Source organism: Phragmites australis, chromosome 9, assembly GCF_958298935.1.
Source record: "Phragmites australis chromosome 9, lpPhrAust1.1, whole genome shotgun sequence".
NCBI lineage: Eukaryota > Viridiplantae > Streptophyta > Magnoliopsida > Poales > Poaceae > Phragmites > Phragmites australis.
Window position 1 is genome coordinate 22,966,345 of NC_084929.1, and position 72,089 is coordinate 23,038,433.

General features: G+C 40.2%; 2 protein-coding genes and 1 pseudogene across 2 annotated transcripts; 2 read left to right on the forward strand and 1 right to left on the reverse strand.

Moving 5' to 3' along the window:
* Positions 1-1,789: 1,789 nt before the first annotated feature.
* Positions 1,790-9,694, forward strand: LOC133928823 (NAD-capped RNA hydrolase DXO1-like). The gene is made up of 14 exons (XM_062375318.1): positions 1,790-2,281; positions 3,507-3,736; positions 3,827-3,892; positions 4,041-4,119; positions 4,639-4,721; positions 4,806-4,829; positions 5,081-5,202; positions 6,139-6,340; positions 6,428-6,481; positions 6,885-6,931; positions 7,239-7,323; positions 8,896-8,959; positions 9,093-9,200; positions 9,282-9,694. Exons 1-14 carry the CDS (start codon positions 1,885-1,887, stop codon positions 9,374-9,376), a joined length of 1,656 nt encoding a protein of 551 aa, XP_062231302.1. The 5' UTR covers positions 1,790-1,884; the 3' UTR covers positions 9,377-9,694.
* Positions 9,695-10,841: 1,147 nt separating this feature from the next.
* On the reverse strand, positions 10,842-24,480 carry LOC133928071 (probable histone-arginine methyltransferase CARM1; annotated as a pseudogene).
* Positions 24,481-42,665: 18,185 nt separating this feature from the next.
* On the forward strand, positions 42,666-50,071 carry LOC133928824 (cyclin-dependent kinase D-1-like). Its single transcript, XM_062375319.1, has 7 exons — positions 42,666-43,001; positions 43,761-44,059; positions 44,124-44,232; positions 45,126-45,251; positions 48,617-48,852; positions 48,936-49,256; positions 49,399-50,071. The coding sequence occupies exons 1-7, from the start codon at positions 42,882-42,884 to the stop codon at positions 49,460-49,462; spliced, it is 1,275 nt and encodes a 424-aa protein (XP_062231303.1). The 5' UTR covers positions 42,666-42,881; the 3' UTR covers positions 49,463-50,071.
* The last annotated feature ends 22,018 nt before the right edge of the window (positions 50,072-72,089 follow it).

The window sequence follows — 72,089 nt, forward strand, 5'->3', positions numbered from 1 at the left end:
TCAGACCGGCTGTGAAACCCTCTTTGAAAAAATTTCTCCGCTAAAGTCACCATGTGTACGCCAGACCATCTAGCGTGTACAACCACATTTTCTGCACAAAACTTTGGTTCCGTATAAAAAGCTCCAGCGTATTTCAACCTCAATGCTGGACCATCCGGTGTATTGACTTGAAGCACCTCTTCTAACAGAACACTCAGGAGAGTTCAATTTGCTGAGCATCGGACCATCCCGCGTATGTAATTTTCTCTAGACTCGTCCAATTTAACCTTTCTTGAGTTCTAATTTCTTGACAACTTATCAATAGGCTTCTCTGAGCTATCTAGTACTAGAATTTCACAAGTGTGCGTCCAACCAAGTATAGACTCATCTAGGTCAAGCTACTACTTTTCCACTAATAGTACAATCAAAAGACTAAGAAATAGAGCCTATACTACTCTAAGTTTTCTTTATCTCTTTGTGACACTTAGAACTAGAAGATTCTTAATTTTGATGTTCATATCCTTTGATCGTCCATAAAGTCATCTTAGGGACCAAGAATGCCCAATTTTTTTTAGATAATGGAGAGTTCCGGCCTTCACCTCAAAGAGGCTATGACCAAAATATTACATCATTGTGCAGCACCTCCGTCTGCAATAAACATAAATAACCAAACTCCAAACACGTTAATTATAATTGTGAGTTAAATTTTTTGATACCCTTCAAAACAAACTTGTTAATTATAACGATACGTTATCATTAATCACCGAAATATTTACCACTTATCTAGGAGTTAGATGCTACAATAACCCCACGTCCTGTTTGACTTGTATTGATCTGAGTCTGTTATAAGGGGGTATATGGCTATCCTAGATGAATCTAAACATAGTCGATGACTTCCTTACTCGGCTTCTTTTGGCTTGTATTTGACTTGTTTGGGCCCGTCCTCACTTGTCTCTTCTTTTTGAGTATCACTGCTGATTTATAACTGGAACCAGCAGTGATAAGTATATTAATTGGTAAAATTAGTTCAAGAATCAATACTGATATTCATTATTAGTACCGATTCTATATCAACAATGGTAATCTATAATTATCACTACCGGTTTAATAACTAGTAATTATGTATTTTTTGAATCTACAGTGGTGACCAAATTCTGTACTAGTGAAGGTTGGTTGCAAAAAATTCATTGGCTAAGTTCCCATCCCCCGGTATTTTGGCAGTTTTGCAAGCATGGTCTCATTATTTTTAGGGGCAATTACAAATACCTCCTTGATTTCACAACAGGTAAAGTCAGTGACATCACTCTTTTGTAAGCTGTTAGATCGAAATTAGATGGGTCAGATCGATTGCTACACCACCATTTTGCTAAGTACAAAAGAACAAACACTTGGTGCAAATGCTGCTGTTGCTACAGTAGAATTGCTATATTACCTGTCATCATGTACTGTTTACCTATCACAAAATAAGTGGATTCTGATCTCTTTCTTAATCAAAGCCGATGGATATCATTCTCGTAGGGTTTGAAATATCGTCGATAACCGCTCGACTATCATGATTACCGGACGATTCGGTCTGAACCGCATTTATAAATTGAGCGGTTACCGAACAAATATAAATTTAAAATTAAAAAAATTAAAAATGGATGAAATTCAATCTATTTTTACCAAATTTCACCAAGTTACTATATAGTTAACATGGTTACCGCCATCTAGCAATTTTCAAAGGTAAAACACGGTTACCGCCGTCTGACGGGGACGTAAACCTTGCATCCCCGTCGATCCAGGGGTTTCTTTCGCCCTCCTCTGCCGTGTCAAAATCCCACTACAGCCCTTCTCCGTTCCGCCCCAACCAGACTAGAAAGGAAGAGCCTTTCTGCCCCCGCCCCGGCCCCCGCAGCGCGCGGCATGGACTTCTCGGAGCAGGACGTCGACGTCTTCGACGGGGACTACGACGTCCACGACGGCGGCGCCGAGGCCGAGGCCGACGGTGGCGGCGGTGACTCGTCAGGCTCCTCCTCCCCGTCCTCATCCTCGTCGTCCTCCGCCGCCGCGTCCTCCTCTTCCTCCAGCGACGCCTCCAGCCGCAGCAGCGGCGGCAGCGAGGGCGAAGAGGGAGCCGACGATGGGGACGGCGGCGAGTACGATCCGCTCGACGTCGCGGCGACGAGGGGAGTCGGCGCCAGCGGGTACCGGGATGAGGAGAGGGGGGAGGACGAGGAGGTAGAGGAAGAGAGGGATTTGTTCGGCTCCGATAACGAGGAGTACGTCAGGACCCCCGCGCGCAGCAACTACCTAGTCCCAGGTGCGCCTCTTGTCAGTACTCGTTAAATTGGTTGCTAATGCCCTAAGACCTGTTTCTAGGTTAAATGGTAGTAGCTTCTGTGTTTGGTGAGCAGAATTAGCTACTACAGAGCCCTACCAAGTTTCATGATTGGTTTTATTGTGAGTAGGTTGTTCGTAGGGTTTTGGGAGATGCGGTGAGCTTTTAGATTGTAGACTTTTTCAAATTGAGGATCTAGTCATGATGAATTCTTCTTGTCCATGATTTTTGCTTGCTTTTCCCCTTCTTTTTTGTTTTCAACTTTCTTTCAGGCCTAATGTGGCAAGGTTTCAGTTTCAGTTGTAGGTCATGACCAATAGTGTTTTGGTTGTTCATTCCTAGGCTTTCGCCACGAGAGATTTTGAATTACAGCAGCATTAAAGCAAAACTGTTGAGGAGAATACTTGAATGATCACAGTTTAAGTTTGGACTATTTAGTGCAAGGTCCTTCGCCTCAAATTTTGATAGCGGTTACTTCAGAAGGATACATTTGATCATCTTCATTTCCTATTCTGATACAACAGTAAATTATGACTCTAGAAGACCATCTAATCTTTTGAGAAATGAATTGTCATTTTTTTATCCTAAAAATACCTATCACTAGAGACATGAATGCTTGACGATATGTAACTTAAAGGTCACCATCGGGAGTAAACCCGTAATCACAATGTATTGAACAGTTACAACTTTTGGCATATTCTATGATCCTTGTGTTAAGAACCTCCCTAAAATTTACTACATGTTTCATTTGTGGTATATTGCTGACAGAGGTATAGCAATGAACATCACACACAAGCTTTGTATGCAACAACTCAAAGTCTACTGTTTAACACCCATTCAAGTTACCAGTACTCCATTAGAGAAGGAAAATGCCCATGCTTTATAATAAAGAAGGAATAATTTCATCTATACCACCACTTTAGACACATTTTTCATCTATACCACCAGCTTGTGTCATTGACATGTAGGACCAGACCCCACATGTCATTGACACAGCTGATGGTATAGATGAAAAGTGCATCTAAAGTGGTGGTATGAATGCAAATTCCCCAATAAAGAATGTGATGAATGACCTGATTATTTTCATGGCCAAAATACTTGACATATAGGGGGCTTGGTGCAGCTAATGCTTTTAAGAATTTGGATGGATCTAGGTTGGACGATGGGGTTATTAACAATTTATTTCATTATGCATCTTTTCTTGTAGTGCTTCCTGCAATTCGTAACACTAACAATCATTCTCGGGGAGGCTTCGGAGGACGAGGTGGCAGAGGTCCACCACTTCTTCCGAGGCCAGGAGGCCATCCAGGGCGACACAACTTTGGCTATGGGAGGTTCTCACATGGAAATGGGCGTAACATTGAAGGTTTTGTTTCAGAAATGAAGCTTAATAAGAGTGAAGAAACATTATCTAGAAAGGCTGTTGCTTTTCAGGAGGTGCATAATATTGCCTTGGTCATTTCATCTTTTGATTTCTGTTTAATGTCTTTGGTCTCTGTGGAATCATGTTCTTTGTTACTCATGCAGCCTTGTGAGATTGCATGCTTAAGCCGTGTTGAGGGCGGGGATGTGCATTTTAATGATCGCAGCTTGGTAAGATCCCAAAGTTACTAACTAGCATCAATTTCACTTCCCTTCCAGTAAATCTGTATGCTAAAAATCTATCTATTTTTTTTTACTTTTCCTTTTAAGTCGTGGCTTAAAATTTGGATGTAATACTAACATCCATACGCCATTTTAGAGGTATTTCAAACATGAAATTTGTGACTATGTCGGTGCGGATCTCAATAAAGGATTTGAATCATTTATAGAGAAGAGAGGTACCTTTCTTTTGTAATTTGTGTTTTTCTTTTTGACATCCTAGTTGATATTTGCAGCTCTTAGACTCTTAGTGCATGAATTTGTTGTTGTCTCTGTTATGTCTCACAAATTTCTCTTGCATATGTCATCACATATATTAACTTACACTGGATGGACCACTTCTTAGGGCATATACATAGTAACACAGAGAAATAATTTAGAGCGAGATTTTTTTTTATCCTGTTCTATGTGTCTATGTTGCAGTAAGGATATTACTGTTGGATATTGGGCAACAATGGATAATTTATGTTTTATTTAGAAAAAAAACATAAATGAAAATACATCTTTAAGAATCTAAGTAGCAGTTGTTTCTGATAGAGAGAAAAGGGAGAGGAAAACTTAATTCAGAAGTTCCATTTCTTGTATTCTACATGTGGATCCTGAGAAACAGTAATTCTGGTATTTGGAAGTTTGTCTTTCCTTTTGAAATTGATTGCATCTGAGGGTGTTGCTTCATGATGAATGTGGTTCAATGTCAGATTTGGGTTCTGAAGGATTTGGCTATCTTCTCGCATGCATAAGAAATTCAAACAAACCTCTTCAGAATAATATACATTTTGTGGTAACATTGCATTGATGCCAATCTTCTTTTTTTTTCCTTACTACAATTTCTTGGACCTGCTGATAATGTATGCTCTTCTTGCAGACATACCGCAACAATCTCAACAAGGTATCATGCATCCAGTGCAAACTGTCTAAAATTTATTTCCCCCCTTTTGTTACTTACATTTCTAGTGACTTTACAATAGAATATTGCTGTTGTTACTTACATTTCTAATGACTTTACAATAAAATGTTGCTGGTATGGTCCTTTCGGTGCAAACTGTCTGAAGAACCACACCCCCTCCCCCACCTTTTCTTTCTTATGTTTCTAGTGTCACTCTCCAACAGAACTTTTATAATAACTTATTTTATCATCAGATATTGGCCACTGCTTACCTAAGAGAACCATGGAAGATGGGTGTGCACAAAAGAGGCGGTGTCGTATACCTTGATGTTCATAAGCTCCCTGAAAGACCAAAAAGTGAGGTGGAGCGCAGGAGGTGATTTGTCTCCCCCTTCTCTTCTCTCCCCGTGCGTGCAGCCATGCACACATACTCATGCATACAACAAAAGTTGGATGTACAAGTAGATGGTGATGGTACGGTAAGTAGTGTGCTCGCTGACAATAGGAAGGTTCAGGGACAAAGAAACTAATTGCAGTTTAGTATGTAAATACACTGATGGATTGAGTTGTCTTGTGGTGATTTTACCTGCAAAAGAAAAGCAAATACATGCTATTTTGACCTACAAGTTAGAGCATTTTTCTATAACACAATCGTTATCCTGTCCAATTTCAATTTCACGATGCCGATTTAGTTTGTTGGCATATTTGCTCATGTGATGCAACAAGATATATTTGTCTAAAGTGTTAATATTTGGTGGGAAGTAGGAAATTTGGAAAGATGTAATTTTGAATCTCTGACCATTCTTTTTATAACTTTATGTGGGCTATACTACTAGAAATAATATTATGCAATACTTTAGCGATAAATCTAGTAATATAGTTCTCATATGGTCAATCTAGATAGTTCCGACCATTTTGGTCAGATTTTACTATTATATAAAGTTTGATCGCATGGATTCCACAGGACCATTTAAAAAAGAATGGAGGGAGTGATTAGTGATCTGGGCATTTGACATTGTGGGAAATATCAAAATCAATAAGGCTTAACATGGGCTGCAAAAGCAACTCATGTGCATTCTAGTTTGATATGCCGGCAGTGTTTAATGAACCAAGTGTTGACTTCTGTTGACTATTTATACACATCCATTGGCTCCTGGCTGTTTTAGTGTTTTGTCTGCTGATGTTCTGACAAATAGCTTAATAATTATACCATGATGTTTTTCATAATTCTTGCCTTCGTAACATGGAAAAGAATCCAAACCATAATAGTACTGATGATCCTTTACTTTCTTTTCCTATTTGTGATTCTCAGATGTTATTGGGGTTATTCTTTTGAAAACCTTGCCACTGAAAACGGCGAGGATGGAAGAGGTATTGATGCAAATGTAGAGTTCTGTTCTGTAATAAAGACAAAACTTGGTGCACATCGCATTATCATGGGAGCTGAGATGGACTGCTGTGATATAACCGTTGATGGCAAGCGGTTCTACGTGGAGTTGAAAACAAGCAGAGAGGTTATTATTATTATTTTCATGAATTGTTAAGTTCTGCTACCATATTTATGTAATTAAGATACTATCTTTGAACTTGATGTGTAACAGCTGGAGTACCATACGGTGGAAGCATATGAGAAAGAAAAGCTACTTAGGTTTTGGGTAATTTACAGTCCTCTTGTTTTCCCTCCTTTGAACTACTTAGGTTCCTTGTCTTACTCCTGCTATTTTTTCTTTGCTGTTGTATTATGATATTTGAAGTCTTCTCGTAACTATCTGTGCATTTTCTTGTTCTCTTCTGCAGTATGAAATTTGATTTGGATACTGATTTGTCTCTTAAACAAATGTTTCTTTATTATATTTTCATACACAATTATTTCCTTTACTTTGTTATGCGTTGACCTTAAATTTGCTCCTTGCACTGTAAAGTGAGGTAGATGATACCATAGCAATCTCGTTACGAGTCTGTACACCATGACTTTTCAGCAGCTTAGCATTTTATTTTCAGCAGTTATAACTTCTATATCTTGAAATATATATTTTTTTACTTGTCTATAAATTGCAGATTCAATCATTCCTTGCTGGTGTTCCTTACGTTGTTGTGGGATTCAGGTAGCATTGACTCTTCATTGTGCTTTTCCCTACATTATCACAGGATTCTGGCCTATAGAACTTTGTCACCTGGCATTGTGCAATTAAATCTGACTGCTGAAATAAAATCGTGTTGATATGATTATAAATTCAAAAGCTGTTGCTAACAGTAGCATTGGATCTTGATAGTTGATTCCATTAGGACTTCCAAATTCTAATGCTATCACATGGGCCAAATGCTTCCAGTGAGATATTTACATTGCCTCTAGTGATCTGTACTGGTTTAAACTGGGTTAAGTTTCGCCCTGCACATTTTTTTGGCCTGTAGGAATGATGCTGGCATACTTGTACGAACTGAAAGACTTAGAACCAAAGATATTACACAAAAGGTGAAGGCAAAGAACTACTGGCAGGTATGTTAAATAATTGTTCTATTATTTATCAGCAGTGGAGGAATTTAGCAATGTTGAATGGAGAACCGGAAGCATAACATCAAAACTGATTGTGAATCTTCTAATCTATTAAAGGGAAAGAGTGTACACCTTTGTTCGATACACTACCCTAGTTCACATTACATCGCTTGCATATAACATACTATAACACTCCCTCCAATCACCAATAAATGATATTTTTGACATCAACAAGGTCTCCTAAATGCAACTTTGATCAGTTACTTGTACTGTGACGTATATACAAAACCTAGTAACTTTCAAATTCAGACCAGTCCATCCTCATTGCAATGTCCTCTGCACAATTCTCAAGTCTCTTGGAAAGTTGGGAAGCTAAACTATATTACATGTACAAGTGGCTTTGCTTTTATCTATTATTATGAATGTACTTTTCAAGACAAATCTACACATCAGTTTCGTACGTCCAATTTAGATATTGGTAATGATCTTTATAGCCAAAGTTTAAAATGTTTGAATCGCATGCATCCCATTTTTTACTAGAGGAAGTATGCAGGAAATTCCACTTTTGGTCCCTCACCTTATGCGGAGTCTAATTTTTACCCTCAACTCCAAAATCATTTAAATTTCATCTCCAACTATCGGTATCGGATCAATGCCTGCACATGATTCCCTGTTTTTTTGTCTTACATGGAAGTATAATCATCCATCCAATTGACATGGCTTCAATGATTTAGCAAATAAATAGGAAACGACCCTTTCTTCCTTTTCCCACTCCCTCTTGCTCTCTATATCTGAGACTCAGCCTTGTGCCTAGCTGCACACCATGGATGCAGTGGCAGGCAGGTGTCTGGCTAGCCAAGGAAATGGCGAGCTCCAAGCGGCCTGCCAAGCGAACGGGTTGTGGAACTGTGACATGGTGCTGCAGTGGCGGGGGTAGTTTGATCTGACCGACCGGGAGGCTGCTCTCACACAGAGCGAGCTGTGGAAGCTAGTGCAAGCTCGGACGTGGTGCATGGCGAGCGGGTGAAGATGGCCGCCATCCTAACCTGATCTCGCAGCACCATTGTCCCAATCCGACCTCGCTGTGCATGCTTCATCTATACGGATTGCTGATTCTATCATTCATCTACTACTTGATTTGCGCATGTGTGTGTGGTGATAGTGTCACCTTTTTGCAACGGATGGGTAAACATGCAAGTGGTTGGAAGTTGTGTCAGCCGGTGGCAGAGCTCGGAGGCTGCCTCTGGGCAAGCTTGATCATGGAGGGAGAGTGTGAGTATGGTATGGTTGGGAAGAAGGGGAGAAAGGAGATAAAGGAAAGATCAGGATTCCAGGTCACCTCCATTTTACTGACAACTAGGATGACACCTCATCATAATACCACAGCGGTTTAGGGTTAGGGGGGCTATTTGATCCAGTATTGGTAGTTGGAGAATGAAATCTCGTGAAAACTTGAGAATCGAAATGGCTTTCTCCAGAATTTTGTTTGAATTAAATATGTGATTTTGCAGTTACTTTCTTGCATTTGAAATGTAACATGTCTTGATTAGTATTAATAATCTCTCTGCACTTCAGGGTGGCGTCTGCCTGGCCTTTGCTGATGAGGTCTTATGCTGGCTGTATGGGACTGTCAGAGAGAGTAAGAATTTCTTTACCTTTAAGTAGTTGCGCTTTCATTTGACAATTTTTGTATATATACACACATTCATAATGTTGATTTCTCGACTACGTGCCTTTGCATGCATGTTATTGTTTGTCCCCATGTCTTACAGATGAAGACTACGTTCTACAATTTGTACATCCATTTAATCGCTTGGAACTTCTACGCGTTCAGTCTCCCTGCCCTGAAGCCATAACATTGCATGTGCAGCAGCTCTCAGGTGCAGCAGACTAGATTCATTTATAGACATAATTCTGGCGATGACAACTGCTTGAGAAAGATCCACATGCTCCAATTTTAGCGGTGCTGTGTCTTAGAATGGTTGAACTCGCAACTTGCTTTACTCCAATTACGAAGTGGGATGAGCTGATGCATCAAGAACTGACGACATCCTGACATCCTGTGATATGTAGTCGATCACTGGGAGCGGCTACATCCATGGTTTACTCTGAGTGACCAAAGAAATTTTGAACCAATCAAACATCGTACTTCGATGGTAATATTATTTTATAAATTAAACAAATGAAGAGCTATAGTGCTACGCTACTAGTTCCTGCCACCAACTATGTGACATCTGTATCAATGACGGTGCGAATGTTGAATATCCAAATTGTTATAGTCCTGTGAAGTTATGTAAACAGAAATTTTCATATGTTAGAGATTTCAAATAATAAATCACAAATGAGTGAATGATGATTGGAATGGTGCGTGGCTGTGGATGGTTTTATGCTTCCCTACCATTTTGAGTTGCAGTCGCAAACCTACATTAATACAAGTTCTAAAAGTCAGTTTGTGTCATTGTTTATAGTGCTATGAAATCGAGTAAGTTTCTTGAAGTACTCATTGCGACTTTTCTTTTTTTTCTTTTCAAAATGCTAGTTCATATTTGATTTTGAGAGGTGCAGTCCCTAATACTTTTATATTAAAAAGGCGCAGAGGTTTCGAGACCAAAATTCTCATTTTGAGTTTTTGAACGTGAATGGCTAAAGCATGTCTGCCTCTCTGGCAAGCAAAATTTTGTGAAATTAGTATTGTGACCCTACGTTCAACGGTACCATGTTTCAAACATATGTCATACTATTACTATAGCATGAAATAACTAAAATGTCCTGCTATCACGAGGTTCGTGGAGGTATGACAGGCTTGAGCCGCTAAGCTTCCTAATAAATACCTCAAGGCTTGAACCGCTAAGCTTCCTAATAAATTTGCCATCGAAATTGATATGGCTCAACACTCAGTCACTCAGATGGGCCGAGACCTAGCAACTTCCTCGTCTACGACCACGACCACGTGTGTGCTCTCGACATGCATTCTTCCTTGACGCTTTCTTATACCTCTTGGAACTCTCCCACCTCAACTTCAGCCTCTGCTCCCCTGCTACCTCCTCTACTTCCTCTTCCATGACCCCTCCGGCCACCACTGGGAAGCCACCTTCCATCTACAGATCAAAACCAGTTGGTTCAAGTGGAGCTACTTCTTGTGTGCTCTTATCAATGGAATACAAATAAATCACTAAAGAATTATCTAATACAGAAAAAAGTGAATCTTGATATAGTTTATTCCTAAAAAATCTGAGTACACTGTCAATGTTGAAACTCGGAAAACAAAAATTCACTAATAAAGTGATCAAAATCAATGAAACAAATGAAGATTTCTTCTGTCAAAAATTAAAAAGTAAGTGCATAATACAGACTCAATGAATGGTCTGCATACAGATACACTTACTATTCAAAATAGGTTAAACAGATGATAGCAACCTACCGATATAATTTCATTACCTAGCTGAAAAAACTGTATATACCATAATACATAAAAGTCTTGTAATAGAAAGAATAATAGAACATCAATGTACGATACAGGCGGAAGAAAGAGGAGTGTAGAATCTAAGCATACAGATTAATGAAAAACGATTGAAGCATTGAATAAAATATAACATAGTGTCATACCCATAGGCTCGGAAATCAATTTGTCAGCTTTCTCTGGAAGTTCAACTTCTTCGACCTTTCCTTCGATGACCTGATTAGGAGGAAGTACAGTATCAATTGGGGGTCAAAGGTAACCATAAAGGGTACAAATCCAAGAGATACAAAACAAATCGTGATCCGTTGTCCAAGAGATGGGTTCCTAGAGATTAACCATAGAGCATGTTCAGCCATTTCAGATGCCTCAGCTGCATAGACATGTCTTGCACCGGCCTAACATTAACATACCAAACACCATGTGTCATGTTATATCGGACACAGAAATAAGAGAAACTATGGAATGCTCATATGAGGATCCGTTCAAATTAGATTCAACTTAATTATTAGGACAGATATTTAATAAGATAATGGCTAGCACGCGTTCATCTCTCGATGCACCATGTGCTAACCCACATCTCACCACGACAATCGTAGTTACTAAAGATTAAAACAAATATAATTCCGTTAGTCCTGATATGTGTGGTTTGATAATTCCCAGTAGAGCTATTATCCACATATATCTCTACCAATATGTATATCATAACATCGCGATTTAAGATTATAAGTGATTACAAGTTGATGAACTAAACAAAGACAAGTGTTATCTAGCATAAATATACATAAATCACAACAAAAAATATCTAAAGAAAATAAAGACTAGTGGTGTCAATTGCCTACAAGGCAACTGACTGGGGTTAGCAGTAGTATAGTGACTGCTCGCCACCATACTGCTCTCGGTGGGATCCAAGTAGCCGACACCTAACTTCACCTAAAAAGCAAACAAGCATCGTGAGTATGAAGGTACTCGCAAGACTTAATCCATACGAGGAACATATAATAATATAACTTTGAGGATTATGCATCTGGATGAATTGGCAAGGAATCGACCATAAGATTAAGTGAGTTCATATGCAAAAGCAGAATTTGACCCAATATGTGAGAATCTACACCTAACCATCTGTACTCTCCTATCCCGAGATCAACAACGTAATATAACTGTAGCTTGTACTATCTCAACTCATGAACAACTATCACAACCGTAACCCAACAGACCATAACATCCCAACATCAGAAATACTAAGATTGATGCGGATAGACATAAGCATACTCATAACCTAGAGCGTAACAATTCGAATTGATCTTACACCCTGGCAATTCGAATTGATCTTACACCCTGCATGAGGTACATCTTTACCCACATGACTCGGGTTTATCCTCTTGGCCCTAGAGACAACATTTCTCATACATAGAACCACCCACTTGCACATGCTCCTATGGCACCGGGGTTACCGCGAGCGTGTCCCAGACACATTTGGCTCTCCACCACTTAGCTTCTCCTCATTATTTTTCTCTTACACGTTATAGGGACATAAGGCAAGCGTCAGCACGATGTGTGATAAAATGGTTCAATCGTCCATTATCTGAATATGTGGTAGTACGGAAAGTGCTAAAGCCAATAACAAATAATGGTCGGTGCTTAAAAGATGCAAGCAGTCTATGGCATTCGGGTTCCTCTCCCGACCTACCCTTAGCACCGCCCACATCTCACCTCATCCTCATATCTTATACATCCCAACATCATCCGCTTTTGCAAATCAAAGACAAAATTTAAACAGACATCAATCATCTAATCTAAATTCTTTGACAATTAAGAGATACCTATCATAGAAAAACCTTTCTCCAAGGAATCTTGCTTCTTGTTCCAGATTTGATCCTAAAATAGGTTACTTTGCTTTCCGCTCTATCGGAAAACGTTCTAACGTACTGACTCCATAATTCTATTTCAAAAAAAAAGAGTGAGACTCAATCTCCTTTATCATTGTGAATAATATTAAGCCCTAAATTCGCGAACGATGGTCGAACCACCGCTCGACTTCTATTGAGGGCCTATGCATTGCTAAGCATCTCAGATAACCTTTTAAATTAGACAACAACATTATTATACCAAGGTTACAAGGATAGAAAACATCAACATCTTAAGATAGGGATAATGCAGCAACATAGGTTCTACCCACAAAACCCGACTTTGACTCGCTAACACGCATAACATATATAAACCGATAATTTATCAATTAGACTCCACATGATCCAAATTATAAGGTGAAATATGATTAGATTCTTGCCTTGGTACTCAGTTGCTTCACAAGATCACAATAAAGTTATACCTCAAGAATACCCCTGTCGCTCTCCAGTTCATTGATCACTAAAAGAAAGAACAGTGCATCACAATCAACATGATGAAATGCTACGAGAAATGCACCCAATTGCCATGAAAATTTCATAGGGGATGTGGTACTAATTAAAGATCATAATGCAGCAAGATTCACTTGAATTAAAGCACATATGCTCAGGTATAAATGAATTAACAAGGTGCTGCCCAAAAGTTCATTTAATTTAAAAGAGAGCGTAACAAAACTAACTTCAAGTTAAGGGAGCACTTGACATGTCCACCATTATTTTTTCTAAGTAGAGATTAACTAAAAATGTTTTTTAGAAGTGGATTCACCCCTAAATTGTTTATATTTAATTTTGTATAATTATCACAAGCTAAACAAGCTTAAACAAACTTAGGCTAGGACAGTAGGTTAAACAACTATTTCATGTGAGCTATTACTTTTCCTACAAAGTACTCATTATTACAAGATTAATATTAGTTTCATCAATTTTAGGCATTGAGTGAGTTAAAGGTGAAATTAACAAGTTAAAATACATGAACTAACCACAACATTTATATTAAATATTTCATGAGGGTTAGAATTTTTATACTGTAAATCATGACAAAACAAAGCTAACAAAAATGGTTCCATAATTTTAGGACAATGAATTAATTACCTATGATTTAATTAAGTTGAAATGCATTTAATTAATTAAATAATTATTAGAAAGCATTTCTTGAGTTCCAACATTTTTAACAGTTATTTATAATCATACAAAGCTAACACAACTAGTTTAATGATTTTTGAAGTTCATATGAGTTAACTATGAAACATACAAGTTATTCACAAAGTAAACAATTAAAATCGCCTGATGAATAGTAACATCGGAAGTTTTGGGTCCACGTAAGAAATTCTGACCCGTCGGAAGTTCCAGGTTGAGATCTGAATGAGCCTCTCAGGTTGCTGATTTTTATTAAACGGGAAGTTTCGGATTAAGGTCAAAACTTCCAGGTGTGGTTCCAAACAAGGGTTCTCGAGAGGCTTAACTCGGATTAATCCAGAACTTCCGGGTTGAAGGCATGACCTTTTGGATCTAATCAGAAGTTTTGATCTTCACCAGGGATCTCTTCAACAATGATTCCAACAACTTTTAGAGTGGGAATTTTGGACCTAGAGCATCACCTTGACCTCCTCTATCACGTAGGATAGAATGCATAGGCCAAAAATCACCGAAGCTCGGCCATTGCCTCCGATGGTGGCGGCGGCCATTGTTGATCTTGGCAAGCTCAACTCCTGGATAGATACGACCATAGAAAGGGAACGATAGGGTGTTGGTGGTGCTCACCACGTCCTATCAAACTTGTGGCTTGATTGTAGGAGTTGGGGAAGGGCTAGAGCTTGAGATGATGTCGGGAAGATGGTGGCTAACTTGAGGATGAAGAAGGCATGGGGAACTCGAGCGTAATGTGGAAGATGGCCTCCATCAATGAGCTACGGTGGAGGAGCATGCTGGGGACCTCCTCCTTGGCCTCCCCTTGCTCCTCCTCTCTCTTCTCTCTTTGACTCGATTCGGGAGAGGGGATTGATCCATGTAACAGAAGGGCGTATGGAGAGAGAGGTGAGTGGATGATAGGTGGGTCCTACCAACCTTTTCTTTTTCTGCTAATTAAATTCTCTCCACTTGTTAAAAACAAACAAAAAACTAAACTAGCTCTAAAAATTTCACCAATTTTTGTGATTATTCTATGAGTCGCAAAGAACCCATTTTAATTATCTCCACTTACATGCATAAGGTATAAATAATTATATAATTCTTCAAAAGGAACTACTTTTTAAAATTTGAATGAATTATTAGAGCTTCAAGATGACTTCCAAAAATTATGAAAAAATCATCTAAATTCATCTTATCTGGTGTTCTTGACGAAGGAATTTGTTTCAACCATAGGTTGCATGGCAAAAATTAAAGCTTCTTAGCAAAACATCACTTCCACTTAACTTTAATACTTCAAAAATAATACCTAAGCATGTTGCCATTTCTCATGATTTTATCAACTTCCAAATAAATTCAATTCGATTCAAATGCATGTAAACAATCGCTCACAATTAAACAAAGATGATGTTCATGATGCATATGCATGTTTATTGTCACAAGTTACATGGGGAAATCAGGCCTCTCTAGAACATTCCTTTTGAGGTTAACTTGACTTAAGTTGAATCCAATTCAAGCACATCCAACCTATCGCAAAATTTTTAATTACCCTTTAATTTCAACTAGTGGACTTATTCACTTACTAAATATATTTAACTAACTTGGGATGTGACAAACCTCCCACCCACCCTAAAAGAATATCGTCCTGAGATTCGAGTGAGCATAGGAGAGAGCGCAATGAGTTCATGAGTTAGGAGTTGAGAGTTGCGGTAACGAGACGATGGCACAATGACGCTGCAAGAATAATTCATCACAGTGTTGAAGACTTTGGAACTCGGTGAATGAAATGGGATAGACTCCTAGGCTTCTCAGTGCTATATCACCTAAACAAGTTAATAACTCCACAAGGAATCTATAGGATAGGATAAAAGGGTGGGTGTTGATCGAGTATTAAAAGTGTCATCATCCTTCCTTATTCCAGCTCACTAACATGACAAGATAATATTTCTACTCACATTAATGAGAAGAAAAGGATGAGTAATCTTCTCGATTATTTGATGGTGATTACGTGCATATCTAAGAAGCTTAGGAACATGGAATTCCTATTAGAGGAAAGGGTGCTATGATAAAAGTCCATATCGGATGTTTCGACACCTCAGATCGTAACTTCCAGTCCAGAAATAAATTGGATCCGAGAACTTCATGTTTGGAACAGTCGGAGGCTATTGATTTTGGAAACCTCATGACGATACACAAAGTGCATGAGATCAACTAAAGAAGGATCTCCAAAGGAAGGAGAGGTCAAACATATTGTCCCTAAGTTGATTCATGTAGGATAAGCATTGTTAGGTTGGACGGTGACCATAATTTGCAAAAGGAGAGGTGACTACATCTTATAGGGGTTACCCTAGCTAGACAATTAGGATCTAACTTGCTAGGTCGAAGTAGGATTTTCCTCTCGTCCATAGTGTAGTCATGGTTTTCCATTACAATCGGGTTAATACTAAAAATTTCCCAGCACATTGGCTCTAAGATTGTATTCAATTCCCACATCTTTGCTCAAGGTTGTTAATTATTTGTGCAATTGAGTGCTTGCATGACATGGTGAAGAACAATGCAAGCGTGACCATGGTGTGACATGGTCACCATGAGGCCATGGATGGATGGTATGATGCGATTTATGGTGCATTACATGCTTGCGATGATGCAATACAAATGTGGGATGGTGCAATGCGAAGGTGCAATTGCATAATTCATGGTGCACATGACATGGTGCACATATGTGATGTATATGGCATAGTGTACATGCCATTGTGCTTATGACATGATGAGTCATGTACGGTGCACCTATAGTTATGCACATGAGATGGTGTGCACTTCATGATGCACATGACGTGACACATTACAAGGTGATAGTGAATACATAAGGGGAATGATTTCATACACGATTGGTTTCAATAATGCACCTTGATGAGCGTAGACTACCCTAGACATGATTCTTTTTATTAAACTTTATTGAGTGAGCAAGAACAGGGAAGTGCAATTGCAAGAGTTATGGAATACATTTGTGTACCTAGGTGGTTCACTATGGCTTTTCCCTAAATACTAACCTCACACCAATGTGTTAACGGGCCTAAACTCCTAAAGGACATCATCATTCCCCTCAACTTAGACATGCATGAAATAGCCTTATCGGTGTATCAAGTAAAGGGGTACCCCAGCTAACAGGCCCCACGAAGGGTGCAAACAGCCAGGGGAACATACCCTAAAAACGCTACTCGATCGATGAGCTACCCCGACCAGTGCAAGGCCTCCAACGACCAATCTCGCTACACCTTCACACAAACCCACGACCAGCCCCCTTGGTCGCGGGACTGGATTGGACACTCGCCCAAACGCTTCTCTTCACCAGGCACCAGCCCCGACAGATAAGATCGTGGGCGGTGCAGGAGGGCGTTGTCCCATCCCGTAGTATTAAAGGCTATGGAGTGAGACTCTACAGGCCGGCGCAGCGCTGCATGACAGATGAGATGTTGTTAGCCATCCGGCAGGGCAAGTGGATGGAGATGGCGCAGAGAGGCAAGTGGACGGGGACAACGCAGAAGGCAAGTGGATGGGAACGACACAGAGGCAAGTGGACGGGGACGGCGCGGAGAGGCAAGCGGATGGGGACGGTGCAGAAGGGCATCGTTCCGTCCCATCGCATTAAATTCAGCAAGATAAGGCTCTACGGGCTAAGCAAAGACGGCGCGCGGCAACACGATATACAATACTGTCAGAGCAAGTTAGCATGCCTGGTACTCCATAATGATGAGTTGAGTTAGAAATTAGAATGAGCAGAGGTCATTTGTGTAGGACCCGCTTATAAGTTCTCCTTCTCCCTACTATATAAATGGATGAGGACCCCGTCTGTAACCAAGAGAGAACAATTCTGCCAAACTGCTAGAATACCGTCTATGACCAAGTAAGATCTACTATAACACAAACACAGGACGTAGAGTTGTTATCCTCCGGGAGACCCGAACCTGTATAATCCCTGGTGTCCTCGAATCTATCATCTACACATAGACACACCCAGTCCCTAAAACACCGTTCACGCACCCACTGTCCAATACACCCCGGAATCACTGTCAGGGATTTACCCTCGACAAATTTGGTTCTAGACCATGCGTTGCACTCGGGCTATGGGAGGAGGTCTAACAAGAGCCATTTAATAAGTTTTAGAGTTTAGTAGGGCATTGGTGGAAGGAATCTCAATATCAAATATCTCGTATCCGAATGTTCAAGCCCTATTGCAAGTCATCTAACATTCTTAGGGCGAGGCTTGTGAGTATATCAAAGAAGATTTAGCTTGTATTATTCCCCCAGTAGTCATAGCCTTTTGGGTTGGTTCCAAGGTTTTATTCTAACCTCAAAAAATTTAGGCAAAGAGTAGAAAGTTCCAAGCTTGCAATTTACAACAAGGGTTTGAATCGAGATGTTCGACCATGATTAGGGATATTAACGAAGGAGATCATTGGAATCAATTCACAAAAAAGATTGCAAAATGAGAGATTCAGATGGTTCAACCCTTTACTTATCAGCTGGACCAAGCCTAAGGAACCATAGGAAGAACGGTGTTGCAACCGGGTGAACAATGAAGTGTTGGATATCTTTGAGCAGATTCTTTCCAGATTTTTCTATGGCTTCCCACAGTATCCAAAATTTCTAGAAATATTCACAAAGCTACTAAACATTATCATTAACCTACTATAGAAATTTCATGAATTTAGGAGTTATCTACTAGCACACAAAATTCTTGCAAGTTTCAGCTTTTACCGGGGATTTCAGATTTCAGTTTTCAGGACAGCTAGCAGTTTATTGAATTTTTAACCCTATCAAAAACAGCTAAAAAATTCTATGAACATTCACAAAATTACTAGCAGGTGTGATATATAAGTTTTGTTTTTTTTTCTTCAGATTTTTAGGTATCACATATTACACGCAAAAGTTCGTTCAAGGCAAAACATATGCATGCAAAGACATGTCTAAAGTAGCAACATTTATAACTACGCATTTCTTCTCGCGTTCATCACTCCCCAACCAACATCAAGATCATAGACATCACATGCATTCAATATATAATGACCCACCAATCATCACCCTCCGCGTGAAGAAATAAAAGCGTTTGCACAAACGGTACCATTGCCTTACAGGACACCCTATGTAATTGCCATAAGGATAGACGACCATAACTACCATTGTATGGTAGACGACCATGACCACCATCATATGATCATCGTATGGTAGACGACCATGACCACCATCATATGGTAGATGTTCATACGTTATTGCTAACGTATTCACTTCCTGTATAATCACCGTCCAGGGCATACCAGGCTCCTACCTTGCATTGGTTGAGCTCTCGATGTCGGGATGTGTCCCTTACCTTCTTACCCTTTTCATTGATTGCGTCGATGAAACATGAGTGATAAGACAGAATAGTAAGGAACAACATCATGCATGACCAAAGTAAACAAGTATATCCCTAACACATTATATATGCATGAACAAAGAACTCACAAGAAGCAATTCACAAGTCATTACATATAAGGCATAATATATTGACCTAATAATTCTATGAGTTCATGAAGAATTAGCTATCTCTTATTCATGTTACTTAAGTTTGCCTAGCTTCGCTTAATTAATCATGGTTAATACTTCGCTTATTTAGCCTAATTATTAAGCATGGAAGACATGCTCCTTGTTACACCATCATCGCGCCTTCTCTTTGTCTGCTGCTGTCACCGTTGCATCATCCAAGAGAAAAGCATGAATTGAGATAGAGAGGACCAATGCCAAGTTGAGGTACAATGGAACATAGATCAAGAATTAGACAAGACACAAGTCCTTAATAAAACATTGGAAATAAAAATGTTTTCAACTCGCCCTTAACCCATGAAAGACAAGGTGAGTTAGAGAATATTTTCAATCATATTAAAAAGCACAAGACAATAGATAGCTCTTAGAAAAGTTAAGGAGTAAAGAGATCACATCATTAGAGCATGAAATTAAGGCTGTGTTTGTTTGCTGCTTCTAAAACTGCTTCTGCTACTGGCAGAAGCCAGAAGCCAGAAGCCAGAACAAACGAGGTTCTGGAGAAGTGGCTTCTGGAGAAGCCAGAAGCCTATTTCTGAGGAAAATGAACTAAAACTGAGAAGCTCGCTGAGATGTGCTTATCTGAGAAGCTATGTGCTGAGAAGCTAAAAATTTATTGTAGAAGCCAACAACCTATTTCCAAAAGCAGCTTTTCAGAAAAGCCAAAAGCACTGCTTTTCAGAAAAGCTCAAAAGCAGAAGCTCAAACAAACACGGCCTAAGTAATAATGAGTTTTCTTAGTGAGGTTGACATATTTCGTTTAAAACCATCATACTACTCTAACCTACAGTCAACCATGCTCTGATACCACGCTATGAGGACCCGTCCAAATTAGATTTAAATTAATCATTAGGACGATCATTTAATAAGATGAGAGCTAGCACGCATCCGTCTCTTGACGCACCATGTGCTAACCTATATCTCACCACGACGATCGTAGTTATTAATGATTAAAATGAATTCAATCGTATCAGTCCTCGTGTTTTGATAATTTTCAGGAGAGCTATTATCCACATATATCTCTACCAACATGTATATCACAACATCGCGATTAAATAAGATTACAAGTTGATGAACTAAACAAATACAAGTGTTATCTAGTATAAATATACATAAATCACAGCGAAAAACATCTAAATAAAATAGACTGGTGGTGCTATTTGTCCACAAGGCAATCGACTGGGATTAGAAGTAGTATAGCGACAGCTCACCATCACACCGCTCTCGATGGGATTCAAATAGCCGACACCTAACTCCACCTGAAAAGCAAACAAGCAGCGTGAGCATGAAAGTACTCGCAAGACTTAATTCATATTTGGTACATATAATAACCCTACTCTAAGGATTATGCATCCGATGAATTAACAAGGAATCAACCATAAGGTTAAGTGAGTTTATATGCAAAAGCAGAATTTAACCTAATATGTAAGAGTCTATACCTAACCATATGTACCCTCCTATTCCAAGATCAACAACATAACATAACTATAACTTGTACCATCTCAACTCATCATCAACCATCACAACCATAACCCAACATGCCATAACATCCTAACATTGGAAACTATACGATTGACATGGATGGACAGAAACATACTCATAACCGAGAGTGCAGCGATTCGAATTGATCTTACACCCTATAGAGGCATACATCTTTACCCATATGACTCGGGTATATTCCTCTTGGCTCCCAATACAATCTTTTTCATATCCTGAACTACCCACTTGCATATACCTCTATAGCACCGAGGTTACCATGAGCGTGTTTGGAACACCTCCGGCTCCCCGCTACATTACTTCTCCTAATTCTTTTTTCTCTTACATGTCATAGGGACGTAAGGCAAGTGTCAGCATGGCATGCGATAATCGGCTCATTCGTCTATTATCCGAATATGTGGTAGTACAAAAATTGCTAAAACCAATAGCAAACAACAATTGGTGTTTAAATGATGAAAGAAGTCTATGGCATTCGGGTTCCTCTCCCGACCTACCCCTAACACCGCCCACATCTCACCTCATCCTCACATCTCATACATCCCAACATCAATATTATCAATGTGAACAATATTAAGCCCTAAGCTTGTGAACGATGGTCGAACCACCGCTTGACTTCTACCGATGGCCTGTGCATTGCTAAGCATCTCAGATAAAATTTTAAGTTGGACAACAACATTGTTATACCAAGTTTACAAAGATAGGAAACATCAACATCTCAAGATAGGGACAATGCAATAACATAGGTTCTACCTACAAAACCCGACTTTGACTTGCTAACATGCATAAGATACATAAACCAATAACTTATCAATTAGACTCTACATGATCCAAATTATAAGGTGAAACATACTTAGATACTTGTCTTGGTGCTCAGTTGTATCACACACAAGATCACAATCAGGTTCCACCTCAAGGATACCCCTGTTGCTCTACGGTTCATCGATTGCGAAAAGAAAGAACGGTCCATCACAATCAACACGACAAAATGCTACGAGAAATGCATGCAGTTGCCATGAAAATAATAGGAGATGTGGTACAAAGTAATGATCATACTGCAACAAGATTCACTTGAATTGAAGCACATATGCTCATGGCATAAATGAATTAACAAGGTGCTACCCAAAAGTTCATTTAATTTAAAAGAGAGCGCAACAGAACTAACTTCACATTAAGAGAGTACTTGACATGTCCACCATTAATTTTTTTTCTAAGTAGAGATTAACTTAAAAAGATTTTTAGAAGTGGATTCACCTCTAAATTATTTTTATTTAATTCTATGCAATTATCACAAGCTAAACAAGCTTAAACAAACTTAGGCTAGGACATTAGGTTATACAACTATTTCATGTGTGTTATTACTTTTCCTACATAATACTAATTATTAGAAGATTAACAAATTTTAGACATTGCATGAATTAAAGGTGAAATTAACATGTTTAAACACATTAACTCCATAATATTTATATTACATATTTCATGAGGGTTAGCATTTTTATACTGTAAAACATGACAAAAAAGCTAACAAAAGTAGTTTCGTAATTTTAGTACATTGCATTAATTAACTATGATTTAATTGATCTGAAACATATTTAATAATTAATTATCAGAAAGCATTTCTTGAGTTACAATATTTTTAACAGGTAGTTCATACTCATATGAAGCTAAGGCACTTTGTTTCATGATTTTTCAAAGTTCGTATAAATTAACTATGAAATATACAAGCTATCATCAAAGTAAACAATTAAAATCGGCTGATGAACAGTAACTCCGAAAGATCCAGGTCTGGATCAGAAATTCTGACCTGTTGGAAGTTCCGGGTTGAGATCCAAATGAGCCACTCGGGTTGCTGATTTTTATTAAACCAAAAGTTTCGGATTAAGGTCGGAACTTTCAGGTGTGGTTCCGAACAACGGTTCTTGGGAGGCTTAACTCAGATCGGAACTTTTGGGTTGAAGACTGGAACTTTCGGATGTGATCAAAAGTTCTGATCTTTGCTGGGAATCTCTCCAGCAATGATTCTGACAGCTTTTATGGTGGGGATTTTGGACCTAGAGTATCATCTTGAACTCTTCTACCGCGTAGGATAACATGATAAACCAAAAATTACCGAAGCTCTGCCATTGCCTCCAATGGTGGCGGTGGTCATTGTTGAGCTTGGTGAGCTCAAGTCCCAGATAGATATGACCATAGGAAGAGAATGGTAGGGGGTTAGGGTGCTCACAACATCCTAGCAAACTTGTGGTTTGATTATAGGATTTGGGGAAGGACTGGAGCTTGAGATGATGTCGGGAAGGTGGTGGCCGGCCTGAGGATGAAAAAGGCATGGGAAACTCAAGCTTGACGTGGAAGATGTCCCCCGTCAATGAGCTACGGTGGAGGAGCTCGCCGGGGGTCTCCTCCTTGGCCTCCTCTTGCTCCTCCTCCTATCTTCTCCTCCTCTCTCTTCTCTCTTTGGCTCGGTTGGGGGAAGAATGAGGGAGAGGGGATTTATCGAAGTAACAGAAGGGCATATGGAGAGAAAGAGGTGAGTGGATGGCAGGTGGGTCCTACTGATCTTTTCTTCTACTACTATTAAATTCTTCTCACTTGTTAAAAACAAATGAAAAATTAAACATGCTCTAAAAATTTCGCTAATTTTTGCAGTGATTCTATGAGTCACAAAGAACCCATTTTAACTATCTCCACTTATATGCAGAAGGTATAAATAATTATAGAACTCTTCAAAAAGAGCTACTTTTAAAATTTTGAATGAATTATTAGAGCTTCAAGATGACTTCCAAAACTTATGTAAAAATCACCTAAATTCATCTTATATGGTGTACTTGACGAAGGAATTTATTTCAACCTTAGGTTGCACGGTAAAAATTAATTTTTTTTAAATAAAACATCACTTTCACTTAACTTCAATACTTCAAAAATAATACCTGAGGATGTTGTCATTTCTCATGATTTTATCAACTTCCAAATAAATTCAATTCGATTCAAATGCATGCAAACAATTGCTCACAATTAAATAGAGATGATGTTCATGATGCATATGTATGTTTACTATCACAAGTTACATGGGAAAATCAAGTATCTCCAGAACACTCCTTTTGAAGTTAACTTGACTTAAGTTAAATCCTATTGAAGCACATCCAACCTATCGGCAAAAGTTTTAATTACCCTTTAATTTCAACTAGTGTACTTATTAACTTACTAAATCTACTTTACAAACTTGGAATGCAACAACCTGGGCAATGAATAATGAAAGAATACCACTACCAGCTCCAATATCAACCACAACTCGACCCTCAAAGTCGGATTGGTTTTTCATAATAGCAGCACAGTATGTTCCTGAAGGGGAAGAATGTGCACTACCTTATTAATATTTATGCAGAAAGGTGAGTATCATGACATTTTGTGGATAGGGAATAACAAGAACTGAGAACTTCGGGTGAAAAGGTGACCTGTCCTCACAAAATCTTGTAACATATTTTGCTGATGCAATAGCTGGCCATACTAGTGGAAATACATCTTTGCTGACGATGCCTCAATTTTTGTGTCAAATTTGCTCATCGAAGAAATTATTGATCCATTCCCCAACAACTCACCTGTCATTTTTTCAAGATATAGCTAACTTCACGAAAACAAGTTGAAATAACATTAAAAAAAGAACATACAGCTCTTGCAATAAACTAAGCTATCCAAGTGCCGGTACGATGAATCCCTTTAGAAATGAGTTCGACAGCTTCCTACAAGATGCGAAGTCAAATTACCAAATCATAAGCAGCAAATCCATATGAAAAGGATTTTAACCTACTAGGCAAGTACAAAATTTAGCTGGCCTTTCCTTGTGAAGTGTGAACCAAACTTACTGACTAGTGACCACATCTATTGACTAGTGACCACATCTAACTGGTACTATGTGAAAAACAGACAAAGAAGACATTAAATAAGTGACGGTTCATAACAGGATCTGTTATCGATGATAAAAGTGACGGGCATAATTGTACCGATTACTTATAACTTATTATAAGTGACGAGTCTTTCTAGCCAATCATTGATGATGGATCACAATTTGACCAACCACTAATGACTAACTCATCAGTGTCGGGTCATCTTAGCATGTTATTAGTGACGGGTCAAATTGTAACTCGTCACCAATGACTTGATCAATACATAGAGCTATCATTTCATGTGGTGCAAAAGTGCATGTACTCCTGGTATATGCTATATGTGTGTATATATATGTATAGTAGTACAAACACATACTCATATATATGTTTATTATATACTATTTTTCTCCATTCATCAGGGGTATATATATAATATACAACATTGAGAATATATATGTATATGATGTTAAAAAATTATTTTTTTTATTTTCTCTTATTTTTTCTCACCTAAGCAGCATTAGAATCGGTATTATTGTACAATTTTGCTCAAGTTTGATGTAAGGAGTGGTGGCTATAGACACATACGCGCGTTCCAAAAATAGTGTAAAAACTTCATGTGGTGAGAAGTCAATCTTTCAAGCCATTTTTAGCCTAAAAAATTCTCTGAACTCGATAAAGTGGGAGAGAAACGGATGTAGCTTTTTCGATAGATGTCCCTAGAGTAAAAAAAAAAACAGAGTATGTATGCAAAAGTTATACCTTTTTTTACTAAAATCACTCTAGGTCAACATTTCGAGAAAAACATCATCAGTGACAGGTCACAGTTATGACCCATCACTTATGACTTGCATAAATGACGGATCATAATTATAACCCATCACCTATAACCTTCACCAATGAAGGTTAAAAGGATAATATAACCGATTTCTATCATAAGCACATGATAGCTAAGATGGTAAGGGAGTCACGCTTGAGGTCCTGGGCGTGGGTTTGAGTCCCACAAAATGCAAAGACCGAAATATGATTGAAAATGATGTGGATTGGGCATATACGATGAGTCTTATATCATAGTTGCTCTTGGGTGAACAAATATTTTTTTGACTTTTTCGTGTCTAAAAAACGTGAAACACGTTCATCAGTCATAAGTGATGGATCACTATTACAAATCATCTTTTTTGTTCAGTTATAGATGACATGTCATTATTACGACCCATCACCTATACTATTCATTGGTGACGGGTCAAGTTATAACCCGTCATTTATGCCACATTGTTAACGAGTCTATACTCGTCACCTATAACGACTCATCAATGACGCATTTGAGGTGACAGGCGCAAGATCCGCCACTTATGAGGGTTATCACCCATCATCTCATGTCCCTTTTTTATGTAGTGTGGCAAATCACAGTCCATCTTTTGAGGTGTTTGCACATGCACTATGCCAAACATCTACATAAAAAGCTTCCAGGGATGAGCTAGTGGCAGTGGTAGAGTACCAAACAAGTCTTCACTTACATACATAATCTTACTGATTCAAAGCTAAATCATCTCGAACTCTTTCTCACCAACAATACTGAGTAGGCCGTGATACTGGGCAGCTGTTAAGTATACTAAGCATGAAGCAAACCATGAGTGAGATCTAGGAGTGCGGGGGAGTTTCTTACAGAGAGGTCACGTCGGGGAGGTAAGTAGGCTAGCTAGTACCTTGAGGTTGGAGGATGCAGCCTTGGAGTCATGCGACCCTGATGTGCCTGCCGCGGGGGCCGAGCCAGCGGGGATGCTGCTGGAGGCGGCGGATGGGCTGGAAGTCATAGCTGGACAGCACCTCGTCAGTGTTGATGCCGTTGGAGCCACCATGGTGGGGGCGGTGTGCGTGGTGGCTCCATGCCTCCTACGGGTCGGGCCTCATCAGATCTACAAGTCCGCCGCCGTCAACAGAGAGAGGGGACGAGGGCATTGGCACCGAAGCCCGCTGCTGCAAGGCTAAGGATTTCCATACAGTGGAGGAGGAGGGCAAGGAGAGACGGACACATCGGCGATAGAGGTGGGTAGGGATCTGGGAGCGACAGGCAGACTACCGATGATGGCATCTAGCATGGCAGTTGCGTTAGTCATGGCAAAGGGGATGGGGGCAGTGGTGGCGCTACGCATGAGGTGTCGAGAGGAGGGGTAAGTTCGAGGGGAGGGGGATCGGGAATAGATATCGGATGGTAGGTGCGGAAACGAGAGGCATGGGCAAGGAGCGAGGGAGAACTTGAGAGGGCAGAATATGGAGGCAGAACACAGAATGATGTGGGAAGATTTCTGAAACCACTTTATATTTTTTAAGTAGTAGAGATAGTCTTATAGGATCTGGTCCTGATTTGACAATTTCGCCTATAGTTTAGTTTAGGTGTGATCTAAGATATGATCAAATTTAAACATCAAACCAATCTAAGACAAAATCGTAGAGCACTCACAAGTGGCCAATTATGATTCCAAACCAAACATGCCATGAAACGGTGAAAAACATTACTCCCATCAGGGTCCGCTCTCCCGCTGGATGCCTTACACGAAACACGAGCATACTGCAACACGCATGAGTGTATTTGCTGAAATAGACAATATGTTTTCGTACTTATAATTTTAGCATTCGTATTCGGCACATCATTTACTGAAAAATAGAATTTCGGTACACCGTACACCGAAAAATCATGGATCCAATTATATTCGGCACACGGTGTGCCGAATATGAGCTACAGTGCTATATTCGGCACAACATATGCCGAATATGAACCATATTCGGCACACCGTGTGTCGAATACGGTTTACAGTGCCATATTCAGCACACGGTGTGCCGAATATGGCATTTGCCTACTGTGCGGTCACTAATTCGGCACACGGTCATATTTGGCACACCATGTGTCGAATACAGCACTGTAGCCTGTATTCGGCACACCATGCGGTGAATACAGCACTGTAGCTCGTATTTGGCACACCGTTTGCTGAATACAGGCTACAGTGCCGTATTCACTACACGGTGTGCCGAATATAGATTTTTCGGCGTACGGTGTATCAAAAATCCATTTTCGGTAAATGATGCGCCGAATACAGATACTAAATTTGTAAATACGACAACATATTGTCTATTTCGGTAAATATACTTATGTATGTTGTCTAATTTTGAATTTTTGCTCAACACGTCTCGTCCGGCCCTGCAACCCAGCCGTCTCCCCAAACAGCCCAAATTGCACTCCACACCTCCACTCTCCACCAACAAGCTCAGACCGGAAGGATTTTTTTATATATTTTTATTTTCAATATTTGTAAAAAAAGTTGCAGATCTAATCTATCGGTGTCGCTCTTCTCACAGACGACACCTTATGAGACCTACGAGATAACAATTAGAAATTAAATATACAGATTGATGTGGCTACCACGTTAAGATGTTGTTTCACCAATAAGTGACACCAAGCTGTCACCCATTGAAAAGACAATAATAGTGTTAAAAAAGATGTCATCAGTTTAAAAGACAACACCTTCTCCTATGTAAAGTTGGTCATACATTGCATGCGAAGGCTGCCATGCATTTGCATGTGACCAACTGTTGCACTTGCACGTGAGGGCTGCCATGCACTTGCATGTGACCAACTGTTGCACTTACACCAGAATCCTCCCTCCTCTCCCACGAAACCGCAGGGAAGGAAAGGAACGGAGCGCGGCGGGGTTGCGATGGGCGGCGGCGAGTGCAAGAGCAACGAGTACGCGCCGCCGCCTACTGGGACTTCCGCTCCTCCTCCTCGTCCTCCGGCCCCCTAGCTTCCGGCGGCAGTGCCGGGGGCAGCAGGTTCTTCGACCGGTGCCGCGTCCTCATGCTTGGCTGCGGCAACTCCCGTACGTCTCCCTTGAGTTACACTCTACTACTATTGCTGTATTGCATACCGCAACTACCGATCTCTCAGCCCCCCCCCCGCTCCCCCCCCCCCAAAGAAAAAATCAATATTTTTTTTACCACTTGATTTACGATTTAGTCTGTTTAACCTTTCTCTTTAGGAACCCTGGATGCTATGATGGTAAGCACTGTCTACCAAGCAAAATACATATCACCTTTCTGAGTAGTCATGTGTTGAGATTGGTACTGCTATAATGTTCCAGTGTGCTGATGCTCCTCCTCATGGTGCTTCCAAAATGCTAACAGCAGTGGCAAGGTTTAAGACATAAAAGTTTCTTCACTCTTTGCATATCAATCAATCCCAACTGATACATCAGCTGTCCTGAATTGAACCATCTGTGCTGTTTACCCGTGCAGACTTGTTAGGCCTTGTCCGATCTACTTGTTACATCCTCTAAGCACCACCCCCCCCCCCCCCATACTCTTTTACTCAATGCTAATGAGATGATTTTGAAAGGAGTCTTTTGGCAGATAACATATGGTGCTCCTAAGGAACGAGTGCCGCTTTTGAACCAGGTCGGATGCAGCTGGAATATTGCACTATACATTATGCATAACTATGAAACACCCTCTCTGGGCCGTCAGGAAAATTCTAAGGCCCTGTGCCAAACTCTAAACTAGGGCATAAACTTAAGTGTTAAAATAAAATAATAACAATATATATTATAATATAGTACATAGCAATAGGATAGAGTAAGGTTTGTACCAGTTGCTTGAACACATTTCTTCAAATTCTTGACTGCTGCATAATCTTTACTTGAAAAGCATCATTCTTTTAGTGTTCTTTGAAATAAAATCTTCAATGATATATCCATAATCAATCTTCTCTAGGAAGTCACTCTCAAGTGCTATTATAGCTAATCCATTAAGTCTTTTTTTTGTCATTATAGAATGCAAGTAGGACTTCAATATATAGTTTCAATTTAGAAAAGCTTCGTTCTGCTGATGCAACAGTCACCAGAATGGTCAACAAACTCTATATGCAATAGTTGCATTGGGAAAACAATTATGTCGCTTCAAAAACTTTAGAATTTCAACTGGACCTATATTTCTTTTGAAATGAAATCTTGAAGAAAAATCAACTCCACATACAATTCATTAGTATCAATATCAGATTGTCTATCTCTTTTAAGTGCAGCCTCAAGACTATCACAAGAAGATTTCAAGCTCTTATAATCCAATTTCTCCAAAGTGTCAAAAATAATAAGAAACCAAAAGTATTAGGATAACCTTGATATTGTTCAAATATCCTCGTAAGCGAGGAAATAGCTTGATCAATAATATGTATAAAATAGTTGATTCTAAATAATTCATCTACAGATTGTGTAGCAACATTTGTGTCATCTGGGTTCTCATCAAAATGTCTCTTTCTTTTAATTTCCCATTTTTTTATGAAATGTTGTACCAATATCCATCTCAAGTGTAATATCTTTGGCTATCTCCGATGCATTTAAGAAACTAGTTTCCATGTACCCTTTGAAGAAAGAAACCAGCCCCTGCACTTTCTCAATAGCAACATCAATAAGCATATCCTTTGCTTGCAAGTGTTTGTTTACCAAATTAATAGCATATAATATTTCATACCAAATGACTATTGTCACTAAAAATTCATACTCTCCAAGTTCATTAGTTGCTAGAGATTTGGCCTCATTCTTGTTTTTGGATCATTATCACTATCGGATACTTGAAGTAGAGCCTCCCAAATCTCTGCACATTGAAATCTGATAGCTTTAACACTTCCAACATGACTCTCCCAACGAGTAGATGATACTGACTTGAGAGTCAATCATGTTATGTTATTTTCAAAATATGTTATTTCTTAGTAGAATTAGCAAAAGTTGTGTAGATACGTTGGATGATTCCAAAAAAGTATTTAGCTTTACCACAAGTCTTAGACATATCATGAAGTGTTAAATTAAGACTATGGCAACCACAAGCGGAATAGAAAGCTCTAGGATTTACATCCAAAAGTTTTTTTTTACCCTTTCATGTTTTCCTTTTATATTTGATCTATTATTATAGCCTCGTCCTCTCACATCATCTATATTAAGATCAAGATGCTTTAATTCATTTTGTAGCACGTCAAAAAGTCCTTGCCCAGTTGTATCATTTACATCCAAAAATCCTAGGAAGGATTCTTCAATGCAAATAGGACTTGAAGATGAATCCACATATCTTATAATTAAAGATATTTGTTTTTGGTGGCTTGCATCAGGGTACAATCAAGTATGACAGAGAAATACTTTGTTCTCTTTATTTTCTTGATAATTTCAAACTTAATAGCAGAAGCAAGCAATTGTATCAACTCATTATAAATCCTAGGACCAAGATAATGAACTCGAGTTTCATTATTTGTAATACGGCGAACATGCTCTTGAATAACTTGGTCAAATTCAGCTAACATTTCTATCACGCCCAAGAAATTCCCATTGCTATCTTCATACAGTTTGATATTAGTACCACAAAATGATATATTATGTTTGGCAAGAAATTTTACAATGGCAACAATTCTGAACAAAAATTTTCTCTAGTGGTCCTTTTCTTTCTCAAGTTGTCGCTGAGCAACTTTATCAATAGTTTGATCCTTTTGCAATCTATTATGTAAATCATACCAAGTGGCCACATTAAAAACATGATCTATACTTATTTCATGCTCTCTAAGTCTATTACCAAGATGCTTCCAATCATTAAGCTCCTCATTTGCTAACTGACCTTTTAGATACCCTTTTGTAATATTTTGCAACAGTTGCAAAATACTCTATCGAGTTCTTTGGAATACACAAGCCAATCTCTATTGCACTCCTCTCCATTTCATAGAATTCTAGAATAGAATAGTGCAAAAAAACTACTATAAAATCTATCTTTATGACCTTTCTAAATTGATAAGTCTCTTTTAGGACCCTTTTTTGCTAAAATGTCAACATGTTTAGCATAAAGGGCATCCCAATATCTTGGATCAAATATATCAGGCTGAAAAGAAGTACCAATATTTGCAGCATGTGAACTAGTGTCGTCGATGTTATTACTATTATTAGCCACTTGAACATTTGTGTTGTCAACAAGAACTTCCTCAACAATGTTTTTTGTCTTTGTCTCACCATCATTAGGATCATTGGCAACATTAATATCAAGTGCATGGCCCTGGTCAAGTGTCTGATTATCAAAAGGAACTTGTAATTCTTTTATAATAAACCTATCCATGGCTTATTTCTGAGATTGAGTTAGATCATCTATTCTTTATATTTCTTTTTATGCTTTTGATGACCAAAATCATATTTCTAACCTGATTTGCAAAAGACATGGCTTGCAAGTTGGAACACTAGATCAACTGATGCGCATGTACACAAAAGATGAAAAGAACAAAATTAACGGATGCTAGATGCACATTTACACTCATAATTATAATTATTCAATAAAATAAGTAAATAACAATATGAGAAAAATAGGGCTTGAGCGCTTAGCTGTTGGCTCGAACCTGATGGAGTCATGGGCGATGGTTGATGGTGAATTCTATGTTGTGATGGCCTGAATGCCCAATGCCCTAATGGCACCAGACAATGTCGCTGCGCCGCTGCCATGCGAGTGTGGCGTGCGCCGTCAGGACTCAGGCGAGAGCTAAGAGGACGTCACATTCAAGGGGTCGATCAGGACTATCGAACTACCATGGTACCACCATGGGGGCCGAATCACTAAACTTGGGCCTGCCTGCAGTGAATCAAAACAAAGCCCATATAGGAAGAATATACCTAGGGTACTCGGTCTAGCTTGGGGCCTTGTGCAGTCGCACAAGCTGCATGTCAGGACCCGGACCTCGGGTTCCCCTGTGCCTCTTATATCAGTCCTTGGATCAAGTAGCTGATACACATAGAATTCAACAAAATGATATCAAATACATACTTCGAATAAAATAAAGTATAATAAAATAATTACCTGAATGGCGCAAAGATTATCTAGTGGACAAGGATCCACAGCAGACCAGCCAAGCAAAAGAGCCTACAGCATAGCGGAGCAAGACGAACGATGCAATCCAAAGCCACATGCAACTCGAGTACAGACACGACCTTAGACTTCTTCTCTTTAACATCATCTGGGTTGAGTTTGATCTCCATCGCAATAATCTAAAAGCAAAAATACTAAGTATGAAAGGTACTTAACAAGTGATATACTACTTCAAAGGGTTGATAGATGCATAATAAATATTTCAAGGATTAGGCTTTACGGTATAGTTTTAAGTGTAAAGCAAGTTTTATGCAGGTATCCAGTTTTATTCTCTACTATTAATCTTTTGAAACAAAGTTAACATCGTAACAAAGCTTTTGAAATAGTTTAAAATAAAGTAACCCGGTAACAAAGCTTTTGAAATAGTTTAAAACAAGGTAACCTAGTAACAAAGCTTTGAAATAATTTTAAATCTAGAAAACAATAACAAGTTATATCTGGGGGGGTTCAGTCTTGGGAAGGACTATACCTCACTCTGTAGTCCCTATCATCACATATGGTATACCTCTAGTACCACAAAGCTTCTGGCGGATTAAGCCAGCAACCTCATATCATGGATATCGAGTCAACACACTCACTCATCAAGACACACATACACCCTGGAGTCTAGTCAAAACGGTTACTATTGTCACATGTCCATGACCGTGGACATAACTATTCGAATAGGTTTACACTCTGCAGAGGTTGTATACTGTACCCATACAATATGCTAAGCCTCTAACCGTTACAAGCGGAGGAGAGAATCATACCGAGATACTCCAATCACATTTCCTGTCAGGATTTTCTATGAGATTTACCCTCAAATGCCAGATTCCATGTACTGAAGGTCAATCCCCTTTTTAAGCCTAGGCCGATTCTAGAAACCTCCAAACAGAGGGACATATGACCACTTGACTGATCGCTGCTCTCAGCCTCTTAGTATGATGCCCAACCCGGTCTGGTGAAAGACAAGTTAAGTCTACCCATTCAGGACGCATGGTTGCATGGAGTGGCTAAGCATGGCAGCGTAATGACTCGGTCTTTAAATGGTCGGGGCAGATATCTTTCAGTAATGAACACAACAGAGGTGACTCAAGCCTTTAGGAGCATCCTCATCTAGAGTACTACTCTACCTGCCCTCGCTAAAAATGTTTTCACTTATTTTTACACATCACCCTCTATATCCCACATGACATCAAGGATTTCACAACCATCATAGAATTCACAACCATCAAGGATCCATGGTTTATGAGTTTAACATTGTTAATAGTGAATCTTCTCTCCGAAGAGAGGCATTTTAAAAGCGATATCTTCGAGAAGACGTATTCAATCCTAAGCATTCTAGATATCAAGATGTCATATGTCATTAATATAGATAATAACATGTAATCCTATGGTGATATGTACTTTGGATGATAACATTTAAGACATGGCACGTGTTGATAGGATTTAGCTATTATAAGCAGTTTAAAGAAAACGCGATACATAGTGTATGCGATAATAAGTCATGTTTTAGTTGATCATGTAGATTACTTGAAAACATAGGTCCAATATGATTAAGGAGATAGAACTTGCCTTCACGAAGGTCAATTCACAATTGGTCTTATCGTTCGAGTCTCCCGAGTTCTTCATTATCGGGTCTCACTTTTAGTTCCTTTCTCACGTTCTTGCTTAGAACCTTGACTTCGAGCCTATGCAGATTAACAACAAAAGCGCAAAATGACTAAGCAATGGAACACCAGGACAAAACCAAGAGAAACATCAAAGCGAGAAAATGACGAAAGCTAACCTAGCGAAAAGACGATCGGCAACTCTTAGCTAAGCAATACTGTTACACAGATACTAGCGAGATTATCTAGTGTAGCAAGGCTAAGTTGTTCACCTAATTATTTTATTAACTTAAGAGAAAGTATAAACAAGGTATTAACAATTAGGTGAGCGTTTATTAGCTTAACTGCCGAAAAGCGCCAGTTAGGGTTTCTGCGTGTAGGTGAGTACACATGTACAGACATAAATGTATGTGTGACACTTACGCTTATATGTATGTGAGCATGTATACACATATACGTAAGTGTAACTCTAGACGATTATATGTGTTTAAGTGTCGAGATTAATTATTCTAATCTATAGCACTATTCCAATGTTATCTAAGTAAATATACTTAATTACTTAGTGTTACTTAATTTCCTCTCTAATTAAGTTATATTTTATTGCTATCATTAAAGCATACATGTAATTAAATAACTAGGTTAAACTATTCCAAAAAACTAATTAATTAATTCTTACAAGAGACATTCGATTAATTAGTTATCAACATTAAATTATTCTATCATATTATAATGCCATGTATTTATTTATTTAGCAGCTACACTAGTTAATCTTATTACATTAATTAAACCAAGATTAAGTCCTATGGATTAAAGCATGAAATAACAATCTATTTCTAAACATCAATTAAAAGAAATCCTTTAATTAATCTAACAACTATTTTAGAATTAACATAAGGATTAAACCTATACTTATGCTAGATTAACATAAGCGACTAATCTACGATTATATCCTAAACATGGATACGAAATTAACTAACTCATCTCTATTTAAAAAAAGGTGAACCCTAATTCTAATTTTAAACACTGTAGCACAAATTAAATATCGGGCGAGAAAATATACAAACTCCAAAAATCACAATATTTGGCGGAGATATAGATTATGATTTTAGAGGAATATAGACGAAATAATCGCCAAAATCGGAGTTAAACGGAGGAGTTACAACGCTCAGAAGATATACCAGAAATGAAATCCTGGAAATTGAAAAAGGGTACTATGCTGTGGATTGGGTCCATGAAGCTTGTGGACCAGAGGGAGTTGTGAGGCTTGGACCAATGGCCATGGACTTGTGGGGCCCATGCATTAGAGAGGGAGGGAGAGGATAAGGCTAGCCAGACTTTGCCCGTGTGGCTCGCAGAGAGAGGGCGGCGGAGAGGGAGGCACCAGAGTGAGGGGCGGCCGAGAGAGAGGAAGGCACGCCGGGAGGAGGTGAAGGCCAGAGGAAGATGGCAACTCGGCCATGGCTCAGAGCCGGGTGGACTTAGCAGCGCACCGGTAGGGGAGGAGAAAAGGCAGGTGGCCGGCGGGAAGGGGAGTCCAGCCAGGGGAGAAAGATGGGTGTCGGCCTAGAGAGGTGGGAGCCAAAGAGGGTTGATACGGCGTTAGAGAGAGGGACAATGCCAGTGATGGAGAGCTCGGCAGCGGCTTCTTCGTGCATGCGTAGGAGAGAGGGAAGGGAGACCGAACAGGGTGGAGAGGATCTCCAGCGATAGCTCCACGGCGGCAGCAGCATGAGGTGCGAGCGAGCACGGTGGTAGTGTGCGCAGATGCGCGAACAACAGTTATGCTCCAGCGGGCGGCACGATGCGACCGGACGCTGCACACGATGGAGCAGAGAGAGACTGGCTCGCGCATGCTGGCCGAAACGACGTCGTGGGGCAGGGTGGCGCACGTGTGGGCAGGGGCAGCACGACGCAACATGATGCGAGCGGAGGCGTAGTAGTGGCGTGCACAAGAGGACGTGTAGGCATGACAACATCGTCGGCACAGGAAGAGGCCATGACGCGGAGGCCGGGTGGTTGTACGGCAGTGCTAAATGGAGGGGGAGGAAGGAGCAAAGGACGGGGTGCTCATCGTGGATGGTTAATGTTCTCAGTGACGGCATGCACGGCGATGGTGCAGTGAAGGGCTGGGACGGCGCTGCAGGAGGCGGCTTGGCGTGAGCAGGCAGCTGCGCAGCTGAACGATCAACGACATAACACGGTCGAACGTGATCGAGTGGTGGCACGTGCGGGATGGCACTACCTCGTCCGAGTGGCTAGTGGTGTGAGAGTGTAGCGAAAATGGCCCAATTAGGTTATGATTATGATTTTAGTGATTAATAATAACATAGTCAATGTGACTAACATGTTTATCAAGAATATATGTTAGTAAGTCTCATGGATGCAATACATAAAGAAGCCATCACAGCTGGGACAAAGTTTGATCGAATTGATGTCCTAGGAAGATTTGCCTTATTGGATGGTCCAGAGCTGTGGATGTTGAGCTCACCGGAGCATATTTGATAAAGGGAGAGAGAGGCCTAAAGACATCACCGGAAGGTTCGGCGATTAGCAAGTGTGCTCACCGGAGCAATTCTTCTAGAGAAGGATTCCATGCTGAAGAATGAAGGCTAAGCCTCATCGGATAGTTCGGTGACCAAAGTATGGCAACACCAGAGTGTTTATATCTAGAAGGCTGGATAGAACAACCTACTGGATAGTCCGGTGATCAGAGTAAGATATACACCGGAGCATTTCCACCAGAGAAGATTGCAGCCATGGAAGATCAAAGATCAACACGCTGGAAGGTCTGGTGATGAAGCAAAGCTACACCAAAAAATACATCGGACAATGAACAGTGTAAAGAGGCAGAACGAAGTTCAAGGCATCGGATAGTCCGGTGATGAAGTGATGTGCACAGGATGTTTTAACTGGAGCAATTTACATAGAGAAAAAGAAAATATTTGGATGGCCCAAGATAACTCACCGGATAGTCCGATGATGGAGATGAAGTATACACCAGAGTGTCTGGTGTTCATAGAGGCTTGAGTGAGGTTCCAACGGCTAGTTTATGAGAGTGTACTCTCCGAATGATCCAGTGTTAGTACTATTGTTCTCATCGAATCATCTAGTGTTAACAACTTTTCTGAACCATTGGGTTAACAACTAGTGCACGGGTTTGAGACTATAAATACCCCTCCACTCAGTCATTTGAAGGCGTGGTATGTAGCTAGAGTTTTGAGAAGTTCATGCACACACGAGAAGATATCCAAGCCACCAAAGTGCTTAAAGTGATCATTCAAGGTGATTAAGCACACCATTAGAGAGTGATTAGTGCTTATATACCTAGAGAGTATGTTGCTAAGTGATTGCTGTCTAGAGAGTGGATTAAAGAGTAATCCAAACTTTTACCTCTTGGTAAGTTGGCATCTTGGAGTCTTAGTAACTCACCGGCAAATTTGCTGACCCTCCGACTTAGTGTGGAGTGGCGACAAGAAGCATGTACGGGAACACGAAGACCCTTGCCTTGGTGGCTCAAGCTCCAAAGTGATCATGACGGTAAGAAACCGGAAGAGAGTCTAGTGGTGAGACCTTACCTTGGTGGCTTGGTGGCTCATCCGGGCGAAGGTCTTGTCTTTGTGACTTGGTGGCTCAAGAGTTGTAACCGGGTACCGGCCAGGAGCATATCCTTTGTGGAGCTCCAACGTGGACTAGGGGTGGTATTTATAATATCGATACTACAGGATAAAAATCTCTTATGTCAAGTTTACTCTTTCTATCTTATTTACACTTCCACATTTACTTTCTTGTAATTTACCTTCCTAAATAGGTTGCAAGATCTTTTGATTGGTAGAGTAGACTCATTAGATAAACCTAGAGTATATTTATATAAAAATTAATATAGGTTTATCTTGTGTAGTTTTTAGAGCCGAATAGATTCTAAGTGTCCTAATTCACCCCACTCTTAGGACGTCACCGATCCCTTCAATTGGTATCAGAGATAGGGCTCACATTTAGCTCTACAATTTATGTTACAACTTCACACCTTTCTCAAGGTTTCGCCAATTCAAGTGGCATTTGAGCCTTAATCTTATTATGATCGGTTAGACTTCACCACCTAGTGAGTAGTGACATCCGGGGTTGGGATGGATCCCTATAGTGCTCCACTTTTCGATGGCATAAATTTTTCCTGGTGAAAAATTCTAATATCTTGTTATTTACAAACCCGAAGGTTGGATGTTTGGAGAGTCATCGAGAAAGGAATAAAACCTCGCATCACCAACAAGGAGAGACAATTAGACGCATTGACCAAGAGTATCATTTTATCATCTATATGTATTGATGTATTTAATCGTGTTTATTCTCTCACCAATGCACATGATATTTAGAATAGTCTCATTGAAATACATGAAGGCATGAAGGATATGCGCAATGAGAAATACTATGTGCTTGTTACTAATGGCATCAAGCAATTACCCCATTAAACTACAAATCATATGTATTCTCGTTTGAACATTCTTATTAATGAGATCAATGGGTTAGGTTTGACGCCAATTGAAGATGATCAAGTGGTGAGAAGAATACTTCAAGCTCTTCTTCCAAAGTACACGTTGATAGTCTCCATCATCTACGACAATAATAACATCAAGAAGATGACTTCAAGTTAAGTGCTTGGCGAGATCACCGCTCATAAGATGACAATGAACATAGGGGTGGAAGCTTCTTCCTCATCCACACTAAGAACCTTACTCTCACAAACAAGTAAGCTCAAAACCAACACATGAAGGCAAGTATTAGGAGACAAAAACAAGAGTCAAGGTCAAGCGAAAATAATGGTGATCAAAATGAAGAGAACTATGAATAGAATGATCAAAGCACATCAATTGATGAAGAAATTGATCCTAAGATAGCCAAACCCTTCTCAAAATTAGAGAAGAACATGAAAATGATCAATGCCAAGGTTGATCATCCGAAGTGATCACGGTGGCAAGAAACTGGAAGAGAGGCCAGTGGTGAGACCTTACCTTAGTGGCTTGGTGGCTCATCCGGGTGGACGCATTGTCTTTGTGACTTGATGACTCAAGGGTTGTGATCAGGTGCCGACCGGGAGCATATCCTTTGTGGAGCTCCAAAGTGTACTAGGGGTGACATTCATGCCATCGATACCACAGGATAAACATCTTTATGCTAAGTTTATTCTCTCTACCCTATTTACGTTTTCACATTTACTTTCTTGCAATTTACCTTACTAGATAGGTTGCAAGCTCTTTTGATTGGTAGAATAAACTTATTAGATAAACCTAGAGCACATTTAGATAGAAATTGATATAGGTTTATCTTGTGTAGTTTTTGGAGCCGAATAGATTCTAAATGTCATAATTCACCCCCCTTAGGACGTCACCGATCCCTTCAGAGAGGAGACGGCCGACCGGGCTTGGCTAGGGCAACGCGCGAGCAAGGCCGCGGCTAGGCCAGCCAAGTGGCACGATGCGGTGCCAGCGGTCGAGATGGCACGCACGTGGGGAGAAGCAGAGCACATTGGCAACACAAGCGATGGTTGAGCTACTGGTGCAAAGAGAAGGAGCAGAAGGTGGCGTGGCGACGCTACTACTTGTGTTGTATGTATGGCATGTGTGCAGGTGCGGGAGAGGAGCAGAACGACGCCGGTGCTACTGCTACTGTTGTGCTTGCGTTGTGAGTGTGTTGTGCGTGTGTGCTCTGTGTTTGTATGGTGTGGAGAGGAGTTCCTTGCGGGTGAAGGAAGAGGAGAGGAGGAGGAGAAAATGGTTTTGTCATCTGGTGAAAATATCAGAGAGGCAGGAGCATGTCCTGTTGCTTGACTTTTGGGAAGGGAGGAGAGAAGGAAGAAGCAATTTTGCTTGCTACTCTGGGTGAAAAGATAAGAGGAGAGAGAGAGCTCACAGAGAGAGATTTGTAAGATAATTCCATTGCATGTAATTGAGTTTGTAGATTAGATTTGTAATTATTCAAATGAATGCATTCAAATTTGAAATCGAATGAATGATGATTCAATTGAATAATTTGAATTGGATTGGATTAGCATAATTCAAATCGGATTTGAGTTAGAAATTGACCTGTCTTTGGAACGAGGATTCGAATATGAGATTCAGACTTGAAATTGATTTGAATTGAGTTTGTGAAGCGATTATACTGGAATGAATTAAATATATATCGAATGATTCAATTCGAATTGCATACGAATACAAAATCGATGACAATTTGTATGAGTTTGGAATTGAGATATTTGGGATTTCAGCTGAAGTGAATCTAAGAAATATATTTGAATTTGAGAGACTTCCAATTCAATTCTCCACTCAAAGAACTATAAGAACAATTAAACAAAAAATACATATGCTCAGTTTATTGTAACGATTAATTTAGAAATTAGTTTAGTGATATCTGGAATACTTAGCTAAAATAATATATTTGAATATATACATACGAGTATATATACATTAAATATATATTTCCTTGATTTTATATTACTTTAAATAATTGAAAATAATAATTTATAGTGAATTTTACTATTTTTTAAAATACTAAAACTCAGAATATTACACTGCACATGCCCAGGGACGGACCTTACCCTCTCTTTAGCTAAAATGGATCTATGCCCAAGTATTTTCTTTCTTACTAGCTGCCTTCTGTCCTAACTAATAGCATGGTATCCTTGTTTATGAGGATTTGTTTAATTGAATGGAAATATTTAAGTGAAAATTTTATTTTTGTTTGCTTTCATTATTCTTCTCAAAACTCAAGAAACATTTGAAAAATCCAAAAGATACATCTGAATAACGAAAAACTTCTGATTGCAATGAGCAATATTGAATGAAAAATATGGCGAATATTGAATGAAAAATATGGCGAAGGCATATGGGTACCTAATTTTGTTTTGAGTAAATTTTATAAACTTATAATTATTTATACCTTTATAACGTAAAACTATAATTTCTAAGATCTATTTTATAAAACTACAACTACTTATCGATTAAGTTTTGAATAACTTTCTAGTCAGGTTGTTCCTGCGTGTGCCCTTAGTAAAGCAAAACTATATATTTTTGGTCTGATCGCATCCGTCAGCCACACATTTTTAGCATAATAGAGAAAATAAGTAATGTGTGGTTGACAGGTGGGACTAGATTAAAAAATTGTAGTTTTACATTATTAAGAGTATAAGTAGTTGTAGTTTTATAAAATATGTTTCATAAATTATAGCTTTATGTTATAAATATACAAATAGTTATAAGTTTATGAAATCTACTCCTTTGTATTGTTATACAGACCTGAGTCAGATATATTCTTTCTGTTCACAGCCACACGTAGAACCAATAAAAAATATGCAATGGTGCTCCACAGCATACCATGGAGGAAGCTACACTCACCGAGGATGGTGAGCTACCACCTGACTATGTTCTTAAAGATCCAGAGTCGCATTTCATTTATGTTTGTCACAAGTCGAATGCAGCGGACGGGGCTAATACCATAGATATCGATCAAGAGGAAACCATAACTGCAAAATAGATTTTTGTTTCATCTTTTAGTATTCATTTTATTTGCTGCTGGTGGAGTTTAAGTGTACTGGCATCCGCCTCTTTTACCCCCGGTAACTAATCCCTTTGATTTGTAATTTATGAGTTATGAGTCTTCTTTTTTCTTCGAAATAATATGAGCTATGAGTCTATGACCAACAGTAGAAAAAGTATTGCACAAATTTGCTTGGGAAACGCGTATATGTTGGTTCCTGCTGTCCAAGCTGTGCGTATTTGAAAAACATTTCAAAGTGACTTGTACAACCTTCCCTTTAGCTTAGATGTTGAAATCAACGGTTTGGCTTGTTCTCGCTGTTGTGCGATATTTTTATGTTTTAAAAATAAAAATATTGTAAGTATATGTATCTATTTTAAAAAATTATAAATCTAGACTTTGTCATCTATTGAAAAAGCAACATATGACTATTTCTTATTATATAGATTATATTTTTATTTGAAATTTTTTTAAGAGCTAGATGATAACCTTCTCCATATCACATAATTGTTTTAGAATTTTTTATGACAATTTTGATAGTATTTTGAATTTTGAGAACATTAAAACACATTATCTTTTTATTTTTAAATGATGACACGTGGCAGCGACAAGAGTCTAAATATGCAACTTTTTAAAACAGCCGTATTTATGTATAATTTTTTGATTTAAAAAATAAAAAACTCTTTTGTTGTACATCACGGTTTTGCTCTCGTTTCATACGGCCCAGAGCAACAAAACCCTCGGTACGGCAGCAGGTACAGTGAAGAACCCCGTCCCAACGGAACGCCGCCACCTCCCAGGCCCAAACGGCCGTCGAACGGTCGAGAGTAACGAAAGGAGGATAAAAAAATTAAATAAATAATCAGACCTAGCGAGCCGAACCAATAAAGTGAGCGAGCGCAAACCAAAATCAGTTCTTCCCCGGTGCCGAACGGCGGCGCAGCCGAGAGCCCGAACCAGCTCGCACCGCGTCCGCACCCTCTCCCGCGCCGTCACCGCCCAATTTCGCAATCCCGCCTCCCCGCCCGGACGCGCCGCCGCCTCTCCTGCGGCGAGGTGGAGGCGGTGGGAGCCCGGCCCCATGGCGAGCGGCGGCGGGGACGACGACGCGGGGGTGAAGCGCGTGGCGGACCGCTACCTGAAGCGCGAGGTCCTCGGCGAGGGCACGTACGGTATCGTCTTCAAGGCCATCGACACCAAGGTCCCCCCCCCCCCTCTCCTAAACCCTCCCCGTTCTCGGCTGATCTGCGGGCGGCCGTCGGGAAACGAGAATTCGAGCTTGGTTTGTTCAATCCATATGCTCGGCGCGGGGGCGGGCGCTCGTGCGATTGAGCTTAGGGGGTCGGAGGGTTTTGGCCGTGGTAGCTCCTAGATTGGCGTTTCTGAATTGACTGTGGTTCACTGTGGATTGGCTATGGTCGTTGTACTGCGGAGGCCGGCCAGGACGGGCTCCCCACTAGCGTGATTAGCACTGATGAGAGCAGAATTCGCGTGGTTTTGTTCAGCTATGCGCTGATTTAGCTGGCGGTGTTGACCCTCTGATGGGTTTTTAGCTTTAGTCTGGTTTTGGCGTCTTTGTTGTAGCGAAGTTTCAGGCTATCTCATCTAATGTGAAGGGGATAGATTGGAGGTTGTATTGGTCCATCTGTGGGACAGCAGGGTTGCTTAATTTCCTCTGGACTCATGTAATTTTTAATTGTAGGGATCTAATCAGACAATAGATGTGGGGTGTGTTCTCAGTTCTCCTGAGTTCATTTTATGAAGTATCTGCACTTATGAATTTAGCATTGTCACAATTTATTCTTCTCTTAAGTTAATTTTATGAAGTTTCAGTGCTTGTGCATTTAGTGTTGCCATAGCTTATTCTTCCCACTGCTGGTGATGCTCTTCAGATTTTACAGTGGCATTTTGTTCTGTTTGAGCTATTGTTCACGGGATGTTGCATGATGTTCCTTTTCAGACTGGGAACACAGTTGCGATTAAGAAAATCAGGCTAGGGACGTACAAGGAAGGTGTGAACTTCACTGCATTGAGGGAAATTAAACTGCTCAAGGAGCTGAAAGATCCTAATATTATAGAGCTAATTGATTGTTTCCCTTACAAGGGAAACTTGCACCTTGTATTTGAGTTTATGGAGACTGACTTGGAAGCTGTCATACGAGATAGGAACATTGTATTGTCTCCAGCTGACACAAAATCATATGTTCAGATGATGTTGAAAGGTCTAGCTTTCTGCCATAAGAAATGGGTGCTACACAGGTACTTACTATCTTGCTAATTTTCTTTTAAAGAAAGCAACCTTTGACAAGCTGTTGTGCTGCAGGGATATGAAACCAAATAATTTACTCATAGGTCCTGATGGGCAGCTCAAGCTTGCTGACTTTGGTCTGGCACGTATATTTGGAAGTCCAGGAAGGAACTTCACTCACCAGGTTCTTTTTGATAGACTAATTTGTATATGCATTCAGTTGATTATGCCCTGAAACCCCAGAAGCTGGTCGCAGAAGCAAGGTGCACTGAGAGCACCTTGCTGTATCATTATCGTTTCTTATGCGGTGTGTTCCTTTGAGCCATATGGATATTTCTGATTAATGGCTATGATTTTCATTTTATCAAAGAAGAAACATGGCATGTGCTAGCCAATATCTGTTGATCTTATGCATTTTTTTCCTTGCAAGAACAGTAATAATTGGGACAGTGCCAGTTAGGTAAATTTATTCTAGTTTTTTTTCCTTAGTTTAGTGTAACTTAATTTAGAGCTCTATTGTAGCCCTCTTAAGTAGCAATTGTCTGCTAAATTTGAACAATATGATGCCTTAAACAAGCAAAGTAGCCTTGTTACTGCTGACTTTCTCAGGAAGTGAAAAATGCTTAATTTTGTACGGAGCAAAATACATATACGCGAGTAGTATATTATTATATCTACTTCATACATGGGCTTTTAGATTGCTGTTTGCTTTGCATGACCCAGTTAGAAAAAAATGCTAAAAAAACTTATTTGGGAAGTATACTTCCAACCGGAGTCACCTTTGCTGATTAGGAAAGATGCTAAATATATTATTCATTTACGAAGGACAGTTTCTTACATAAATCACCATTTCTGATTTTCATTTGAACATTACATCTCAATTGGAAGTTCTGCTAATCATAGTTCCTATTCAATAATATTAAATATTATGCTGTCAAGGACCATCTCTAGTTCTCTATGCCTAGCACTTACATGTGGTTTACCACAATGTGTTTCCCTTGTGTTTTATTCCTTTAACTTGAGTTATTTTGTCCTGGCACCAGTGGGCATTTGGATTTTAACTGTTTTCACATGCAGGTCTTTGCACGTTGGTACCGTGCACCAGAATTATTATTTGGCTCGAAGCAGTATGGATCTGCAGTGGATATTTGGGCTGCTGGATGTATTTTTGCTGAACTGCTTCTTCGCCGACCCTTTCTCCAGGTTTAACAGCCTCTTAATTTCTTCTCAGTGGAATAAATTTGGTTGTTCATTCCATTCTATTTAAGACTAAGAAATGTTTGTGTGCTCAGAATTTAATATGTGCATGGCTAAGTTCATTGTCCATTGATGATGTAACAACTGCACGTGTTGACCTGATTTGTACCTCAAATTGTCATCTTTTTATATGGATTAGTAGATTTGATCGGTAAGATAAACGGCGGCAGCGCACTCGCCCTCTCGCAGAGGCTCTGAGCAGCTGATTACATGGAACTTTCTTGTTTATTCATTGCCTGCTTCTCCGAACAACCACAGCCCATTATATAAGGCTGGTACCTAATCAACTCACAATCTTATCTCTAACAAATCTTATCTCTAACCTTAATGAATCTAACTATCCAATCTTTATCTCTAACAATATCTAATGAATGCAACTGATAAATTTATCTCTACTCTGAAGCCTGATCTGCGTTTTTTGTTGGACGTGCTGCTGCCTAGCCGCACACGAATCACCTCCTCGTACGGCCACTGCGCTGATGGACTGGCCCGATGCCCAGCCCATAACATTGCATCCCTCCTGACACGCAGCTCGAGGACGAGTTGCTAGGCGATGGCCACGATCGAAGACCTTGTTGGCTCCAAATGGACGCGAGGCTTGTAAGCAAGCATTGGAGTGTCACAGTCAGGATGATGGTGGTGTTGGTTGCAGTTGTCATTAGGAGATTGAGTGACCCAAGCCGAGCTGCACGTAAACTCCTTGCACAACCTGATGGCGCAACAGTGGAGCACACACGATGATGACATGCTCGTTTGCTAGGCAGCTGGCGTGTTCCACTTCCACACCATTGAAGGCATGACGTCGGTCGGCGGCGAGGCGAACATCGAAGACGTCCCAACAATCGTGCACATGCCCTCAATGGCGAGCTTATTGGCCCAGCTTGAACATGCAACATCATAGTCGCCTTAGCCAGAGCCGTGACACCGTCTAGTTGCTGGGCAGCTTGGTCAGCAAAGCCGTCGACGTTGTTGCGGTGCAGGATCTCCGAGCTATCGATTATGAAGTCGGCGCCAATGTAGGGAACCACAACCTAATTGTCGATGATGGATGGAATCTCCCGGTGATTGGCATGGAGGCTGATATCCGTGTGCATGAACTTGATCTGGTGCTCTTGTCATGGACTTCAGTTGTCTCAATGTCATTGCCCACGCCCTTGTTGATGGCCATAGATGCCTCTGCCACGGTAGACAACTGCAACACCACAGCAGCCTTCGGCGGTGGTGGCGCAGAACCTCCGACATCGCCCATGCCAGAGCCACTGGGTTCGTGCACGAGCTGCTTGCTCAGCAGCTAGTTGACAACCACGTTGAGGGAGGAGAATTTGGTCTGGATGTGGGAGATCTCATTATTGTGGCGGTCGATGGCAAGCAGAATCTGGTCGAGCTTGGACGTGATGTTGGCCATGGTTGTAGGATCGCCCATGACTGATACCAAAGATGATATGGATTAGTAGATTGGATCGGTAAGATAAATGGCAGCAGCACACTCACCCTCTCGCAGAGGCTCTGAGCAGCTGATTACCTAGAATTTTCTTGTTTATTCATTGCCTGCTTCTCCGAACAACCACATCCCATTATATAAGGCTGGTACCTAACCAACTCACAATCTTATCTGTAACAAATCTTATCTCTAACCTTAATGAATCTAACTATCCAATCTTTACCTCTAACCATATCTAATGAATGCAACCGACAAATCTTTATCTCTACTCCGAAGCCTGACCTGCATCTGCTGTTGGACGTGCTGCTACCTAGCCACATGTGAATCACCTCGCCGCACGGCCGCTGCACCGATGGACTGGCCCAATGCCCAGCCCATAACATTTTCATAGCATGACTAGACTGTTGTTTCAATAGGAAAGACTGGTAAATGGTCTGGCCCTGGTGAGATGATAGGACATGCTACAATCAGCCTTCTTTGAACTGCTAAGTAATTAAATTGGACAAAACTCCCTAATGGAGAGTAAAAATAGTTGCCTCTGTGAGGATCAAAACTTAGACTGAAGGTCGTATAAAACAGGAAGTTAAATGCACCCAGCCATTTACTAGACGTGTCAACAGAAATGAACTATAGCAACCCAATATATGTAGCTTCACATGTATTAAGCTTGGCTCTAATTTCTGTTCACTCATTATCTGTATACATTATGTACGGGTACAATTACTTTGAATATAAATCTTCATAATCTTTTAGCTTGACATTTTGAGAATCACCAGTACCAGTGAAACAGTTATTGCAGTCTCAGCTGGTTAGTATGGTTTTGGTAACTGTATTCTACAGAAATGGCCAACACTAGGCTATACACGATGTAAAATTATTCCTTTTCTATCACAAACTATTAAAGGCTAAAAGAGTGTTGTGTGGATTTTGCTTTCTTGAAAAGCTATGTCATCATTTTTTCTTGCTTCCTTCCTTAATGCGTTTTGAATGAAATATGTTGCTTAAAAGTGCGTACATGAAGGATCATTGTAGCACTTAAAAGTTGACATTTGTGGACAGCTCTTCAATGTTAAAAAAAAGAGTAAAATGCACCAGCGGTCCTTAAACTTGTCCCATTGTGTCATTCAGGTCCCTGAACTCTTAAAATGCAGATCTGGGACCCTAAACTTATTAAGTGTGCCACTTGAGGTCCAAATCTCCCGAATAACATGCACCTGCCTATGTGGCACGCTTAAACATGCTAATCTGGATCCCTAGAAATGCTGGGAGATTTGGACCTCGAGTGGCACACTTAACAAGTTTAGAGTTTAGGAACCTGGATGACACCGCGGGACAAGTTTAAGGACCCCAGGTATATTTTACTCTTAAAAAAGATAGTACCAAATCTACCATTTTTTTCTTATTCTGTAATTTGTTGTTTAATTTATGTGAGATCTGTCATCTTTGGTTTTCAGTAAGGAAGAAAAGTGTTCGTTATTCTAGCTTCTCACTAAGGTGATACTTCTTCATCGTATTTGCATTTTCCGTGTTGTCTCGAAGGTGGATTATTGCAGCATGTGCTCTGAGGTCTAAAAACGTCATTGTCATGTAGTGGGTCTGAACTAGATCTTACAAACTCTTTTATGGAGAAAGCTAGTGCACCGGTAAGGCCGGTAACCAGTCTTATCTGTGCCCAGCGGTAATTTTTTTCTAAATGGTAGAGTTAACACTACAGATCACTATGCTTTAGTTGGCTTGTTGAACGACTTACCTAAATTCTAACACTGGAATCCTATATTAAACTCAACGAGTAGCAATTCCATTTTGGTAGTGACAATTCAAGGAGCTTAAGTTTAAGGGACACCTGAGTCACTAAAAGTTAATGCTGCAGGGTACTAGTGACATTGATCAACTTGGGAAGATCTTCGCTGCATTGGGAACTCCAAAGTCTTCTCAATGGCCGGACATGGTTTATCTTCCAGATTATGTTGAGTATCAATTTGTCGCTGCACCTTCTCTTCGTTCATTGTTTCCGATGGCCAGTGATGATGCTTTAGATCTTCTATCAAAAATGTTTACATATGACCCAAAAGCAAGAATCACTGCTCAGCAGGCTTTAGAACACAGGTGCACCCATGTGACTGATTGGAAACACAAGTTTTGTTCTCTTGCTTGCATGCATGATAAACTATGTTTTGTTTCCTTTGAAGGTACTTTTCATCAGTACCAGCTCCAACAAAACCATCACAGCTTCCAAGGCCATCGCGGAAGGGAGACTCGGGGAATAACAAGATACCAGACCTGAACCTGCAGGACGGCCCTGTGGTGCAGTCCCCGCCAAGAAAGTTACGGAGGGTGACAGCGCATGAAGGGATGGAAGGTAATATGCACCGGGTGGATAAAGCGGAAGAGCATCCTTCAGGGGCGAGGCACACTGATGACATGTCCAGTCAGAGTGCTAGAATTCCAATGTCTGTTGATGTTGGAGCTGTGTTTGGCACACGACCAGCTCCTAGACCAACCTTGAACAGGTAAACAGCACTAGCCTTGCTGAGTAAAACTTGTGTCAATGTTTATGCGAGCAACGTCGCTATTCTTGATGCATATAAGTTTTGTCTACTTGGCTCTCTTTTCATGGGAAATAATTGAACATGCCAACCTCCTGTTTTGCAGTGCTGACAAGTCCCGTTTAAAACGAAAACTTGATATGGATCCAGAATTTGGATACGGAGAGTAAACGAAACAAGTTCACAGGCACTATTGTTTTCTTACTGGCATGCTCAATTTTAAACTATTCTTTGGGAGACAGTTTGACTATTTACCAACAAAAGAGGATCTGTTGAAAGCCATAGAACTTCACTGAAGGATGCTGACAGTCAACTGAGCTGTTATGAATTAACTGTACAGCCGGCTCATCAAGAGGAAATTGAAGCTAATTTACTCTGAGTTGTGCACAGGAGCCGAATTCCGTAAGGAAGGCTCCTAAACCTATATGCTTTATGGGATGCATCATGAGCTGAGAATGTGTGATTTATGGGATACATCATGAGCTGAGAATGTGTGATTTATGGGATACATGAGTTTGCTCTTGTTAGAATGTGTTTGCTTGTACGTGTTTGCAAAGATTGTGCCGAAATATTTGGTTAATTTTCTGTGGTGTCAAATTTCATTCTATTCTTGTACGGACACTGAGCTGTGAGCATTTTTCAGTCGGATGTATTCGGTAAACTAAGAGCAGCTTGTATTATTTGACACGTTTCCCTGTGACATGATAAAGCACTGCATGACGAAAAAGGAAAAATGTTTAACGATTTTCTGTTATATAATTACAATGTGTATTTTTTTACACTGAATTGCCCATGCTCAAATATTTACTATAATTTTGTTGAGAAAGATGCATGGTATGTGCTGATCTAAATGGAACTGTTAATGAGGGTTTGCGTGTTCCAAGCTGGCTTTTGACTTGTTGCTCGCGCACGAATTATAAGGGATCATTGAGTTTGAGCGGTTGTATCAGTACGATGGCGGCGATAAGGGCTAATGTGAGTATCGTACCCAGCGTTTGCATCGCTTTAGCACCTGAAGTAAATACTATGATCCCTCATACAGTCATCCCTGAGCACCTAAAGAGAGTAATATGGTGGTGGACGCATTACCACCTTTTTTTTTTTCTAATTGCAATACCACTGGTAGTTTTTTTTTTCTGTAACCTAAATGATACTCCATCACCTAAATATAAGTCATTTTAGTTTTAGGATTCCTGTTGGTCAAGCTTTTTTTTTTTTACTTAAAATCAATATGAAAAAAATACGTAGATTGATAACATAATATTAATATCACTAGATTCATCATGATAAATTCATTCGTAATATATAATCATTTTATTTGACATATTATATGTTTATGGGAATTGCTAATTAAAATATCACAATGTAGATCATATGGATGTCCTAAACGATTTATTATTCGGCTTTGAGTGATTATTATTTAAATGAGGAATTTATACAATTGTGTTGATTTTTTTAAAGTACTTGCCACTAAGTGTGGTGTTGGTGTCATACTTTTTAGTGGATAGTAATTGATTTCTCTCTCCTCTAGCTTACCACTAGCATCATGCAATCCACATGGGTTGTGAGTAAAACAAAGGTAAGTTAAAATGAGCGGCTCAATTATATGAGTGGGTTCCACAAACTAAAATATTAAATCGTTCCGTTAACTTTACGTTTTGTGCTTTATAACTGGTAGTCCTAGACTTCCCTAAGTACAGGAGCTCGTTTCACAAACTAAACTATTAAATCCTTCCAACAACTTCTTTACACAACCGATCAATCTGGACTTCACTCAAGTATATGAGCTGGTTCCACAAACTAAAATATTAAATTCCAACAACTTTTTTTATTTTTTTTAAGATCACACAAAGTACATCTTCGGATGACAATCGGATAAAAAAGCACATATAGAACTCCCCCTGCCCATACATATCAATATTTTCTCAGCCCCCGCAGGCATATCCATTAAGGCCCACGGGCGAAGAAGCAAGAGCATACCCATCGCCCGCGGGCTCGACACCTTGACGGCCGAGGCAGCCACCGCGTCGATCCCGACGCTGGTCAGGGCGGCTATCGCGATGGTCGCGTGCTTGCTGGGGAGGTCACCGAGGCTGCAACTCGCAGGCCGGTGGCCACCACAGATTTTACGGTGATCTCATAGATCTCGTCTCCACCATGCAAATCAAGACGGGCACCACATATATCTGAATGCTGCCCAACAGATCTCGGCGGCCATCCACGATGACTACACCACATCCACCATGTAGGTGTAATACCGAATTTTAAAAAAAAGAAATGAAAAGAGTTTTGACCCAAAAGTTGACTTTTTGATCCGTGACTCGTATGGACGATCGGAGACCGTGGTTGCGTTCATCTCGTCGAGACGAACCCATTTTGCTATTCATATATCCGTTCCGGGTACTTTGTGACCTGTAGCAAGTCCAATAAATTTAGACCGTTAGTTGTTTAAAAAAATAAAATAAAGGATAAGTATCGGCCGATCCATCCAGACTTTTCAGCACTTGTGCTTCGCGTTTCTCTCTCTCGCGCGCGTCTCTCTCTCTCTGTCGGCGCCGAGCTTCCACGGTGCGTGTTCTGCGCTGGGCTGCTCACCGGCCGACCTGCTTGCTCCGGCCGTCGTGCCCCTGCTGTCGCCGTCGCGCTCGTCGCCGTGCACCGGCCGAGTTCCCGCCGCCGCGCCGCGCGTTGCCGAGCCGCCGTGCGCCGCGTGCCTGCGCTGCTGCTGCTGCCGGCGCCGCCGCTTGCACACCGCCTGCCGTGCGCCACCGTCCGTCGCCGGCCGCCGTGCCTCTGCGCTGTGAGAAGAAGCAAGCACAGGAGAAGCAAGCAAGCAGCCGGTGGGAGAAGGAAGCCAGGAAGGAAGAGAAGAAAAAGAAAAAGAAAAGAAAAGGAAAAGAAAAAGAGGGAAAAAAAAAGGGGAAGAAAAAAGAGAAGAAAAAGAAAAAGAGGAAAAATTGGAAATTTCGGAATTTCGTCGGATTCGTCGTCAATCTTTTGAAGACGATTTCTCGGTAATTTCTGGATGTTTGTGATTGAATTAAATCAAATCAATCAATTCCTGTCGTATCATTTCATGTGATCAATAGTCTGATTCGTTTCGATAATCGTTATTGATTCGAAGATACGACATCCGAGTCGAAGTATTCTTTTCATTCATCGGAGTGAAGTCTAATTAGTGGAAATTTTTGGTTCGACTCTGAGTTGGAAATAGTGTATCATTTCATGTGATACAGTTTTTTGTTTAGTTTTCCGAAATATAGGTGTACCGATGGCGTGGACGTTATTCTTTTTCGGTAATTGGTTTAGGTGCTTTTAGCTATTTGGAGTCGGTGTCCGCCGAGGTTTAGCCGTACGTTGTGGCTTATTCTTCACTCTTTGTCTAAGCTAGAGGGGGGGTCTTACTCGGCGTCTAGCAAGCTAGTTGGTAAATGTCTTTGAAGCCTTCGGTTGTCGAACGCTGGGTTTTGGCGTATTAGCGTGCATCCTCTTTTATTTCGTCGTTGCGGCGTCGTTGTGCTAATAGTGTGTTTGTTCAAGTGGTGTGACCTCACGTCACGACTAGCGCCCGACTTCATCGTCGGTAAAAGCAAGTGAATGTATTGTATGACTACGTTTTAACCTATTATTGGGTTGCCTACATTCTTTAATTACAATGCATTCATTTGATCTGAATAACTGATTATGAGCTGGTTACTATGTTGTTTACTTTTTCAGAAGTTTATGAGCTGGTTACTATGTTGTTTACTTTTCCAGAAGTTTACTCGATGATTGATTTATGAAGTGCAGTAAGTACGATATGCCATTCTGCAGTTGTTCATTATTGTTTTATGCAATGTTTTTTTAAGTCTCAAGTATTTTCCGGGAGTTATGTTGGTTATGCTTGAAGCACGTCATACATATACATCTCATGCATTAGAAGTTTGTCGTCGTCTTCTGGCCGCGATCGTACCGGTACAGTACCGTATGTCACCCGAGGAGGGGTACGGTGCACACCCTTACGTTACCCGAGGAGGGGCAAGGGTGAGGAGAGCATGTCATGTGCATGGTTATGTCTTCTTATGAAATTCAATGAATCATTCACATCAAATCTTATTTCCTTTAGTTAGCTTGTATATAGATATATATGCGGCTCTGAAGGCTTATACCAACCGAATGTTAAAATGTTTAATGTTATCGTTGGACTTGCTTAGTCATAATTGTTTCTCCTAGTGTTGGCGGTCTGTTTCGTTACTAGTTTCTATTTAGAATTGTTAGCACATTCAACTATGGCTAAATAGCTTTTTGTTAAAGTACCTTTCACTTGCTGAGATTTTCGAATCTCACCCGTGCTTTCTTTCCAAGTTCCTTTTGAGGTGTCAAACGCTTGCGGGATGGGTAGCTACACATCGCCTGCGCGTTCCCTTTTTTTTGGGCTAAAATTGATGCCCTGTCAGATATTGTCTTTTGCCCTATAATGTATATATAGTGAGTTTGATGATGGTTTAGTGGTTTGATCGAGGCTTGTACCTTGTTTTCTAGGATCTTATTTTTTTTTTGCTAGTGTGATATTCTATATCTGTTCTGTCTGGTTTGTTGTTGCCTGTTATACCTCCACTTTCAGGGGAGGTACTGCCGAAATTTTCCCTTAGCTTTTGGCAGATTTGTAGGTTGGTCTAAGTGACCTTCCGGGCTTGTTTTGGTCCCCGGGGTGTTACAGTAGGTCTAGGAGAGAGTGGCGAGAAGGTGTCAGGAACCAAATTAGCAGAGAATACAAACGTCATTCGGAATCCCATCGCAGCAGCAAGAATCTCTAACCTCGATGCAGTAATCTGAGGGGCAAAGAAACACCACTGCAGCTAGCTCAAATGCACCCAACAACACGGCTCAACTCACAGCCTCCGCCAAAATGTATCCATCCAAGAACCCCCAGCATCCTCTCCCCATTTCTCCTCACCACCCAGCAGCAAGGGGCGGAGCCAGAAATCAAACATAAGGGGCCAATTTTTTAATATTGATAACAATTATGAGTTGATTCTGGTGTCACATTTTCTCATACTCACATCGCTCTCATCTAATAAAAATCCTTAAAGTTTAAATAATTTACTCACTTTTGCATCCACTCTCGTCTTCCACCATCTCTGCCTTGTTACCGGCTACAAATATGAGACTAATTTTACTAATAAAAATAAATAAAGAAATTAGGAGGAAAATTAGTGGATAATCTTCTTCTCCTTTTTTGGACCCCATTTGAAATCAAATTACGATATAACTCCTGACGTATTCTTTCGGCGGCACTCCTATTATACATCCATATCTTTATATCTTGAGTTTGTGCTGATGTTATTGCGTCTAATGTTTATATTTTTGTTGTAATGCACATGCACTTAGCTAGTGTAGTTATAATTCTTACTTGTTGATATTGTGTCGATGCACATTGCCAGAGTATAAGGGTTGGGGTATGATAGAGCTTCCAATATAAGTGGTGAATTCAATAGTTTTTATAAACTCATTAGAGATGAGAACCCATATATTTTCTATGTTCATTGTTTTACTCATCAATTACAGTTAGTAGTCGTTTTTATTATATGTTGTTGCACATCTATTCATGAGTTCTTTGAATATGTTAATATGATTATGACCACCACTAGTGCATCTTGCCGAAGGAACGATTTTTTGTCTAGAAAGCACCATGAAAATTTATTGAGAAAATTAGATATTGGGGAGATTTTCTCAGGTAGAGGGAAACATCAAGAAACTAATTTGACCAGACTAAAGATACTATATGTGGCTCTCATTACAAAACTTTACTCCATATTAAATTGATGTGGGTTGCGGTGATATAGGTGCTAGACCTTGGGCAAGAAGATGCTCACAATCCAACATCAGCAGGTGGTTTGATGAGAACAATGGAGAGTTTTAACTTTATGTTCATTATAAAGGTAATGCTAATTTTTTCCATATTACAAATGAGTTATCTCTAGTCTTGTAAAGAAATGACCAAAATATTATGCATGCCATGTCATTGCTCGTTGATGTCAAAGCACGTTTGGTCAACTTGAGCAATCATAGTTGGGTGCCATTGTTTGCGGAATTCAAAATATTTTGTGAAGAAAATAAAATTTCAATTCCAAATATGCATGAAGCGACACCAAGATGGGGCCGATCAAGATGAACTGGGATCACATTCACTTGAGACCATCATTGCTGTGTTTATACTATTTATACTACTCTTGATGCTATTAATACAAAGATAAATCATCGTTTTAATGAGGTGTCTTTAGAGTTGCTTATATATTTTTCTTATCTTGATTCAAGAGATAAACTCTTTAAGTTTGATGTGTATAAGATTGCTCGACTTACGAAGATACATGATAAAGATTTTTCTATCACCGATCATGCAATTATAAAGGATCAACTTAAAACATTCATTCTTCATATTCGAAGAGTTAATTATTTTATTGTCTGCTACATCTTGCAAGTCTAGCAATAAAGATGGAACAAACCAAAATACATATTTTATTTCCATTGGTGTACCGCCTTATTGCGTTAGCATTGGTATTACTTAGTTGCAACAACATCTGTTAAAAGATTCTTCTCGACCATAAATATCATCAAGACCGTTTTGCGCAACAAGATATTGAACGGGATATATTCAGAGGACTTGATCATTATGGTATTAAGAACCAGTTTCAAACCATGAAAAACTAGAAAATGAATTTGGCTAAGCCTTCTAGATATAATTAATGGTTCTGTGAGTTTCTTTCTTTACTTTTTCATACATCTTATATGATTAATGATCATCTCATCATGCCACCATTAATCCATTTATGTTTACCTTTGCTTATTTTGCAGATTCATATTTTTATGTTGTATTTTGTTGGATAATTAAAATGTTCACTTTATTATTAAGGTATTCTTCTCTAAGACTCCGCCATAATTCCTATTTCGTCCCGGATCCGCCAATGACCTCCACAAGACGACAAGCTCCTTTTCCTCGAGTGAACACTATATCCTTCGTCCCTATTTTTGGCGTAGTGCTACATACCTTTTTTAAGGATATAATAATAAACCAACTCATATAAGATGAGTTGGTTGCTAGAACCAAAATCCAGTAAAGCATTTTTTTAAAGGATAACAGTACATTGAAATTGTAAGGCCATTTCCCTCGCAGATTGAACATGCTAAGAAGGAAAAGAAAGGTCATTAGTGATGCTCGGTGGAAACCAATTTCTTGTGTATTGGTAATGTACAAGCTTAAACTCGGTTGCTATGCGTAGGACTCGTAGGCTAGAAGGACATATAGGGTCATGGCAAAAACCAGTTGATTTCCAGGCATGTCACATGTAGGGTACACATTAATTAATCTAAGATATCCATCGATCTATTTAGTTCAACTAATAATACTATTTTTTCAAATTAAACAATTATTTAGAAGATTAATATTATTAATTGAATTAAAAAGAATAAGTAAATAACCTTAAGTTAATTAATTTGTATCCCGTTGCGTAGATATGAGGGCACTAGAAGAAGCTACCTCTGAAAAGACATTTTATCTTACTTTAAAGGTGATGTGTGCAGTTGAAGCACATGAACTTATGATGATGGATGGACTCAACTGAGTAGCACATAATGGGGTGCATGAGCCCGTATCCTTCTTTTGATATGACACTCGTGTCTTACGAGTCACTAGTGAAAACATAGATTAACATTTGTATACGGATATCACATTTTTATAAGCTTTAGATGTGATCTCAAATATTTCACATGAGTTCTAAAATAATAAGGGTTATAGTTATGTTGCATCTTTTGATGCAAACATGATGATATATTACGGTGGAAACCAGTAGGAAATCTATTTATAGATATTGGCTCATTTGCTTGTATAAGAAAAGGATTAGCTCTTTTGCTTTTATAAGAAAAAGGTTTGGCTCATTTGATATATATATAGAGAGAGGGCGCGAGCTTATGAACAAGCATTTTTATGTGAAAGGATACTATGCTACTTTTGCAAATTAATTGGTTAGACACATTGACTTCTTATTAAGATAATCCGTCGATCCAATTAAAAAAGCTAGTTATTTCCATTTGCAAGCTTTGAAGATGCTCTTGAATGCTGCAGATGTGACTTAAGGTACTGTTTGTTTTCTGTTTCTAGTTTTGCTTCTGCTGCTGTCAGAAGCTAGAACAAACGGGGTTCTGGAAAAATGGCTTCTGGAGAAGCCAGAAGCATGTTTCTGAGAAAAATAAACTAAAGCTGAGAAGCTCGCTTAGAGACGCTTTTCTGAGAAGCTATGTGTTGAGAAGCTAAAAATTTATTATAAAAGCCAACAGCTTACTTCTAAAAGTAGCTTTTCAGACAATCCAAAAGCAACTTTTTAAAAAACCTCAAAAGCAGAAGCTCAAACAAACAGACCCTAAATTAGTAGTGGCTAGTATACTTTATGTATGTGATCCCTTACAATATTTCACTTTGCAGTGATGACTCGCTACTACCATTACATTTATTAGAAAAGATACTTTAGCTATAAAAAAAGACATATATTTTTGCTAGCTTTAGAGGTGATTTTTGACACGGCATGTGTATCTCAAAATGATGAATAAAGTGACATAGAGAAGCATCTACATGGACCAATAGGTCCAATATTTTGAGCTAAAAATTGATATGTGATTATCTCTCATATCATCTATCTCTAAATTCTCATCTGTACATGTGAACAAATGACTTTACAATCGTGCCTCAAGATTTCTGTTCCTTCCAACCAAATTTCTACAACCCAACAAGAATAAATCTACGATATACATACCACAGAATAATTGCTTAATCCCTAATATACCATTTATTATAAGAATGACATATGAAACCTAGATCGATATAGTATCGACACAATAATATTATATAAAAAAACATGATAAATTATTCAGTGAAAAATCGTAGAATCTCCCATCAATTTTTGAAGGATTTTGACAACATGCAAGTTTGAACAGATTTGAGTATGGCACAACCTTTGAACTTACTTCTATAATCTTGTCTACACCTTTGGCGGTAAACCATATCTCCTGCTGACAGCAACCTTCAAATTGAATGTTTCATTGCAAATTTCTCCCACATCCAAAAATAGCTGAGAATGCAATGAAGTGTAGCTATCAAAATCAAAACCCATTGCCACTGCAAAATGATCGTGGTCCTTCGCAGCATTCGACCACAAAGCCTCCTAGGATAAAAGGCAGCCGTACCCGATCCTACCGCCTCGGAGCTTGCCCCTGCCCCCGCCTCTTTTGTGGCCCGTTGCTGCCGCCGGCATCCCCAGGCAACCCGTCAGTGGCCTTGCGGCGACCGACCCCTGTGTCGACGACGTTGTTAGTTCAACCCGTGCGTTGTTGTAGGCAGGGGCTTCATCCCCGGTAGTCTCTTGCTGGTGAAGGTGTTGCTCAGGCCTCGTGCTCTTGTGCTGTTGGTTGTTCCCTTGCAGGTGTGTGGTCTGGTGGACCCGTCGAGCCTTTGTGTTCGTAGGGTTGTGCCGTGATGGGGGAATTATGGGCAAAAGCCCTATCTGGCTCCATGTGATTACCGACGACAGTGGTGGCGCCCGCGGGCGTCATTACCTCTCTGGAGGCATCGTCACGAAGCTTCCCTCCCGGGATCTCTCCGGGTGAAAACTCTATTCGGCTTCTCGGACGAGCGACGATGGTTCCTTTGTCGCTTCCTTCCTAAAGGCATCGTTTTGGAGAATCCCTCTGTGTTTTGATCTTGTAACCAGCGACGCTTCTTGCAAGGCGCACCTCCCTCCGTTATTGCTCGATCCCTTCGTCCTCCTGTTCAGTTGATGTTCCCTTCACCCTTCGGCGCTTCGCGTCATTGGCTGTGCTCCGACATCCTAGGACCCCGTCTTATATTGTGGTTTGACATGGGAGCCGCCGACCGAGTTGGGTAGTCAAGCGTGTGAGCGGGGCTCCGCTTGTTAAGTTGTCGGGATGTTCTGGTCAAGGTGCTAGCTGGACGCAGTTGCTTGCCGGGTAGCGTTGCTTGATGTGGGTGTTGTTTGGTTGATCAGGTGTGTCAAATGATGTCTTTGTGCCGGTCTTCTCGTGTTGTCTGGCATGAATGCCGAGTGGTTTGGCTATTTGTTGTGTGTTTGCCGGGTTGTATGTTGTCGAGTCTTTGTCGTGTGGTTGTTAGGGGGTTTGGGGTTTCTTTCTTTCTTTTTTTCTTTGTCTTGCACATGAGCTGGGTTCCGCGGGTTGTACTGCAATGCTTGTAAGGTTTTTGGGCCTGATTTTCCTTATAAACTGGGTCACTCTTCTTCTTAATACTATAACGCGTAGCTCTCTTACGTGTTCGAGAAAAAAAATATATTGGGTTCTGCCTGACATTTGCATTCAAACGAACTTTATGTTGATATTTGCACACACAATCTACTTTAGTTCTGTCTCTGGCTCGTTACAATCTAAATAAATCATTAACCTGCTGCTATTTCTATGATTGACTTGCGTCTTTTCAAATTCTAGGATAAACAATGATCTGTTTCTTTCAACTACCTAAGCTGGTATGCCATAAATATCTTCAGTGCTCAAGTGCAGAACGTAGCTTGCAAATATGAGGTCCTTCCCTGCATTTTCTTTAAAACACACATCCAGGATTTCCAGTGTCCCCATTAAAAATTCAGCATGTTGCAATGTTTCAAAAAATTGTCAAAAAACCATGTATGTGGTACACATAAAGTTGAGTCAACCTGCAAAAATTCAATCTAAAATTCATCCTAGATTTCAAGAAACAAAATAAACAAGCAGTCAATTTGGCATTATTCCTCTTGTGCTAACAGTACCACATGTGCTTTTTGAATCTGGATTTCAAAGATGAATGTGAAATTGAATTTTTGCAGGTTTACTAAACTTTATGTGTACTACATACATGATTTTTATGGACTTTTTGAAACATTGCAGCATGTTGGATTAATCGTATTTTTCAATGGTGCCGCCGCCACGCCGGCTTCTCTGGGCACCAACCAATTTCCCATTGTCGTGAAGAGATGTACCATAATAATCTTGCTGATGTACTAAGTTCTATATAATTGATTAGTTTGCATATGGTGGCCATATAAGAGCACTGCAGCTGGCAAACTTTTACCATTTCTTAACTTAGATGCATGAAATTCCGAGTCTTCTTGACAACAGCTCCCTGAACTTAAACAGCACATTAATGCATCATCAGTTTGGAGATAACAGATAAGTTATATGGAATGCCAAGTAGATATGCTAGTAACAATGTATCTAACTGTTTTCCCCTGTGCTCAATCATTATGCTGATTTGTCCGCTGGACATGTCTGGATTAAATGGTGCTAGATTGATAAAATACGTAAAAACAAGATGGGCAAGGATTATTTTCTCTCTTTTTCATTATGTGAAATTCCCTTTAGATGAACTTAGAACATGGCTTCCAGTATGCTGCTTTATCACACTAGCTGACCAGCTAGTTTGAGGATATGGAGACCGAAAAACGTGGTCATTCAGCTGTTCCATTGCATTTGATTTGTGTAACTATAGGGTTATGCGGTGACCCCCTCAGTGGAGTTCCATTGGGTGCACATAATGTTGCAAAGGCATTTGTGCTACATAACCAAGTTTTTTTAAGGGGGAAACAATAGCAGAACCCCCTACTGCAGTATTTATATTAAATAAATACATGGTATTGTAGAGTAGAAGAGTCTACTCATCCACAAAACGGAAAAGACTATACAAAGACCAGGACAAGCCTTGGAAAGAGAAAAGACAGACTGTACAAGCTAAGCTAAAGAAGCAATGCAAGCTGAAATTGAAGATCTAAGAGCCTCCATCACCCTATGCAAATGCAGAGTTACTTCATCTGAACAGAAGAATTCCCTAGCTGCATGCAAAGCTAGTATCATTGATGTCAATTATGCTCATTTTCATTTACTTGCATACAAGATAGTGATCCAAAACTTGGCAGTTTCCATTGTTTCGTGTGGATGAACAGGTATGTTTTTCTGCAGGCAACACATGCACAGAAGAAACCCAGCAGGCTGCTTTGTCCTTACTGCAATGGGTCTGCTATTGAATTAGAACCCATCATGCAGCACAACTTGGAGAGGACTAAAACGAGAAGTTAATAATGGGTGGTAGAGCCTCAATGTATTTGGTGATTTTCCTAGATCTGTATGATGCAAGAGGGGATTTCCGTTGTTGAAGTGTTATTTATGAGACGGTGAAACCTTAGCAGGTAGACATGTATTAGGAGGAAATGTATAAAGAACTTGTAGTATTTCTTAGCCGCACACATTGGAAGTGTGCAATTGTTTGATCGATTCGGGAAAAACGGGAAATCATGATTTCTGGGTAAAGTGTACAATCTCTGCAGAATGTAAAACTGATCTATTAGCTGTGCTCGTAGAATGAGCGGTGAGAAATGTCACACATGATTAGAATGGATACATTATTTGTTTTGTTGGTCAATCATGATTGCAATAACTATGTTTGAGGTGGTCAATTATGGTAGTGGAAACTATGGTTGAGGTGGTTAGAAAATTGGTTGAGTCAAGAGTAATTCTTAAGGTTGTTTATTTAGTATTGTTCACTAACTTAATTACTCATATTTATTAATTAATTTTGTTCATATTTTGCCTTTATGCAAATAAACCCTTGTTTGCTTTATTCTTGTTGAACGTCTTCATTTCTATTTTTACCATGATTTGCGGAGTACAAGATATACTTATACTTGCTATAACTATAATGATCAGTTAGGGAAGAATTTGAGGACTTTTTTGAAGATGGTGTGTTCTAAGGTTGTGCTCTTCGTTGACTGCCTGTGGAGGTGTTGGAATAAAAGATCATGCTAGATGTTGAGTTTTATTATTTTTTACCCTCGAAGGTTTTTGTGTTGGGTTATCATCTGTGAAGTTTTTATATATTAGGATTGATTCTTGTCTCAATATATGGTAAGAGATCGTGCTTTTCTTAGACCAGTCCCGATAGAGGTTGTATTAGAGTTGTGTCGACCGCAACGGATGACCTCTAAAAATGAAAAACCTTAAGACATAAATGTTATGCTTGAAGACTTTCTTATGTCTATCTTTTTCTTCCTCCTTGTTTTTTTCTTTCTATCTTTGCCTTTTAGATGTTGAACTTCATTGAGACTCACCACTCGATCGTACTGCTCGAGGGAACCATACTGCAGATGCTATGGGATGTTCTAGTAACACAAGGACACCGTAAGGAGCTGTTGTACGAGGGATCCAAAAGGGAGCTGCCGAACCGTGAGGAACAGTCATGGTGTTCATCTACAAGGCTCGCCCTAAGAATGGAGTATTCAGGGTTTCTCCCCACTACCAATGCGACGAGGTACGAGAGAGCTTCGAAGCGGGGATCGAAGATGCATCGCTCTAACCCATCTACCGCATCTGTGAGGACTACCACCGAGAGCTCTGGTACACCCGCTACGACTACATTCCCTACCACCATCACACCTACCCGGACAAGATGGTCAACCCTTATGCACATGAAGATGGCCTAAGGCTACACGAGCAGATTCGCCTCATGATGGGATTGGACGCCATGCTCGATGAGGTTCTGTACAAGCTGAAGGACGCTTGCCATCGCTCATGTCGTCGAAGGAGAGAATAGTGACCTTTGATGCCATCTTCTCGAGGAAGCTACGTCGGAGACCACTTTTTTATGAAATGGAAAGGGATTTTGTTAACGAGAAGGTTCCAAATTGTTGGCAACTACTCCTTCCGTATCACAATGTTTGTCTATAACCCACCATGTGCACTGACTAAGGAAGTATTAGTTCCAAGAAAAATCAATGAGAAATGACCATACATACCCCTGTTAAATGACATGATACAACTACGTCCTCTCTTTTAAAGCATTTAATTAGGGGTAGAAAGTGTAAACACTGCAATAACTACACTATTGATTTCCTCAATGGACAAACGTTTTGAAACTGATTCTCCCGAGACCATGAACAAACATAGTAAAATAGAGGGAGTAAGTCCTAAAGACAATCCGGTAAACTGTCCATAATAAGAATAGTTTCGGTAGGACACACAAGCCAACGCTGCCAAAATGTGCGCTTCTAAGACACATTGTGAATGTTGATTATTCGCTAACCTCGCTATCAGGCTTGGTACAACCAATCACCAATCAGGCCCTCCATTGGGACCATAGGCCGTTCCCCTTTAGTGAGCAGTTGTCTTAGTTTTTAGTACCCTTGCCAATGTTGTTGGTGTTTTGTCCTTTTGTTTTCGTTATGTTGTAATCTCTCTTTTTCTTAATGATTTGCATGTTCGAAAAAAATGTTGATTATGAACTGTTTATATTTCAAACCCTTACTAAGTTACTAAGAGAAAAGAGATTTAACACAATGCAACGTTAATATGGTAGCAATGGACTCCGAGGTCCGTACGTGCTAGTACCATGGAAGAAACTATTATAGAACAACTGTAAAGACCGTAGAACGAGAGAGAAAGCGAGAGTAAAAATCGATGTTCTTTCATTAATTTGATGTCATTATATACATGATGGGTGGACGTGTGTCCGTTCCCCAACGGACAGGCATAACTGCCTATAACAGTTTCTTGATCACATCTGGTTCCTAACAGAAACAAGACCGATTGATGTGGATCTACTGCTGTATGTAGCATGATTGGTAAGTTAACTGTCTCATATCCCATGCCATGCATGGCGTGTTGGAACCTGATACAACACCCGACCGGTCGCGGTCTCCACCGCCAAGCAAAGCTTGTACGCAACCGCTATATAAAGCCGACACCTCGTGCCTGAGCACTCCATCCAACAAAGCGATTGTAACAAGAATTATGAGAGTTTCGCTTGATTGCACCGCTGCCTTCGTTTTGTCTGTTAGCTGCCGCCGAGCTCCAAGTTGCAGAGACCATGGAAAACACAATGTCGTCGATTGAGAAGAAGCCTGAGGATGAGATCACCGCCACCGTCTCTACCTCCGTCGCCGAGGAGGAAGAGAAGGTCATGCTGCGCTCCAGCGACGGGGCAGAGTTCGCGGTGGACATGTCCATCATGAAGATGTGCATGATGATCAGCAACATGATCGATGAGGACTGCGTTGATAGCGGTGTCTAGCTACCGGTTAGGCCCCACGTCCTATCCAGGGGCGAAGCTAGATCTCCAAGAACCCGAGTGCACACTTCAATATATATATATATATATGATAATAAAAAGAATTAATATAATGTACAGTAATAAAAAAGTAATAATAGAAATGCTTACCAAAATAAAAGATCTCATAACATTTGTTTAAATAGCATAGGAAGGTAACTAATGCCGAAATCGCGGACAAAATACAATCGGCATTACTCATTAGTAAAATACACTATTCAATCTCGATGATCTACAAAATGTGTAAAAAATAACTTAACATTTTCGAATGAGAAGCTATATTGAAAAGATAAAAAAAAAGTAATATTACCTTTTAGTATTTACATTCTTTCAATGCCTTAAAGCGACGAACCACAACAACATTTGTAATTTTATGAATTTCTTGTTTCTCCACGGAGCAAATGTGGCTATTACTCATGTACTCATCACTAGTATGATTGCGCAAATATGTTTTCACAGTTTTCATAGCTAAAAAGCATATCTCAACTATAGCAGTGGTGACAGGCAATGCATGTACTAGTTTCAAAAGACGATAAACCAAAGGATAGCAAAGTTGTTTTCTTATCTCTACTATTTTTTTTTGTGAAAGCTCAGCAATAGTTTGTATGTTGGAGAATCTATCATCTTTCCGCACGCCAGCAATGTAAAGGGAAAGAACATGGTTAATTTCCCTCGATTCCCCATAATCGAAGTCATTGGGATATAATTTAGCTAGAGTTATCAAACTCTCTACATTGAAATCATGAAATGAAACTCTTGGATTGAAAACAGTTGAGCAAACAAGCAGTTGAGAGGTAGTTTCATTGAAGCAACTATCAAGCTCTTGAAGTAGCCAATCAAGAACATCATTAAAGTATTCAACTTCAAAATGATGCTTGTTGGTAATTTCAGTTTTTTTCCTTGGCTTCTTTAGGTTAATATATGTCTCACCCATTTCCAACTTGGAAATATCATGTTTGTCACAAAATGCATACACTTTACCTAGGATTTTCTCCCACCCATATGTTTGAAGTTCATCCAAATATCTTCTAGTTGTTTTCATACAATTAATAGCATTCATAATATCTTGATCTTTCCTTTGCAATGCAATTGACAAGGTGTTTGTGATCATTAAATAGTCAACATGAGATGCAAATAGAAGACAAATGCAAAAGATTGTTCTATATTTTTACCATATGCTTGTTCTCTATTTTTATCATCATTGTCTTCTTTTTCCACAAATTCTAGCACTTTGACAGTTGTTGTTAACAAATCAATCAAACTTTTAAAAGATTTATAGTGATAACTATTTATAGTGATAACTCCAATGTGTATCTTCGAGTCTTTGAAGATATTGCTTTTGATTCAATCATGTCCCGGTTTAAGCAACTCACAACCTAAGGCTTTATGCATTTCTTCAAGATTGAAATCTCGAACCATGTCCCTTCTCTTTGAAGATCCACCCACCACATTCAACAAGGTAGAAATCATACTAAAAAAATTATCAATACATGTATGCTTTATAACAACAACTACAACAACTAGTTGAAGTTGATGAGCAAAGCAATGCATATAATATACAATATTACTTTCTCTCATGATCAATTATTGTAATCCATTGAACGCACCTCGCATGTTGCTAGCACCATCATATCCTTGACCTCATACTTGCTTCAAGCTCAACTTAAATTTTGCAAATTAAAAATCAATACATGATTTGAGGTTGGAAGAAATTGTCTCTTTCACATAAGTGAGATCAACAAAGCTCTCTTTCACAAGTCCACAATTGTTAACATATCTCAAGACCACCGCCATTTGTTTTTTTAATAGACATCTCTAGACTCATCAACTAGCAAGCAAAACACATCATGTCTAATGTCTTCAAGAATGGAATGTAAAATTTTATCAGCAAAACATTTAACAATGTCCTTTTGAATATCAGAAGACGCCATGAGATTATTATCTACAACATCAATTGTCAATGCCTTGACTAAAGCTACATTCTGCTATGCTAAACAAGCATAAACTTCCTTGAAGTTCCCTTTATTGTAGGATTTCTTTGACTCATCATGGCCCCGAAAAGGCAATCCTTGCTTCAACAGCAATCTGGAGGTATCAATTGCGCCATTAAGTCGAACAAAATATACATTCTTAGAACATCAATGTGTTGTTCCCTTTGCAACAAAGCATCATAACTTTTTAATGCTACATTTTGAGGACTACCAACACCACCTACATGACCCCTTAGTCTATTTTTATTGTGCCAATTATTTCAACCATCTACAATAAAAGACTTATATTGGGCCTCCTTCTTAGTGCGGTCTCTCATTAAGAAACAAATAAAACAGTAGGCTTTATCCATGCAATCGCTATATTCAAGCCAACTTCCAAATTCATCAAACCATTCAGGATTAAACCTTCTATTTTTGCCCCAAATCCGAGTCCACGTAAAATTGAGAGTGTGAGGTTGACAAGGTTCATTTTCTAAGTACCTTCTTCTTACCACTTCTTACCACTTCTGGATGGTAAGTAGTTATTTCTTTCCTTTTGACTAGATCAAATAGGATCTACTCTTCCCAATTGATATCTTATGGAGCTAAATTCCTAGCATTGGTATCTTATTGACGAGAATTACCAACATTGTAAGCATCATTTGACGCTTTCCTTTTCAACCATCTTTCCATAAGTTTACCTATCATTACACATTATTCAAAATCTCAATTACATATTTACATGTTGTATCATGTGTTCATGTTCAAGAATCAAGAGAAGATAAGCAGATAAGCTTACTCGACATTTTTTATCTGAGTTCATCGTCACTCTGGAAAACATGATGCGACAATGCTCTCCTTCTCCAATCTCCAGGCTCCACCAATTCAAATAGAACATCAGGCCTGCATAACACTACCAAAGACCAAAATCAATGGTGGGTAGGCCATAGGTAGCCTATTCAATTTTTTTTCAGCAATTGAGAAAGGGTTGGAAGCCATTCTAGGTAGGCCATAGGTAGCCTATTCAAAAAAAATTTCATCAATTGAGAAAGGGCTGAAAGCCTGAATGGCCATGGATGATGGATCGTATTTTAGAAAAAAAAAGATGATCTTTACCAAGAAGGCAATCAAGAATGATTGTTGCCTTGAGGCCTTGTGAGGGCTTTTCAGGCAATCACCAGACTTGCATTGGCTTTCCAGAATTATAGACGAAGGTGGTAGCAATTTTGACGAGGCGTGAAGGTGAGCACCAGATGGTGGCCGTTCCTACTCGAGGGTTTGAGGCTGTGTGCATGCGGGGATGCAGCAGCATGCCTGCATGGCCGCACGGCTGTGCGGGGCAGCAAGGATGTGCGCACACCACAGCAGTGCGTCGATCGGCGATGGCACTAGAGGCAACTCCAGCGAGGATTTGGCTAGTCCTAGGTTTTGTGCTTCTATAATTCTGGGCGATTGGGTGAGCCACGAACAGCTTCCTATCGAAGCTTTGTTCAATCGCTTTGTGCTAGTCTGTATTCATGATCGTACACTATAGCCCGCAAGTGTTCTAGCCTTCCAGGCTTCTAGATTCCCTCCTAGGTGGGGATTGTCGGGCTAGGCCATGGGCTGCAGCTTGCTAGCATTGTAGTCTATGGCCTCTCTGCATGTGGCCATGTGGGGAGTCCTCGACTGGAGACAAGCTAGGTTGTGGCTTGCCTGGTGCACAAATTTGGCCTTTCATGGTGCACAAGCGGTAAAATTTAATTGATGATAAATAGTGCACAAATTTTTCCCTGGTGCCAGTGCACTTGGGTGCTACACTGTAGCTTCTCCCCAGGTCCTATCCAGGGTTGTCATGTCCCAAAAATGATAAGCCATAATTAAGCATCGCTTAACCATTATCGCATGTGTTATCACCTGTGTTGTTATGTAATTGTCCGACAAGTTTAGCTCAAAGGTGTTTCAAATACCCTAGAGATGGTTTAGAGCTCATTAGAAAAGCCCTAGATCCTTTGGAGAAGAAAGGGAAGGGAAAGCGGGAATACATAGAAATATTTAACACAAAACCCCTCTTGCGATCTGACCGCCAGGTGGCAGCCACATGGGCTTGCTACGGTCTAACCGCCTCCCTATGCGATCCGACCGCCAGCACACAAAGGCTTGACTTAAGGTGGTCGATTGCCTCTCTCACTCTCTCATTTGCTCTCTCTCTCTCACTCTCTCCACCCAACACTAGAAGGGAGAGGGATTCCTATGTCATCGCGTTCGAGGGTTGGAGATCGGAGGAGGCGACTCTCATGAGCTCCCAAAGGACTTCCCCAAGTGTCTCCCCCTCTTCTCCCTTGCTGGAGACCCACCGTTCACCTCCAGCTCCACCACCACCTTGGGAGCCGATTCACAAATCGAAGCCTTCCCGAAGCAAACCCATCCGCTAGAAAGCTTTAATGCACTAAGGTGACGCTTCCCCTACCATTTTTCTGTTTTTTCCAAGCTCGATTCGACCCCTCGTGTCGTTTAGGCCCAAAACTCAACCTAGCCTAGGTCCAATCCATGGGCCATTTTGAGTTTAGTTCGATGAAGGTACTCCAAGTCACTTTAGAAATAGTCCACTAGTCCCATAGAGCATTTAGGTACCCTTCGTGGTCGAGAGTCACACTGGAGCTCTCGCCGGCAACCCAACAAGGGTGATGTCGGCAAGGCCTGACGGTCTGATCGCCGCTAGGGCCAGTCTGACCACCAGTTGGGACCGGAAGGTCCAAAGTGAGGGCTCTATACAGGGGTCAGATCACCGCTAGGGCCGATCTGACCGTTGGTGGACGGTCTGACCGCCGGATCAACGTCGATTCGACCACTAGCCCCCAAAACTCTCTGCTAGCTGCCGGTCTAACCGTCACCCCAGGTCCGATCGACCACCAGCCACTGAAGGCTTGATGCACTTTAAGTTGGCTTATCCGGGGTTTCATGCTTTGAAGCCCTAGTCCCTTAGCGATCTTTTGCGAATATTTTTGAGTCTAGACGCTCCACTATTACTTAAGCATGCATTTTATGCATCCTTTTTTATTGGTCATTTATTTATGCATTGCACCCGTGTTTCTTTTAGAGAGTATCGATCCAACAGTTCAGACGAGTGAGGATGACACCGAAGCACCCCACTTCTGTGAATTCTGTGTGGATAGCATCAGGCAGCTGGCAGAGCAGCAAGGCAAGCATCTAAGAATATTGAACCCTTATGTTGAATTGAATGAAATCAAAATTTGATAAATTATGCTTATGTATGTTTGCATGAGTAGCAAGTCAATGTCGGGAAAAAATGGGTAGAACCTATGTTGTATTGCATATCCTCTACCTTAAATTGTTGATTATCCTCATCCTTGTCACCTCAATAATATTGTTGATGTCTAGCCTAAGAGTTGTTCGACATGCTTAGAAATGCATAGGTCCTCGGTAGAAGTCGAGCGACGGTGATGCCGTTGTTCATGAGCTTAGGACTTACTTAATGTTTCACACTATTGATTATGTTGTTGAGATGGTTGAGATGTGAGAATGAGATGAGATGTGGGCAGTATTAGGGGTATCATCTGCCCTAGAAGAGGTTCTCGAGTTAGTTCGGGAGGGAGCCCGGATACTGTAGACCACCTTGCATTGGTTAAGCACCGACTGTTGGCCGCCCTTTGCTTTAGCATGTAACATACTCACCACATTGAAAGTGCATCTAGGCACCCTAAGTGGGTTTTGGCTTATTGATGACAAAACGATTAAGGGACTAGTATGTTTATTGAAGCTATGAACAGGTTTTAGTCTCATTTGTGAAGATACACGAAGTGGACGTCCCTCGAAAAGAAAAGAGAAGCGGTTTGTAGTACTCAATAGGATTTAATTTGTTTTACCTTTAAAATTGAGTCTAGGATAGCCGTACTATCAAGAGGGATGCAATTGTTAGCTTTGATGGTGTCTCAATGCTCAAAGTAACCTATTAGAACCAATAGTTGAGAGACACATTCACCCATGGTCACCGGGAAAATAGGCAGAATGTCCTGAGTCCGGAGTCTCCGGTGTTCACCAGATACTCCGGTACTCAGTATTTTAGGCCGGAGTCTCCGAGAAAGACTCCGCCAGAGAGTCTCGGTTCTGATTTATTTTAATTGTCCGGAGTCTCTGGTGTTCACCGGATACTCCGGTAGTTGGTGAATTTTTGGCCGGAGTCTCTGAGAAAGTCTCCACCAGAGAGTCTCGGTTAGCATTTAATTTAAATGACCGGAGTCTCCGGTGTTCATCGGATACTCCGGTACCTGGAGAGGTCGGAGAGTCCGGCAAGTCTCCGAACTATTTCTTCATGGTGACTAAGTCCTACCCAGAGACTCCGGTGTTCACCGGATACTCCGGGTAGTCTCCATAACCGTAACGGCTAGTTCTGACACCGTTCTGAGCCCGTTTTGGATTTCAGGTCGGAGACTCCGGTGTTCACCAGATACTCCGGGGTAGGTGAGTCAGAACAGTAACAGCTAGTTTTTGAGGGTTAACTATATATACCCCCACACCCCCTAGCATTTATTGCTTGCTGTTGCTGCTGAGCTCCACTTTGAAAAAGCTTTCTAAGAGCATTCAAGAGCCCTCCAAACATCTCTAGTGCTTAGTTTTACGCCAAATTTGAGAGATTGTGTTTAGAAGTGAAATTGAGTTGTTCAGCATTGAGTTCGTCATCAAGCACACATTCGTGATCTTTTCTCTTGGAGCCTCGTGCTCCTATACGGCAAGGTGTCGCCCGTAGAGAACCCAACCATTGTGGAGTGCCACGGGAAGTTTGTAATCGCCATCGACTTGAGTAAGAAAACCTAGTTTGATCTTTGTGGTCGCTAGGAGAGGATAGGGTTGGAAAATACCCGGCTCTTTGTGAGCTCCTCAACGGAGACGTAGGCACTTCTTTGTGAGGTGGCCGAACTCCGGGATAAATTTGTGTCTCCTCATTTGTGCAAGTTTTACTAATTGTTGTAGTTTTAGGATTTTCCCAAATTCTAGTATTTGTGAGAATCTTACTGCTAGCTATTGTTGTTTAAGCATTTTACTCTTAGTAGAACTAGTGGTATCTTTTAGACTCAAGTATACTTGCTTAGATTCATTTGTTTTCGAAATCTTGTGTAGCCCGGATATTCCGGACTAGACCGGATACTTCGGACAGACTGGAGTATCCGACCTTCACTGGAGTATCCGGCATCTGTTTAATCCGCTGCTAAGTTTTAATTTTTAGAAATGCCTATTCACCCCCCATCTAGGCAACTTTAAGTACACTCAATTGGTATCAGAGCCTAACCTCCTACAAGGCTTCACTGCTTGGAGGAAATCGATATGTCAACATCCAGAAGCTCGAGGAGTCTAAAAGATGATCCGTCGAAGAACGGCGATGGTAGTGGTAAGGAAAAGGGAAGTGAAATTCCTTTCATCCGTTCCATCCGGGCGTGCACCATTCTTTGATGGTACATATTATGCCGCTTGGAGGCAAAAAAAATGCATTTAATATCTCTTCATCCAAATATTTGGAAGATCGTTTGCACAGGTTTTGACTTGCCAGATGAAGATCAAGAACTCACCTCAAATGAAGAGCAAAATATGCACCGCAATGCTCAAGCTACAAGTGTCTTGCTTATTGCCTTGAGTCCGGAGGAGTTCAGCAAAATAGATGGACTTGAAGAGGCTAAGCAAATTTGGGACACTCTCTAAGTT

Excerpts from the sequence above, each read along its gene's own strand:
- LOC133928823 (XM_062375318.1), top strand. The coding sequence starts at position 1,885 with ATGGACTTCTCGGAGCAGGACGTCGACGTCTTCGACGGGGACTACGAC. Across the intron at positions 3,893-4,040 it reads ATTTTAATGATCGCAGCTTG|AGGTATTTCAAACATGAAAT; the intron begins GTAAGATCCCAA and ends ACGCCATTTTAG. Across the intron at positions 6,341-6,427 it reads AGTTGAAAACAAGCAGAGAG|CTGGAGTACCATACGGTGGA; the intron begins GTTATTATTATT and ends GATGTGTAACAG.
- LOC133928824 (XM_062375319.1), top strand. The coding sequence starts at position 42,882 with ATGGCGAGCGGCGGCGGGGACGACGACGCGGGGGTGAAGCGCGTGGCG. Across the intron at positions 44,233-45,125 it reads GAAGGAACTTCACTCACCAG|GTCTTTGCACGTTGGTACCG; the intron begins GTTCTTTTTGAT and ends TTTCACATGCAG. Across the intron at positions 45,252-48,616 it reads TTCGCCGACCCTTTCTCCAG|GGTACTAGTGACATTGATCA; the intron begins GTTTAACAGCCT and ends TTAATGCTGCAG.